Source organism: Nansenia antarctica (assembly GCF_963989245.1).
Source record: "Nansenia antarctica genome assembly, chromosome: 5".
Classification (NCBI taxonomy): Eukaryota; Metazoa; Chordata; class Actinopteri; order Argentiniformes; family Microstomatidae; genus Nansenia; species Nansenia antarctica.
The window spans coordinates 50,845,255-50,917,343 of NC_137690.1; the positions used below are offsets into that span (position 1 = coordinate 50,845,255).

Below are 72,089 nucleotides of genomic sequence, written 5' to 3' on the forward strand. Positions count from 1 at the left end.
TCTTCTATAGATGCATGTGTCCTAACACTCTTAAAGAAGACACCCTCCACAGCAACTACTGTTTTATTTATAGCTGTGAAAGCACTGGAGTGTGGGGGGGGGGGGGGGAGGGAGAGAGAGAGAGAGAGAGAGAGAGAGAGAGAGAGAGAGAGAGAGAGAGAGAGAGAGAGAGAGAGAGAGAGAGAGAATGTGTAGCTGAGACAGAAAGCAAAAAGGTTAAGTGGCTGAGAAACGGAAAGAGGAAGAGGGACGGTTAGAAATCCTCTTCCTCTTCCTGTCAAAGAGGCTTCAACGCTTTCACCAGCAGAACAGACGTGACCGGGGCTCTGCCAATCAGAACAGACCTGACTGGCGCTCTGCCAATCAGAACAGACCTGACTGCCGCTCTGCCAATCAGAACAGACCTGACTGCCGCTCTGCCAATCAGAACAGACCTGACTGCCGCTCTGCCAATCAGAACAGACCTGACCGGCGCTCTGCCAATCAGAACAGACCTGACCGCGGCTCTGCCAATCAGAACAGACCTGACAGGCGCTCTGCCAATCAGAACAGACGAGACCGGCGCTCTGCCAATCAGAACAGACCTGACTGGCGCTCTGCCAATCAGAACAGACGTGACCGGGGCTCTGCCAATCAGAACAGACCTGACCGGGGCTCTGCCAATCAGAACAGACGTGACCGGCGCTCTGCCAATCAGAACAGACCTGACCGGCGCTCTGCCAATCAGAACAGACGTGACCGGGGCTCTGCCAATCAGAACAGACCTGACCGGGGCTCTGCCAATCAGAACAGACGTGATCGTCGCTCTGCCAATCAGAACAGACTTGACCGACGCTCTGCCAATCAGAACAGACGTGATCGTCGCTCTGCCAATCCAGCGTTCCTAACGGGGAGCGACGCTCTGGCGGTTGGGAACATGGGAAACGCTATGCTCCCCGAGCCAATCAGAGCCATGCATATCATCTAGATTCTAGAACTAAGGAGAACATCTGGGGAGGTCACACCATACCTTGTCCAGGGCCTCCCGGTCAGCCAGGTCCTGTACTGCCAATAACTTGATGCTGGAGAAGGAGAGAGAGAGAGAGAGAGAGAGAGAGAGAGAGAGAGAGAGAGAGAGAGAGAGAGAGAGAGAGAGAGAGAAAGGAAGAGAAGTGAGCAAGAGAGAGAGAGAGAGAGCAAGAGAAGAGAAAGGGGGAGAGAGAGAGAGAGAGAGAGAGAGAGAGCAAGAGAAGAGAAAGGGGGAGAGAGAGAGAGACTGTCAAAACAACACAGAGCTAATCTTGGTTATTCAACCCGTATATATTATTATAGCACACAGGGTACGCGTAGCAAGCGTTAATGACCTCTGGTAACACTGAGGCACATGGCCTGTATACAGTTATGACCTCTGGTAACACTGAGGCACATGGCCTGTATACAGTTATGAGAAAACATTGGGACTCCTGGGTTCCTGACTCGACAAAAAAACATGACTCATCATTTCGTGCTGGTGCCTGTGAGTAAAGAAATAACCTCACTCCGAATCCCAGACTGATAACAACAACACTTAGACACATTAAACATGCACAGAAAGATGGTGGGGGGTGGGAAGCAGACTTTGGACCGAGAGCTCATGAGACGATACAACACATATTGACACACTGAGAGGTAAAACATTGACTAGTACCTCATGAAAATTGATCTGTTTACTTAACTAAAATGCCAGACGTAATGAATAAATTATGAATTGAAAAACATGCGCACTGTTCACTCCATCTCTGCGTGCACACACACAGACACACACAGACACACACACAGACACACAGACACACAGACACACAGACACACAGAGACACAGAGACACAGAGACACAGACACATACAGAGACATACAGAGACACACAGACACACAGACACACAGACACACAGACACACAGAGACACAGAGACACAGACACATACAGAGACATACAGACACACAGAGACACACAGAGACACACAGACACACAGAGACACAGACACACACAGACACACACAGACACACACACACAGACACACAGAGACACAGAGACACACAGACACACACAGACACACACAGACACACACACAGTTCTACTCCTCTCCCACTTGTTTGGAACCACCAGAACTTCTTGCAATTAACTAAATGAGCAAACATCCCTCATTCTTCCACTTACTCAGACCCCTTTATAGAAATGATAACTCAGACCTCATTTTGTAATGGGAAGGCAATTGAAACAGAACTACAGCTTTAACAGAACTACAGCTGTAACAGAACTACAGCTGTAACAGAAGGGGTCAAATGCACTCTGACCTATGGCACGTCAGGGATTACACACACAGAGACACACACACACACACACACACACACACACACACACACAGGGATATAAGCCAATAGCACTGTATAAGCCTTCACCACTTCTAGTAATTTTTAAAAGGAAAACCCCCCCGTACATAACGGGTTTCATAACGGGAATGCTGCCACTGCAAAACCATGACCAATCTTATCTGCAAATGCAGTCATTATTAAGGGTTTTTCAATAAACCGCATTTACGCTTCTGTAATCGCGTTTTCCCAGGGTTTATCGTGACGCCCACCGCCATCATCTGTGACGCAACCGAACTGTATGACTAATCTTGTGGGAAGTGGGATAATGACTTGCGAGTCTGAGGCTGATCAGCGTAGCCGCGACACAGCGTCACACAGCACATGAGGGTGTCAGGTGGGGACGCCAGGTTTGACTTGTGACTGTAGAGTGATCGGAGTGTCATGACATCACTTCCTCTGCTCCTAAGCCTTACGCTGACAAGCTGTTGAACGCCCACACTGATTTCAGCTGTCGACTCAGTAAAGAGCTGAACCAATCAAATCAACACTCAATAACACTCCTAGCGGCGCGTAAGTGGCCTTGCACACTGAGGTGCATGATGCAAGGTCCCTGGTTCGATTCAGGCCTTCGACATATCCTGCATGTCATCCCTCCTCTCTCTCGCCCACACAGTGTCAGGAAACGGACCATCAGGCCCGACCTTTCATCCATCAGATAATTCCAAAGTACCCACAAACTATCCCTGTCTTAAAACTCTTTGACCTTGACTTCCATACGGGGGTCGGACAGACGGACAGACGGACAGCATGAATATGTATTAGCCTCTGACGCTGATCCGACTCTTAATTCCAGTCAGCATGAGCGGAGGAGCGGACATTGTAACTGGCAGGCGTAAGTACACAGCACTCCGGACACGTCCCAAGTACGTTCCAGAAACTTCCAAAGTGCTTATGCCACCATGACAACGGCGAACTGTATAATAATGTGATGTCACACTGCAGAACAGCACATCTGCTAAACGGAAAATATGCAAATGTCAACGCTGGGCCTGGCTGGGCCCCGCAAGTGATTATGCCTCAGTTCACTGGAGCAGTTCAGCCATAAAAAAAAGAGGCGGATGAGAGAGATAAGAGCAGGGACAACCACTGAATAGACGGAGAGAGCCATGGGGTTTTCTAGAGATAGAAGGAGGAGGAGGGAGGGAGGGGAGGAGAGGCGTTCGCTGTCTTATACAGACGGGGGTCACACAGTCACCGAGAGAATTATATAACAAGTATTTTATGGCCCCTACGGTACCTGTTCTATTGTCTTTATCCGTCCAGTTCGGGTTGTTGTTGCCACTACAGTTCTGCCCCACCCCGAGTCACCCATCAGATCCTGTTTTCAGAACAAACGGGTCTCCGGGAGTCACTGTGACACCGCCCTCTTCCCTTGCTAGGTGTGATCACACAATGAGAGAGAGTAGTGGGGGAAGGGGGGGGAGATATTGACATTGACTGTTTGAGAGCGAGAGAGAGAGAGAGAGAGAGAGAGAGAGAGAGAGAGAGAGAGAGAGAGAGAGAGGACAACACAGACACCACACACACACACGCACTAATCGTTCAATGTCTCATCATCACAATGGGAGAACGCGACATGGCTGTCAACCAGATACTGACAATGATTTACCATGACAGAAACCTACCCTGAACCACAACACACCATGAGGAAGACAATCATAGCACACTGAGATCGTTGCATCACAGTAAGATGGATTGCAAAGGTGACCTTGGAATGTTCTAGAATAAGAGGGCAATCTGCTTTCAGAGGCAATGGTGTACTACAGTACCAGGGCAGGCTGGTTTCAGGGGTGAGTATACTAGTGCAAACTGTTTTCTTGTTGACTGGTTTAAGGGGGTATTCAGGGCCTATGTAGGCTGATTTAGGGGGGTATCCAGGGCCTTGGGTATCCAGTGACTGTGCAGGCTGGTTTCAGGGCTGAGTATACTAATGCAAACTGTTTTCTTGTTGACTGGTTTAGGGTGTATCCAAGCCCTGTGCAGGCTGGTTTAGGGGGGGTATCCAGGGCCGGTTTAGGGGGGTATCCAGGGCCTTGAGGGCTGGTTTAGGGGGGTATCCAGGGCCTTGAGGGCTGGTTTAGGGGGGTATTCAGGCCTGCACAGGCTGGTTTAGGGGGTATCCTTGAGCCTTGAGGGCTGGTTTAGGGGTATTCAGCGCCTGTGCAGGGTGGTGTCCAATGCCTTGAGGGCATCAAACCCGATGGCAGAGGCAGGGGCTGCTGGGTAATGCCTCTCTCTCTCCCTGTCCTGTCCGCCCCCACAAACTGCTGCGCCGATGGAATTTTCCACATGAGAGCCTTCCCCCCTCTGTGCTCCTAACACCCTGCCTCAGCTCCGACCTCCGCCACCCCCCACCCCCCAACCCCCCTCCCCCAACACCCTCGTGACCTCAGCATCAATCCTAGGCAAATACACTACCACAGACCTCACACAAGCCAGAGAGCAGCGGCAGCATCGCCAAACAACGCTGACAGGGCTGCGAAGGGACTGGAATATAAACACTGCCCTCTTCCTCAGCGCCCTGACTTCCGTTTGGAGGCACCGTGGTGGGTGCACACTAGCGTTAGCATATTATAGCATAGCATCATCATCATCATGTCTGCCGTTTCTGCAGTGTGTTCTGGCCATGTTTGGTGTGGAGGAGCTCTAGCTGGGAGGGTTGTGTGACCTCCTATCCCCTCCTGCAGGCAGCTCCGCTGACAGGGATTAGCGGGGAGAGTGGAAGTGCTAACGCCACCACACACACACACGCACACACACACACACACACACGCCTGCCTGCCTCCCGCCCACCCGGTAATCCAAATCTAGGAGGGGGAGCGGATAATCTCAACCACTGCAGCTGGCTGGAACACGTCGTACACACCCACGCACACCCACACACACCCACACCTTACATATCCCTGGGAGGTCATGAAAGCCAGATTGCTGGAGAGTGAGGGTGCGAGACGAGCGTTGTGACAGTGATATGGTTAGCAAGGGAGCCGCAACACCAGTGATCTACCTTGCACACACACACATACACATCTCTCTCTCTATCTCTCTCACACACACACACACACACACACACACACACACAGCAGCCTGACTGGCTGTGAATGTAGTCCGGGTTAGCGTCAACAACATTTACGCATACATATGTCATTTAGCAGAAACCTTTATCCAAAGCGACTTACAACATTTGAAGTGAATCATCTATCCACCAACCTCTGCTCAACATCATCGTTGATAACGTTACAGTCTAATAAAGAAAAGTAAAAATAGTGTGTTGACGCTAGAGGCCGGAAAAAGTACAGAGTACGAAGTCCGTCTTCTATAATCGTTCTACGAGGAGTGATTCTATGAAGGGATGTTGTTGCCAGACTGTATTGTCAACATGGTGTGATTAGGTTAGGGGATTGATTCTATGAAAATGCCTAACCAACTACAGTGTGCCGATTACGGATTTCCTTCTTTTTAATCAGATCATCTCCATTCAAACCAACACAACATACATTGTCTTTTTATCTTGTCGACCTGTGTTTCAATCGATTACCATTAACCCGATCAGGGCTTTAATGATACACCTCATTAACTCAGGAGTACAGAAACACCCTGGAATGTGTGTAATCTCGAAGTGCAGTATGTCAACTAGGCCTTGGTAGAGACTGTGTGAAGAGTATCTGCCTCCTTCCTCCCTCCCTCCCCAGTCTCTTCTAAGAACCTGCAGGCCTCTCTGGAGAGGATGTTCCTCTTTGTGTGGTTTCAGCAACAAGCACAGCCTTACCCCATCAGGGGTCTGTCACAACAGAGGTCAAAGGTTAACCAGAGACATGCAGAGGCAGCGAAAAACAAACCCGCATGCCTCCATAAAACACATCCGCACGTACGCGCTCTCACCCCAGGTTACCTTGAGGGTTTAAGAATAAGGCTTCAATGGTTTAAAACGAGTCTGGCATTTCAGAGACGGACATCAGCTACTAACTGAGTTTGCTGTTGTTTTGACCCAGACCACCCCATTTAACAACAGTGTTGTTGCTTTTGTCAACAACGACTTTACAGCCTTACTTTATACACATCCGATCCAAATCACATTTTTCACAGTAGTTTGCACAACATTGTCTGTGGACAAAGGCCCAGGACAATGTTCAAAGAGAAAATGTTGACTCTCTCTCTCGCGGCACAGTCTAACTTGCACAATCGATACTGCAATGCGGGGCACTCCACCGATGTCGCAAAACTGACATTACAGCATTTCTGTTCGAATTCCGTTCCCTGACACAACAGCGATTTTCATCTGCTGATAGACAGACTCAAGAGACGATGTTCCTCTATGTGATAGATAGATAGACAGGTCCCTTTATTGATACCCGAGGGGAAAATATGGTTGCTATGCTGAAGACAGATATATGCCAAAAACCAGATATCCTCACAGACATACTGTACACAAACAGCGTGGCGGGGGGGGGGGGGGTCTACTGTGAGAGTACACTGAACCCAGCCAAGTCAAGCCAAGCCACTCCAGCAACAAATAAATGAGTCACTCCAGGAACTCCCTCCGGCAGAAAGACCGGATTCCTGGAGCACGACATTAATCCAGAGATTCAACATCAGAAGCGGACTATTTGTTTTTGAGGTTGTGTCAGTGCCACACCTTCCCTTCCCTTCCCTTCCCTTCACTTCACTGGTGAACTGTATTAACCTCCAGCTAGCTACTGGCCAGGGTGGTGAGGGGGGTGTTGTGGGGGGGGGGTGCTTCCCTTCCCTTCTCCTCAGCTGAGGGGGGGGGTGGGCTGGCTGGCTGGCTGACTGATTACAAATAGCTGGGAGAGACGCTGACCGTGACGTGACGTGGAGGAGTTCAGTGAACTCTAGTAGCTAGCTGGTTCTCTGAGGCGCGAGGAGGGCCGGCCCACAATGTAAACTCAGCCCTGAGCTTGTGAGTCAGTCAAGATGTCACTCAAAATCTCTCTCTCTTTCTCTCCCTCCCTCTCTCTCTCTCCCTCACTGTCACTCAAAATCTGTCTGTCTGTCTGTCTGTCTGTCTGTCTGTCTGTCTGTCTGTCTCTCTGTCTCTCTCTCTGTCTCTCTCTCTCTCTCTCTCTCTCTCTCTCTCTCTCTCTCTCTCTCTCTCTCTCTCTCTCTCTCTCTCTCTCTCTCTCTCTCTCTCTCTCTCTCTCTCCTATCTCTCTCACCTATGGCTCTAGAGAACACAGGAAATAGGAGGAGGGATGATCAGGGGAAGTAACAAATGGGATTTAAACTTACAGAGCCACACATCATCAGTCAGGGAAGGAAGGGAACAGGGTGGGGAAGTATTTGGGAGCAGCAGTTCCAAAGGTGGTCATGATCAAGTGTGAACGGTTTGGGAAAGAGCTTTGTTTACCTTGTTGTTGTCATGCGTTTAGGGTTTTTTTCATAGGGGAGGGTGTATAATGGGCGTGGCATTGTCTGATACTTGGGTGTGGTGGCAACACCGCTTCATTTCATTTGAATTCAATGTCTTCAGTACATTGCTCATGTTTGTGATAGACACAAGTGGGTGTCATGTGATGTATGCATGCCAGAGGCACCCTTTCTACCGGTTGGCAGTTTCGGTCTTAACACCAGGAAGGAATGTGTCTCCCCATTCACTTGGCTGGGAGACACATCCCCTGACTGCTGCATCACTCCAGGGGGTTACATAAGAAAACCCAGTGAACTACACCAAGTGCCAAAGCACACCGCCTGCTGTGAAACTCACACCCACCGCTTTCGGTGTGTGTGTGTGTTTGTATATCAGTGTGTGTGGGTGCAAATAGGTGGGTGTGCATTTGTGTGAGATAAGAAAGAGAGAGTGTATATGTGTGTGTGTGTGAGAGAGAGAGAGAGAGAGAGAGAGAGAGAGAGAGAGAGAGAGAGAGAGAGAGAGAGAGAGAGAGAGAGAGAGAGACAGTATGCGTGTGTGGGTGTATATGAGAGAGATAGAGATAGGAGTGTGAGTGTTAGAGAGAGAGGTATGGGTATGTGTGTGTGTGTGTGTGTGTGTGTGTGTGTGCCATCTTCTCAGATCAATAAATCGTCCCGGTGTTCAAACAAAGGCAGGGCTCTGCTGGGTTCTGATAACAGAGCCGGGTCATCCACTGAACCAGGAACAAAGACTGGACACTTACACTCAATCACTGGTCAGTGACGACCGCTGAGATGGGTAGGGGTCTTTAAACATTTGGTACAAAGCAGGGTCTAGTTTATCTTGATCACAAGACCTAGCCAGGACAACATCCAGGCTCTCTACGATAGGCTATAGCTACCCTATAGTCCTACCGATAACCCATGCCTAAGGACAAGAGCACATTTTCTCCTGAAATCTGACCATGTAAAGTTTCTCGGAAGAACTATGGGCCCAATACCCATGAGGGTCTAGTCATACAGCGCATTAGTGTTTGCAGAGGTAATACACTTATAGGTAATAGGTTTTCTGCATGAAAGGTTTTCACTAGGTAAACAAAAACAATTGTCACACTTCACACACACTTCACTTTTAGGCAATGGCCTAAATGCACCCGTCATGCACACATGTCTAGATTTGTTCATGAGCACCATTACAATACATTGTCAATTTCACATCCCCTAGAATGGCATATCTATCAGGGCGATGTGCGCGTAATAGGACAATAATACTCACTCGTTTTCTAGCAGCGTCATACAGACGACCTCTTTGACACCAGGATTGTTGGCCTTTTCACACGAGCAGCACTGGAGGTTCCAGGTCGCCACCCGCACCACCGCCTTCCCGTCTCGCACCCCCGACCCGGGCTCCACATTGGGGCGCACCGAGAGGATCTGTGTCGGCCCGCCGGCGGGGAGATCCAGATCATCACTTCGAAGACTGAAAGAGGTCGGGCTCGGGTGAGATTTGGTTGTGTACGTTAACCCTCCGTTGGTGTTGGTGGACGGTGTCCTAGAGCGCTCCACAAACACTTGGAAGCGGATTTTGTCCAACAGAGAGGAGTTGATGTTGTTGACCCTCACCAAATCTTCAATGCTTTTAAAAGGACCGTTCTCCGCGCGATAGTCTACGATGTTCTTGGCTATTTTCTCCGTGATGCCACGGATACTCATGAGCTGCGCCGGCGTAGCGGTGTTAATGTTCATCCCGGTGGAGGATGACAGGTGTTCCAAGTCTTTACGCAGCGACGACGGCGAATGCTGGGACGAGCTCGTCCTACTCGAGACGCAGATCTCCAGCTTGATGAACTCCAGCTTCGCGGCCCCGACCCCGCTCACCAGCGCCAAGTCCTCCACCTTCCTGTAGCCTCCGATACAGTCGCGGTACTCCACGATGTTCTGCGCTACCGTGCGGTTCACCCCCGGCAGAGTCATGAGCTCCTCCTCGGTGGCGGTGTTGATATTCAACCGCTCCTGGTTGACGTTGATGTGGCTGAAGTTACACGCCGCGCTGAACTTGCGCTTGCTGTTACTGAAATCCATCGGGTCTTTGGGGATGGAGCGGTGGCACCCCAAATTCCCTCCCATGGTGAGGCGGCTCGGAACTGTCTAGAACGCCGGCAGAGGGGCTCTGCACGCCCGCAATGTGGAACAGTACAGACCGGTCGATCGATCGACTCCTCCTAAGATACATGCACAGCATGCAAAGACATATTGTCGACGTGACAGTAATATCAATTCACAAATACACAGCTGTATGTAATGACAGAGTCTTCGTATGTTCGGCTGTGCACGGATAAACTACATCATAAAGCCTATAGAGCACAGCAAGTATCTTAGTTCGTTTTGGTTGTCCTATATTCAATGATGTGGCCGTTAACGCCCCCACTTTATTGTTATCGCTATACTTCTTCGTCATCCGTCCTTGGTCAATAGAGTATTATTCAGTACAGACACACTGACTGTCGGCGTCCGAGGCAGACTGAGCCGCTCAGTGTTTCGCACTAAATGCCAGATGGACTCTTCGTCAGTACAAGGGGGCGTGGCTCCGACTTGACGGACAAATCCATTTTCTCTAAAGAAATCTTAACGTGCCCTTGAACCCATCATCGCATCAGGTACGTTGTATTGTAACGTGCATACTGTGTGTACTGTGTAATACATGATTATGATACTAGGTAACAATTCTACAGCACCGGATTGTATTTTTGTTTTAATGACAACTGGAAATCATCTGGTTTTAAACGAATGAACGTTTTGCACAACAAGTATTAATCAACTTTGAAGGTAATCCCTCTGTATGAATATTATTTCATCATCGGAATCCGTTGAATGGATTAGGACGCTTTAACCCATATCAAACGCCCTTCATTACTTTTGTATTGGTTATAAATCTCTTAATCTCCTGGCCACTCTGATACCTCTGGAAGCAGGTCGAAAGGTTGCACACATGGAACCCTAACCCACTTGGTCTGGCCTACACGTCGTGTTCCATAGTCCTTTATGGAAAGTGTCGATGATGATGATGATGATGAATATGAAGATGATGATGATGATGAATATGAAGATGATGAGATTTACTGAACGTTGCCTCATCCCCTCAGCTTTCTATGGAAAAACAACTTATTTTTTGCGTGTGGGGCGGTATATCTGGTGCTGATGGAGGTAGAAATTGGAGGATGTGTTACCATTCGTAATTCCGCTCCATGTGTTACAAAGAGCCCGTCCTCCGATTTCTACCTCCACCAGCCTCCAACTAGGGTACAGTATTATTCTAGTAGGGCCTACTGGAAAATCACAGGCTATGCTGAACACACAAAGTATAGCTTTTTGCAAAAAGGAATGGTCTCTCTGTCTTATTCCATGATGACCACAGTGTATTTATGAGCCCCCTGTGTACATTACAGTATGCGTTCGTTCACTCAGGTTTGCATTCCAAACAGTAGACTAATGAAACACACAGTGCGCAATGGATGAACATGGGGATTTGTAAACTGTTCCTATCGCCCAGGGGCCCTCTTTATAAAAACTGAAATAAATTAGCTAGGCCTCACAGTCCTTCCCTCTTCATTAAAATATGCAGACAGCCCAGCCAATGAGGGAGTTGCAGACGGTGGTCAGAGAGTTTTACATAACATGATTCATTGTGGCTGATTTCAATGGACAGCCTAAATAATCTCCATACCTCCTCTTACAGTCTTTTTTTCTTCTTCTCTGATTAGATTAGCATTTCATTCCAATACCTAACACTAAGCCAGGCTGGGATTTCATCTCTAACAACACCGTTTTGTAATCATCTATTCTGTCCATCATTTTTAATCTAATGTTATCTATTGAATTTACACATACTTTTATTCCTTTCGTTCGCTCAATCTTAGCGTAGAAGCAATCTTGATGGAATACACTTTGTTTTGTGAGGTTTCGTGCCTACACTGTTCTTGTCAGCTAGGCATCCTCTGTGTATTAGTTCGAATCTCAAGCTACTGAAAAGACACAGTGAAAACTATAACTATCCATCTTCAAGGAACTCAATTCACCTTTATGAACAGCAGGGGAGGCTGTTGGAAGTAGAGATCAGAGGACAAGCTCATTGTAATGCGTGGAATGGCATGAGGAATGGTATCAAACACTTGGGCTTGATTCCATTCCTCACATTACAATGAGCCTGTCCTCCTATTTAGATTAGGTTCAACTCTAATGTCATTGCACAGAGTACACATACTGAGACAACATTACAACATTTCTGCCTCCTCCATGCAGCCCTCCCCTGATGAACAGATTAGGATGACATTCTCCATTTTAGTACCCTGCCAACCCTGTTCAGTATTTCATTTAGCTTAAATGACATCAACACACCACATCACTGATGTTAGTCTCAGCTCTCCTCCCTTTCAATCTCTTGACAGAAAGTCTAATCCGCTGTTAGGCAGAAATCTTTCCCTGGCAAGGACCCTGGATAGAATAGGATGACCGTGGAGGCAGGAAGGCCTCTGAATGCCAGCTTCCAGCAGTACAGTTAAGACTAGGGTGGAGACTGGAGAGGGTCCAGGGTCCTTTATTTAGCCGTCAGGGTAGTCCATGGCACAAAGTCAGGACATGTCCACCTCCTGCTGAACCCTGCTCTTTTTACGCAACACCGAGGAGGATTTACCGAGGGAGACATCAACAGGTAATGAAGATTACCTGAAGATGCAGACGGTTGATTACAAAACCAAAGCAAACAAAGCAGGACGTATTCAAACTAAATGACCCCTCAGAAAAGGACATAAAGGCATAACCATCACAGTGATTTAATCCAAAATATCTGAGAGGATTTAGATATGATGAAGTGATATGAAAGTGATGGACGTACAGGCGGAAATCCGGCTTTCAATTGCACGGAGAGCTCTGTCAAGAGAGAGGGGAGCATGTTAACATTATTCACCAGAAACTGAACAAAGACAATATGCCATTTAGCTGACACTTTTATCCAAAGCGACTTACATTGCAGTGAGTGTGCATACATTTACTCAGTATATGATCCCAGCAGGAATCGAACCCACAACCTAAGCATTGTCAGCACCATGCTCTACCAACTGAGCCACAGAAGACCAGCCCGTGCTAGTTAGTCCTTAAGCCTTCACTTCAGTCTGTCCTTTCTCATTTTAACTACAGCCATGAAGTCAGTTCATTTCCCATGCTAAATATAACATTCTGCATAAGTACACCCATATTCATCAGCAAAATGATTTGCAGGCCTCCGAAGGTTTGTTCTACCTCCACTGCCGTGGAGATAACGAGGGTTCCACTGCCGTGGAGATAACGAGGGTTCAGACTCCTTCACTGCCGTGGAGATAACGAGGGTTCAGACTCCTTCACTGCCGTGGAGATAACGAGGGTTCAGACTCCTGGCCAGCACTTTGCACTGTTCTCTACTACTGCCAGTATGAACTTACTCATCCCTGAGCTCTGGCAGCCAAAACTATTGGCCCCACTTGACCGGCAGAGTGAAGACTTGAGCCAGTGGACCGTGGAAACAGGCCCAGCACTGCCCACAGCCAACATCTGAACCTGTCCCCCTTCTCTCTCCATTATTAAAAATGTAAATGATTTTGATATGATATGATTTAATCATATCACCACTAAGCCATATCCATTGATACACACAGGCATGCTCACACACACACACACACACACACACACGCACACATACGCACCCACGCACACACACACACACACACACACACACACACACACACACACACACACACACACACACACACACACACACACACACACACACTCACGCACACACACAGACATCTCGATCCTGTGTGACTCAGAACCAAGCCTGGGTCCAGAAGTCTTTCTGTTGACCCCAATAATACACAGACACAACTTGGACACCCCTCCCCCCCCCCCCCTGGTTCAGCCTAGGCAGCAGGGGCGGCGCTAGGGGGTGGCTACTGGGGCTCAAGCCCCGGATGTTTTCTGAAAAGCCCCGAATGTTTTACTTTAAAAAAAAAAAAAAAAAAAAAAAAAAAAAAAAACTCTCGTGAGTAACGTGCAGTACCGGAGTCCAACAGAGAGGCAGCAGCTGCGCGACATTAGCCTGCATACTGCGTAGCCTGCCCTGCCCTGAAGAAGAAGTGATCTCAATCAGTGCCTGACTTGCACAATTGTAAGGATGGATATCCCAAAGTTGTTTTCAACAAAACAAGCGCCAAGAACTGTTGCAGCAGCCGTATCAGCAGCTGACAACAATGACTTCACCAGCAGTGATGACAGATGATGTTTCAGGTTTGTGAATCTTATTAGAAAGGTGACTGACTCACTGACACTACTTTTCCGGTTTGCTAATGCTAGCTGGCTATCATAACATAACGTTATGTTATAATGAAAATGAAACATAGCAAGGTACTGTTACGGTACATGGTAAGAAATCAAACAAAGGATAATACTTATTCAAATAAAGTAATATTATACTTATAATACTTATTCAAATAAAGTGAATAACAGGCTGATAGTCTTTGATATCTGCACTCTGGTTGACTGAGTAACAAGTGAAAAAGAATGATGTAACGTTAATGTTACAGCTAGTAAACATGGAGTAACCACATTAAGTATGCCCTTATGGTAGTATGTATGTATACAGAACATGACTCAAATCTATCCTAAGATGTAACTCTAACTAACTAAGTTTGTTTAATGTCCCAGGGGGGATTTGATTTCACAGTACTATACACAGGCCAACAATACATGTAATATATCGTCATATAACACAGGACAAGACTCTAAATACAATATAAGTGGTGAGCACAGAGTCTGCCCTGATATACATACTGTAACATAACTAGCCTCAGCCCATCAATTATGTAATTCTATACAAATATAAATGATGGTGACTGACAGGGGGAGCTACGTGTGCTGACCTCCCTCTGTGCCCAGAACCACCACAATTAGTTTGCTTCATTAAAGGGTGTGAATGTATATGTGTTCTCCAGTGCCTTTTGTCCGCTTTAAGGTGGTGGTAAGTTGAAGGTTGAAGGCCAAAAATTTCGGCGCGCTCCGCGCGCACATTATATTCTCCCTCTGGGCTAAGCCCCGGATCTCCTACGATCCTAAAACCGCCCCTGCTAGGCAGCATAGTAGAATATGGCCCCTGGTTCCTTTGTGGGAATCGGAGCAGCGAGTTGCTCTGTCTCTGAGTGATGTGCTGTGTCACCCTTGTGTGTGGTGCAGTGATGCTGCAGGTGTGTGTTTACTTGTGTTGCTGTGTCAGAGCCGCGGGACCTAGAGGTTTCACACAGAGACAGAGTTTAAGCACGATGACAGGCACCACGGCGGCAAACGCTCACACTGTCTGTCTGTCACCTTGGAGAGGCTCCAGCCCAACTGGAAGGACGTCATTGTCAAATTACCAATTAAGCAGCCTGTATTGGCTGCGCAAGCCAGGGGAGTGCACTTAGCGAGAGCCTGGTCCCCTGTGTTTCACCAGCTGGGAAACATCATTTGTCAGGATGTCCAACAACCCCGCCCACACCATCGCAGCAAAACTGGGGGGGGGGGAGTAATTAATCCCACTAGGAAGCCATCTGCACCACCACTGCATCAAGGCTACTGGGCTGTCTCTGCGTTGCGTTGTGTGTGTGTGTGTGTGTGTGTGTGTGTGTGTGTGTGTGCGTGTGTGTGTGTGTGTGTGTGTGTGAGAGTGTGTGTGTGTGTGTGTGTGTGTGTGTCTGTGTGTGTGTGTGTGTGTGTGTGTGTGTGTGTGTGTCAGGCGTCTCACACCAGGCTCCGCATTACTCACGCGCACGTATTTTTTGTACATCCACATAATAAAAGCCATCAGGTAACAGGCGAGCGCAAAAAAAAAACAGAATGACAGATGAATGCATGAGATGAGGCGGGACCTCCAAAGGTTTGACTTGGCACAGCGCGTCTTGTTAAACAGTTCCAACATTAACGCTGCGTCTCGCAGACAGAGCACGCCACACGCGAATACGCTTCTTTCTTCTTTTTTTTTATTCTTTTTTTTACGCCGGCAGTGTGGGGCTGATGTAGGAGGCTGCCAGAGAGGCACTGGCATCGGTGTGTGGACAGCAGGGGAAATCAGAGTGTCGTGAGGGGTTATGTAACCGAGATTGGATCCAGTTCCCTAGGCCAGGCATCCAAAGAACTGCTGACAGGAAGGCTTAGCGTCCCCGCCACTATTTACGTCTTAGAACTGAGCAGCACAGAGAGGCTTTTATGCCCCAGAGGCCTGGAAGAACCACGCTAGGCCTCTGGAGAAAGCTTGCCTCTGAGGCAGCTCTCAAGGTGACAGTGGATAGAGATGATTGCATACTGTATATATTTAAGCAATATCACACGAGAGGGAGTGTGTTATACTGAATATCAGCACGGCTGTGATTCGGTCGTAGGTACGAGGCCGCAGGCCGAGTACCGCCAAAATCCTTATGAAAATCCTTATGAAAATCCTTATGAAAATCCTTATGAAAATCCTTATGAAAATCCTTATGAAATCCTTATGCTACAATATGAAACAACACTTTTCTTTGATCAGTATGTATCAGCGGAGGCCGGTGGAGGTAGAAATCGGAGGACGGGTTCATTATAATATATGGAACGGAATAGGATCAGAACAGTATCAAACATGTTCCATGCATTGCATTACAATGAGCCAGTCCTCCGATTTCTACCTCCACCAGCCTCCACTGTATGATAGATGCCATGTCACCTTGCAACCTCGGTCAGTAATAGGCTTTCTCAAAAGTCTTGTGTAGCTGTTTTAGTGTCCTGGATTAAAGCCAATGATGCACATCATTGGACAGACAGTAAAAGTTCAATCACTATATAGTAGCCTATACCTAAATCACTTTAATTATACATAGGCCTACCGACAGCCTTTGTGCCGCGAAAACGTTTTGAGGCTGGCAAGTCTGGCTGTAAGACAGATTCCGTATAGATGATTGTACATTTATGAGTTGCACTGATGGTCTTATTGACGAGCCAAAGATTTGTACTGGCTAAAGCTGCTGCATGATACAGGTTCATTCTAGACGTTGTGCCCTCTAGGGTGATGGGGCCTGAACCTTGCTCTCTGTTCAGTTTGACTTGGCTGGACCACAATGGACGCTGGTGGAGTGTTACACACTCCCCCCCCCCCCCCCCTCTCTCTCTCTCTCTCTCTCTTTCTCTTTGCTTTCTCAGGTGCCCATGGTTTGGGCTTGATGATGGTGTCCCTGCTATAAAGGATCCCTCTGGAGAGTAAAGGTTAGCCTTGTGTGTTATATACCACTTTCTTTTGGGGAGGGAGGTCTGGGTGTCCAGTTTATGGTTTAGTTTGGTAGGTTAGTTTCTCCCCTCTATTTTGGTTAGTTTAGAGCAGTGGTTCTCAAACCTCTCCTCGGGGACCCCCAGAGTTTCTGTATCTTGTTAAATAAATGACCGTTTCTTGTTTAAACTCGGTTTGGTGTCTTTTATATGTTGCTGCTTCATTATGTGAACCTTTTTAGTTTCTTGAGGCCGTAACATGGAGATAGAAATCAGAAAACAGTTGTAATGCACCTCCAACAAGCCGGTCCTCCAATTTCCACCTCCACCAGCCTCTCGTGCTGGACTGATGATGTGGTGGTGGTGATGGACACAAGGACCAAGGCCATCTGACTGGGTGAAGGGGTGTTCAAAGACGATCCAAATATCTTTGGCAGACTTGTAATGATTAACCAATCAGATTGTCTCCCTCTTTTGCCTAATTTTAGAGCCAGTATTTCAACAGGTCATTACTTAAGTCTCTGAATCATAACCAGACTTTTGTTACGTTTCAACAAATATGTTATCAGTTAGTTTACAACAGAGTAGATTTCAGTCATTTAACTGTCCGTAGAGGTTTCCCACACCATCAGTTTGTGTTTCTACTGTGTGTTGCTGACGAAACATATTGAGAGACTGTCAATACATGGCCTTCAGACTGACCTCCACTCATGGTCAGTCCATACTACGCCATTGGCTGATATAATGGAGCTTGTTGGATAACCTTCTGATTGGCTAAGGTACCCCATCACCTGGATGACCAGGGAATAGCCTGAACCAATGAGCAGGTGGACACACACAGGCGTCTGACTGGGGAGTTGTGGTGCGATGCCAGTGTGTGTGTGTGTGTGTGTTTGTGTAGCCTTTCCCACACAGCAGTGGGGAGTCCAAAGAGCTCCTTTTGTTTGAGTAAGTCGGAAGTAAAGAGAGAAAATACAGAGTGAAAAAAGCATGCCGGTTTCTACGAATTTTTTATCATGTGAGTAGGGAATTCGCCCAATCCCCTGAAGCCAAATTGGGTGGAGACATCACACAGCCACCAACTCATAGGGCCACTTGTGCTTAATAAGCAGGTTTTATTTCGCTACACAACTGGAGCAAGATAAGAGTGTAGGTGATAAGAGTGTAGATGATGTGTTTGTGTGCAGGGGGGGCACTGTGTGAGAGTGTTGTAGAAGATCACAGGGGGTCAACTGAGCAGTCGGTAAAAGGCCTCTCAGATAACTTCCAACACTCCCATGAGCTGATCAGGGGAGGCTGGTGGAGGTAGAGATCTGAAGATGGGGTTGCATGGCACGGAATGAGGAATGGTATCAAACACACATTTGCTGTCAGGACTCCAGTCATTACCCGTCTTTCACTGTAGAGCAATCTCTTCAGGCTACACCTTAACTGTCCCTCCTTAGACCTCTTCATCCCCTCGACCCCCCTGTACAGTTTCTCTACTGTAAATACATAACAAAAAGAAATTAATTAATTAATTTGGAAAAGAACACTGTCAATGGTCCCTGGCCCTAGCATGGATCATTTCTTATGATGACTGATGGTTAGATGGTTCACTTATTTAGACACATTTATTTGTTGTCAGTCGCTTTACATAAAGGCGTCTGCTAAATGCCAAAAATGTAAACATTAACATTTCTACTTCCACCAGGGCTGATGCAGTCTGTGGCCCTGGTTCATCTACTCCAGCACCATTCAGGTTGAGAGGTCATTATGATGAGGTGATCCTAAGGTTCAATGTGCAGAGAGGTCAAGGGCCACAGACACACGGACGGAGCTGATTAATGATAGGGCTGGCTGACAGACCGTACTACAACTCCTCGTCTGGCTGGCTCGATCGGGGTGATCAGGGTCAGTCTGGGGGATGTTAAATCATACTGGACTGTTGTTACTGCAAATAATGTTTCAGATATCTTTTTAAAATGTTATTTCTATTCAAGTTACTTCATTTTGTTGTTGTTGTTTGTGTTGTGAGCTGCTCAAACGCCATAATTTCCCCTCGGAGATAGATGAAGTACCTACCTACCTACCTATCTATTTATCTATCCATCTACCTACCTACCTACCTACCTACACACCTTGTTCTAGAAACGACTTACTGCATAACTAGATGTTTTTACTGCCCCCTGCTGTTCAAATATGATAGAGGAATGACATAAGACCCAAAGGAACATCTTCATCCATAATCTCTGCATCTGTATCTTCACACTTATTCTTTCCTGTTCCCAAAAACATTGAATACCCCCATTAAACCACACAGGGTTGTATCATCACACTTTTTATTATGTGACTTTGTACAATAAAAACAAAATAAGAGACAAAATAAAAAAATACAGAGATGCAGGGTTTCCCAATCCTGGTCCCAGGGGCACTGTGGGTTTTTAAAGATTTGATCAGGCCATAAAAAGGCTTAACCAAATGGTAGAACTCCACTAGATTTTTTAATAAAAAGTGTATTTACGGTGTGTTAGTTCACATAACAGCCCGCAGAGTGTCCTCCAAGACCAGGATTGGGAAACAAAACTTAACATGTATGAAACAAAATGAACAACAAACGATTACTGTAGCAGGGCCAATATATGAGAGAAATTAAAAACAGATGAAAAAAAAAGAAAGAAGAAATGAAACGTTACATGACTGAAGTTATACACTGCAGTCCATGGCTAGATCATTTAAATTACAAGAGATGGAAGAACATAACATTTTGGGAGGAGGAAAAAGTTTTTAAAAACAACGCCTGAGGTGAGCTTCAGCCTGTAATGTTTTAACGGATGCAGTCTGTCGATGTGCAGTAAGTGAGAGGCCTACGCCTTAGTTTGGTCATTTGGCGTTAAAAAAGCAGTCTCCACGGTAACCTACCAACAGGAAAAGAAATAAACTAGAAGAAAGGAACACATTCTTGGGCTGTTCTGGGTTCCCCCAAAAAATAAAAGTTTTCCTTTTTGACATCGTGATTCAACAGTTCATGTCTCTGTGTGTGTGTGCTTTGGTGTGAATGTTTGTGTACAGTGAACCACAAAATATGATTGTACTACCGTCTAATGTGTCCATCTTAGGGAGACAATAGATAAGAGTTTTGGGGGGGCGGAGAACAGGGAGTAAAAGAGGACATAGTAGAGCATGTTCCAGGACGAGCCTGTCTGTGAGTCTAAAGGAGGATACCCCTCTCCTACTCCCCCAGTTAAAGTCCCACAGTCCACAGACAGAGCTGACTTTTTGGCCTTCACACATGCAGACGGTGGTATCGTGTCAAATGGGTGACGTTATTGGTCGATGGACAGACTGACTGACTGACTGACTGTCCAGGCTGGCAAATTGGCAACTAGTACATTGTTACATGGTGGTCCTCCAATACCGTCTAAAATATCTTCTTCTTTTTGTTCTTTTCCAAGGTCCTATAGGGCATGAGAGAGAGAGAGGAATACATTATTTAAATCTTAATAAAGTGTTAGAACATTCAATAAGGAGCCGTTTGTACCAGAATGACTCTGCTCACTACAAGTGTGTGTGATGTCTTAGGAGTCACATTTTTGTTTCATACAAAATAGGGCAATAAAGCGACATTGTATTACTTCTTAGCTCACCAATTGCCAAATCATTCCAGCATGGCAGAATTGTTTTACAACTAATACTTTGGCTACAAAATGAAGCATCATCATTTATGCATTTGTGGTGAACACTAAAGTAAACCTGTCATTTAAAATGTAAAAACCTAAAATGTTAACAATTTGGGCAACTTTATCCACGGCGCTGAATGTTATAAGACCGGGATGAGGTGGTTCTAGGACATGTGATAATATAATATCACATGCCATTAGCTGATGCTTTTATCTGAAGCTTACATTGCAGTGAGTGCATACATGTTCCAGCATAATATCGTCACCTTCTTAAAATAATGGCTTAAGTCACTTTTGAGGAAAATCATGTTTTGCCTAAATTTAATATATCCTCGATTTTTGTTTCAGTTTATTCTGTTTTTCGCCAAAATGTGACTTATGCCATTATTTTAACAACAATGTTTGTTGTTTCATATAGAGTTGTTGTTCCAGTATATATGTTTGTTGTTCCAGTATATATGTTTGTTGTTCCAGTATATATGTTTGTTGTTCCAGTGTATATGTTTGTTGTTCCAGTATATATGTTTGTTGTTCCAGTATATATGTTTGTTGTTCCAGTATATATGTTTGTTGTTCCAGTGTATATGTTTGTTGTTCCAGTGTATATGTTTGTTGTTCCAGTATATATGTTTGTTGTTCCAGTGTATATGTTTGTTGTTCCAGTATATATGTTTGTTGTTCCAGTGTATATGTTTGTTGTTGTGTACCTGGAGGCGTCGAGTTTCTGTTGCTCCAGCAGCCTCTGCTGCGCCTCCCAGCCGGCCTTCTCCTCGTCGTGCTGGCGTTTCTTCTCCTCCAGCTCTTTGTGCTGAGCCTCCAGGTTCTTTTTCATCTGCTCGTGACGCCGCGCCAGCTGCAGTTACACAGGAACACAGCCAGGGGTCAGGGTAGCACACACCACCAGCACCACCAGCAACACCAGCACCAGCACCACCACCACCACCACCACCACCACCACCACCACCACTACCACAACAACAACATAGCGCAGCTCACACTGAGCTCATCAGAGCCCAAATGGACCTATGAGCCATAATAGAGGACTTCTAGAGGAGTGTGTGAGCTGCGGGAGAGCACAGAAGTACTCTGAAGTGGTTTGAAAGGCGAGGCCTATTTTTGGGGACTTTACCTCTTGCTCAGAGTCTTTGAGCTTCTGGATTTTCTCCTTGACCTTCATCTCGAACACCTGCTCCATCTCCATCTCCATCTTCTTCATCTTCGCCACGTGCTCTCTCCGCTCCTCCTCCATCTGCGCCAGAGGACTCCTGTGGCCACGAGCACACACACACGCACACACGCACGCACACACACACACAGACACACAGACACGCGCACGCACACACACACACACACACACACACGCGCATACACACACACACACGCACATGCACACACACGCACAGACGGACACAGACGCGCACGCACACACACGCACACACACACAAAACATCAGTTTGGAGCTTGGCATCCAGCCCCAGCCCATGTCCCATATGTGACATCACAGTCCAACTAGGGTTAGGAGTTCCCTTCTAGGACCAAGCAGGAGAAGGAGGATGGGAGAGGAAGGCCCTGGATGTGAAAGGCTCAGCATGTTAGGGAAACGGCGGGCCGGTCTGCGTTAGCAAGCCAAGCCATGGGTTAGTGAACGCCAACAAGCTTTAGGAGCAGGCAGGATAGGCAAGGATAACAGAATCACTGGATAACAAACAGGATTCATCAGCAGTCCTCAATGGATCTTCACACAGGGCTTTTAGCTACGGGACACTATTCTACCATCGACAACTCAATTACATCATCTGGACAATTTGCAAGATTGCTGTAGATATTATCCACTTAATGATCTTGAAGAGGCTTCTAAGTTCTAACCTAAAAAAAGAGAAGCACTGAAAGCTGTGTACGAGATCTCAGAAATCTGTGTACGTGATAGCACAGAAAGCTATGTACGAGATATCTCTATGTAGCACAGAAAGCTGTGTATGAGATATCTCTAAGTAGCACAGAAAGCTGTGTATGAGATATCTCTAAGTAGCACAGAAAACTGTGTATGAGATATCTCTAAGTAGCACAGAAAGATGTGTACGAGATATCTCTATGTAGCACAGAAAGATGTGTACGAGATATCTCTAAGTAGCACAGAAAGATGTGTACGAGATACCTTTATGTAGCACAGAAAGCTGTTTATGAGATCTCTATATAGCACAGAAAGCTGTGTATGAGATACCTTTATGTCGCACAGAAAACTGATCAAGGCAAGGAGGAAAAAAACAAGAGGATAGAGAACGCGAACTAACGTAGAAGGGCTCTTGAACAACTGAAATGACACTTACATGCCGTCAACTGTGTCAAATCTACGAAAACAAACGAAAAAAACACACATATACACACACTTATCATGCTGCAATGGTACCATGCGTTAGGGAGCAACTGTTAGGTCAATGACAGAGAGCAGGTGATTAATGTGCTCAGGGAAGGCTGTGTGTGCATTGCAGACAGCCTGGGGATTAGCCATGCGGTGGCTCTGGCTTTGGCTGAGGGAGATGGGGGGGGGGGGGCCTGGGTGGGTGAGTGCTAGCCCGTCGTGGGGGGCTGTGAGTGGGGGAGTGGGCTGTGTTAGTGCTGGTCATGCAGTGCTCTAAGTGTGTGTGTGTGTGTGGGGGGGGTGTCTGGTCACTCGCTCTTGGCTCTGGGTGAGGTTCCTGGAGAGCATTAACTGGCTCACGTCTGAAGGCCAGCCCCTGCAGGAGGGACGACCCTTCACCTACAGGATGAACCTCACTGTCTCCTCTCACGTGTCCATCTTAAGGAAACCATCACTAAGACAGGCCTTTGGCCACTGCCACTCAGGGATCACACTGGTCAAATGACGGTCTGTACTAGATTACCAAGTAGGCGGGGCCCAATCTAGTAACCTGCTTTGAGGGAGCTGACCGGACCATTCATTAATGTGCCTCAAGACCAGAGTTTACTGGTAACAGACAGAAAGCAACAACAAACCCATACAGTCCAGTACTAATGCCTGGTTTGTCTGACTGACTGACTGGCTGGCTGACGGAATAAATGACTGACTAAGTGACTGACTGGCTGAGACTTGACTAGCTGGCTGAATGACTGACTAGCTGGCTGTTGCATTGACCTAACAGTTGGATGAGACTTGACTGACTGACTGAACTGACTGACTGACTGGACTGACTGAACTGACTGAGGCTGACTGACTGGCTGGCTGACTGAACTGACTGACTGACTGACTGACTGACTGACTGAGGCTGACTGACTGAACTGACTGACTGACTGAACTGACTGACTGACTGACTGACTGACTGACTGAACTGACTGAGGCTGACTGACTGACTGAACTGACTGAGGCTGACTGGCTGACTGAACTGACTGGCTGGCTGGCTGACTGAACTGGCTGACTGACTGACTGACTGGCTGGCTGACTGACTGACTGACTGGCTGACTGACTGACTGACTGACTGACTGGCTGAGGCTGACTGACTGAGGCTGACTGACTGACTGGTCTGAAACACTCACTTGGTGAGCTGGCCCTTGTTCTTGTTGTTGTCCATGCCGTTGTAGGTGACGGCAGCCAGCTTCCTGCTGCGGTAGTTCTCGTAGTGGACGTTGTTGGTCACGTCTTTCAGGTCCTGCATGTGAGTTCTGGAACAGAGCAGGGAACCAATCAGACGAGGCCACCGTGTGTGAGTAGGGCCTGGCCACCACAATGTTCCCTTCTGCCATCTGCTGTGAATGCGGCAGTTTACCTCAGGTGTGGGAGGGAGGGAGGAAAGGTGTGTTTACCTGATGAGCATGTTCCGCAGAATTGTGAAGTCACAGTGTTCTCCATTCTCCACTGCAGAGAGAGAGAGAGAGGGGGGGGGGTGGCGGGGGGTTGAGAGAAATTGGGACAGGTCAGCGAAGGAGAACACAAAGAGAACCAAAAGAAGAACCAGGAGAGGCTCCCCGTGCGTTTAGCGGTCAGAGAGGGAACACAGCGTCCCGAGCCTGAGAGAGCCGGGCTGGGCGGGGAGCCAGGGAGCAGCAGGGAGGGACGGAGGAGTGGCCGCCGACCGGGGGTGGGTGTCATACCAGGAGCTGACAGCAGGGGGCGCCAGACATCGTGCCCATGCTCTCCCACGCTCACAAATTCTCACACACACCCACACACACACTACCCCCCCTTGAGGTTTCAAGTCTGCGGCCGTGGAGGGGGGTTGCATAGCAGGCAAGTGGCCTTGCCCTCTCTCTCTCTCTCTCCCGCCCCGCTCCATATTTACACTTACATGGAGCCAGAAACATTTTTGGCATTCCAAAAACCTGAACTCCCTTGGGCGTGGAACACAACATGCAACTCCACAGTACAGTAGGAGCCTCGCAGGTTGTCCAGCAGGGGGCGCACCATTGACCTGAACACTCGATCAGCTTCAAAGCCTCAGTCTCACACTGCATTCACATACACCGCCACAGATCAAAGGCTGTGAATTCCTAATCTGGAAGCACGCACGCACAGACAGACAGACACACAGACAGACAGACAGGCAGACAGACAGACACACAGGCAGACAGACACACAGACAGACAGACACACAGGCAGACAGACAGACACACAGACAGATTCACACACAGACAGATTCACACACACACACACACACACACACACACACACACACACACACACACACACACACACACACACACACACACACACACACACAGAGAAGAGATAAAAGGGAGGTAGGAGGTATAGATAGTGTCAGAGATATCCAGGCCAGATTCATCTCAGCAGCAGCAGTGTGCAGCGAGGAGACTCAGGCAGAGTCACAGGGTACCAGACAGTTCAAAGGGGGGAAACTAAGCTTCATACACCGCGTCTATTGTACCGGCGAAGGGGTGCTTCAGACACATTCACAGCCCGCTTCATTAGATTTGGATAGAGTCACGGAAAGCCGATATGCGTGTCAAAATGTTCAGCTCAGTCATCAAGCCTTTCTGACCATCTGCGATTCATCCTTGAGGGGGGAAAAGCTGAAGTAAATTCCATAGAGGAGTTTCATTTGGAAGGGCCTAGTGCAAGAGAGAGCCTGGAGAACACGTGTTTAACTAACGCTGCTCCTCTCTCACAGCTCTACCTCCCCATCCCTCACTCACACATTCCTGCGTGCACCAGCAGCTTTCGTCGAACGTGTTCGTAGAGTTTTTGGCAACGAGGAGAGAGAGAGCGTTTAATGACGCGTCACGCACCAGCGCTGCAGCAGCAGAAGCAGCTTCCTGTCTCACATCAAAGACAATGTGGTCACATCCTGTGCTTCAGTGAACGTCTGCGGAGGACTGGTTTGATCAGGGTCTGTTCTGGGTAGAGTGAAAGTAACCCCTTAAATATAGTCATGAGGGAGCTCACACCAGAGGTGTTTGTGGGAACAGGGAGGGTGCTAGCCTGAGTCAATACTTCCCAAGTACTGAGCCTTGAAAGACACAAACATCCTGACACCTCATTACTACCCTTAACTTTCCGCTGTTTGAATAGACATTGGCTTGGCATCGTGCAAGGTTGTATAGCAAGAGAATGAAGTAATACTCTGGTCGGTGGTTTTACATTCCTGAATCATTGTGTCAGGAGATAAACATTCTGTAGCTGCTGTTACTGGTCAAACCGGAACTCACACAAACACTTGTACACACGTACACACACACACACACACACACACGTACACACACACACACAAGTACACACACACACACACACACACACACACACACACACACACAAGTACACACACACCTCAGGGGGGAAGATTACGATTGAGTCAGCCTGATAACAGAACAAGCCTGTCAATGTCAGTTGGACAGGAGGCTCCTGAATGTCGTCTGATGTCTGCAGGAACAATGTCGCTGCTGAGGACTGTTAAAAACTGTTCTTCAAAAGTAAACATGTTAGAGAACCTGAGTTAGTGGCAGGGTCGCCTTGGAAACCCCAACACAAAGACCCCCAAGGGCTAGCTGGACTGGCATATATATGAGACATGACCGGCACTTCCCCCAACACACACACACACACAGACACAGACACAGACACACACACACACACACACACACACACACACACACACACACACACACACACACACACACACACACACACACACACACACACACACACACACACACACACACACACACACACACACACTGGGGTAACCTGGATTGTGTTACTGCTTTTTACAAGCCTTCCCCACACAACCTCCTAAAGTTAAACCTATAGAAATGTGTGAGACCACTAAGCCTCATTGCTCATATTGAATAACACCCTAAGGGTTGGTGTGTGTGTGTGTGTGTGTGTGTGTGTGTGGACGTGTTCTCTTAGTCCGTCAATACTGCTGACAGGCCATGTGTGACCTGAGACCTCTGCCCCCTCACCTTCGGCCACGCCCCAGGGGTACTGCCTCCCTCGCACACGCTTTCCGTTGACCTCGATGATGGTGTTGCTACCAACGACGGCCAGAGGTAAGCGATCCTGCAGAGACGGGGACACAAATAACCTGTTACACACGGATATGTACACACACACACACACACAATGCCAGACTCAATGTAATCAGCATAGATTTTGTTGTTGTTGTGTGTAACCCTCATCACTGAATTAGATCAATAACATGCAAATATAACACGCTGTTTTGTGATCAGTCAGGACGTCAGAATCATTAGAATTGCCTTGCCTTGCCTTGCCTTAAAGAGCTACATACTGAATATAACATTGACGGAGATAATTGGGGGGACTGCACATACTGTGAAAAGAAAAAAGAAAAAAAGACAAAGGAAAATAAATCCCCAACCTCAAATGCATACATTTTATTTCTACTTTGACTAAGGTACGAGTGAGTAAGTGTTCTATTTTGTATAACTAAAACTGTGAAAAAGTGCTTGCGGTCAAATGTGGAGCGCCTTACAGGAGCCTTCACAACAGCAGAGTGGAAGGGTCACATGACCTCTGCAGGAGCCCGTGGAGGTTCGAGTGTTAACCATGTTTAGTTTTTTTAACGGGCTGGAAAACCAACTGATAGATAACGCAGCGTACGACATGACCTTGAAAATACGCACTGCTTCAGGCAGCATGTGTGTGTGTTTATTGTTTGTGCCGATGAGTGTGTTTGTACTGTGTATGAGAGAAAGAGAGAGAGAGAGAGTGTGTGTTTGTGTTTATTGTTTGTGGCGAAGAGTGTGTGTGTACTGTGTATGAGAGAGAGAGAGAGAAAGAATGTGTGTATGTGTGTGTTACAACTGCAGAGCTTGATGGGCCAGATAGATAGGTACTTTATTGATCCCCGAGGGAAAATTAACTAGGTTAACCTCTCGATTCCTAATAATACCTGGCAGGCTGGTTGGTCTAGCTGGGCTAGAACACCACTGTTCTGGTTCCAAAGGGTTATATTGAAAGGTCCATCTCTGGGGTAGAAATCAACGCACAGCGCTGTCAAACACAAACCTTAATCTTCCTGACCAGCTTCATCTCCTCCTCGTCCTCTGTGTCTGGGAACTCGTAGACTTTGATTTTGTGCTCTGTGATTTCTCTCATGATCTAGAGAGAGAGCGCGAGAGAGAGAGAGAGAAAGGTGAGGGTTAATGTGGTGACTGTTTTAGTGGCCTCTGGTTGTCTTTCTATCTAGGGCAACACAGCGTGCGTGCGTGCGCACGCACACACACACACACACACACACACACACACACACACACACACACACGCTTACGCTGGAGGTCAGTCAATACAAACAGGATGAGGAAAGTGTTTGCTTATTGCTTATTCAGCACACACTTTATGCTGTTTGACACAAACTCACACACCATCAATAATCTATTGCATGTGCGTACCGTACCCCCCCCCCCCACATCGGAAGCATAACTTGCATACCCTCATCAGTACAAACAGCTCACTAACACTCAAGTCACAACATCTGCATATGAAGAAAGACACATGCTTTCAAACAAACCATAAACAGACATGGACCCATATATACACACACAGAGCATGATATGTGCGCGCGCACACACACACACACACACACACCTGCTTCTTGAACTGTTGGCACTCCTCAGGAGTCATTGTGTCTGCTTTGGCGATGAGCGGGATGATGTTCACTTTTTCATGTAACCGTTTCATGAACTCGATATCAAGGGGTTTCAGTCTGGGGAGAGAGATAGAGAGAAAGAAAGAGAGAGAGAGAGAGAGAGACAGAGATAGAGAGAGAGAGAGACAGACAGACAGAGAGTCAGAGACAGAGAGAGAGAGAGAGAGAGAGAGAGAGAGAGAGAGAGAGAGAGACAGAGGCAAACAGGAAGAAAGAGAGGTTTTGAGTTTCAAGAAGTGCCTTTAATTTAACAGGGGGGTTCTGGAGGGACCAGGTTCAGCTTGCTGGCTCTCTCCGCCAGGCAGGCCCGGCAAGGTCCAGTTTCACAGCTTGGCCGACCTCTCGACTGAAAAGAGGGGGGGGGGGTTAGCGGAGAGGAAACAACGCTTCAGTGGCAGCTCTGCTGACGCTTCACATCTGGAGCGTCCAGAACAACACAGTAAATCTCAGAGTGTGTGTGTGTGTGTGTGTCTCAGAGCAAAGCTGGGATCCTTCAACTGTTCTGTGGGCTTAAAAAAAAGGAAGAAAATGGCCTCTCCATTAAACATATGTCATGATGATGGTATTTTGGACTTTGTCTCCGGTCTGTTTGTAAAACAGGATATCGGGGGGTGTCTAAACAACATTCAGTCATTCAGGGACACCAGAAACACGCCACGTATCAGATTGTACTGTTCGCCTCTGGTTTGTCTTTCGGATTAGTTAGTGTTATGACTGTATACCCTAACGTCAACAGAGGGAGAAAATTGAACGTCATCACGCTTTGTGTGACTGTGCTCTTTTGTCCTTCTCTTTCGCAATCTCTCTCTCTTTCTCTCTTTCTCTCTCTCTCCCTCCCTCCCTCTATGTTGACGGGCAGCATTTTTGGAGAGTCTCGTGGTGGACAGAGGGACGGGCAGATGTTGCTGTGAAAAGTTGGCATACGGTGTTTGTCCTGACGGATGAGCGCAGACTGGCAGACACACAGGGTGGGGGGGCAGGACAAGGGCTGGGTCAGAGAGGCCCAGAGACGCTCTCAGGAGTGCGCCTGCCTGTCAAATGGCCTTTTGTTGTGGGAGAGCACACAGAGCAGGCCAGTGTCAGCAGGAACAGCAGGGACAGTGTAGGGAACAGCTGTGTGTGCTGGCAGGAGAGCAGAGCAGAGCAGAGCAGAGCAGAGCAGAGCACGGGCCCAGAGTCAAGACGGAGAGAGACAGAGAGAGACGGAGAGAGGGAGAGAGACAGAGAGAGGGAGATAGAGAGACAGAGAGAGGGAGAGAGAGACAGACAGAAATAGAGGGAGAGAGAGAGAGAGAGAGGGGGGGAGGCAGACAGACAGAGAGAGGGAGGGAGAGAGAGGGAGAAGCAGACAGAGAGAGAGACAGAGAGAGAGAGAGAGGGGGAGAGAGAGGGAGAGGCAGACAGAGAGAGAGAGAGAGGGAGAGGCAGACAGAGAGAGAGACAGAGAGAGAGAGACAGACAGAGAGAGAGGGAGAGGCAGACAGAGAGAAAGAGACAGAGAGAGAGAGACAGACAGAGAGAGAGGGAGAGGCAGACAGAGAGAGACAGAGAGAGAGACAGACAGAGAGAGGGGGAGAGGCAGACAGAGAGAAGAGGGAAATGGAGACTCCAACACAGTTGAGCCCAGGACAGATTAGACAAATGTTTGTCCTCACGCTAACTAGGCCCAGCAGGGGAGCAGGGGGGAGCTGAACCAGGGTGGACAGCTTGACCCAAGCCCAGGGACGACATTTACACTCACAGCTTTTGACATTTAGCAGACGCTTTCATCCGAAGGGACTCACTTTAAACAAATGTACTTGTTGTAAGTGAATCATCTATAAATCAGTCATCATAATGAAATGACCAGGGGCCACTGGCAGTCACAATGCTAGAGGAAGGAAGGATTACTTAAAAATAAAATGACAGTACAGAAACTGTACAGGGGGGGTAGTGGGGATGAAGAGGATGGACAGTTAAGATGGAGCCTGAAAAGGGAAGCTGAAGACAGGTAGTGTAGTGACACACCACACAAACCTACAACCTCTGTACTAGAGAGGAGGAATGACAGCATGTAAGCAGTGGTTACACATAGTTGTGTTATTAGTATTTTCCCCTGTGATGAGGAACGCCCTCGGGGTCAACCAAGCTGTGAAAAGCTGAGACATTCGTCTATGTATAGATTCGTCTATGTAAAAAGCGCTGTACAAATAAATTGGATTTGCGGGTTGATTGGTCTGAGCAGATCTCTGGAAGAAACTCAAGTTTTAAATGAATGAGGAAAGACAGGCAATTATCAAAAGACATGACAGGATAGCATTGGCGGCCATTGCGGATGCAGTACCCACCCATGTCCAGAGGGGGCGATGAAGTAGAGACAGGAGTGCACTCTGCTGTCAGGCATCTGGCGTCTGTTCACCCGGGACTCTGAGTTGAGGTAATCCTCGAACTTACTGTCAATGTGATCCATGACCGGCTGCCAGCTAGAGCAAAGACAATAACTCACTGTTAGGCTCAGTGTGTCTGAACCTACACACATACAAAAGGTACACATCCAGGGGTATCCATTACAGTCAGTAAATCAGCCATTAGTACTGGACTATATGGGTTTGTTCATTTCATAATGGAGTGTGTAGTTACTAGCAAAGTGTAGTCAGTCAGTCAGTGAGTCAGCCAGTCAGTGAGTCAAACCAGGCATTAGTACTAGACTATATGGATTTGTTCATTTCATACTGGAGTGTGTTGTTACTAGTAAACTACAGTCAGCCAGCCAGTCAGCCAGCCAGTCAGTCAGTCAGCCAGTCAGTCAAACTCACCAGTTACTGTTGTCCACTGCATCTCCGAACCCTGGGGTGTCGACTATGGTGAGCAGAAGCTGGACTCCTCCCTCCCTTACCAGCACCTTGGATTGCTCCACCTGAAGGACGGTAGGGGACACGTCTCGTAAGGATACAGTACACTGCAGAACTTTATACCATGATATTGATTGATAGACGGACAGACAGGTGTTACAGCAGCTCAGACCACAAAACAACCACAAAATAAAGTGACAATTGAATAATAGGGTAAAATAAAAAATATAAAAAATACAAAACAAATATAGACCAATAGACATTTGGCACCTTAGATACAGTACCGTAGGTAAGATTTAACCTCCTCCAGCCTGACTCTGATCACCCCGATGGTGCCAGCCGGAGGAGGAGGAGTTGTACAGTGTTATTGTACCAGAGTGAGCTGAATCAACAAATTCCCCCAAAACACAACAAAGTAAAAATGATGCTTTCAGGAACACACCCCAGACACCCTAATTTAAGGCAGCTTGCAGTGGTGAATCCATGACTAGGATTTTGAGGTGGAGGACTTCTGACCCAGTCCCAGTCCCAGAGAGAGAGAGAGAGAGAGAGAGAGAGCAGTCATACATGGCCAACCTGGCCGGTCCACACATGACAGCACAGGGCCCCTCTCTCCTCCTCCTCGGCAGGCCAGATGAGCTCTAACCAGCATGGGGTCCAGCCCTCGTGGTCAGCAGATGATCAGCTGCACTTCTGATTCAATCGGTCAGGAGGTCCATATCAGGGCCCGCACCCTGCTGTTGTGCTGCCCGTGGTTCAGCCGGAGATCGAAAAAAACGACTTTTAGCTAACACAGAACAGTGTGGGAGTTCGAGCCAGCTCTGCTTGGCAGACAGTGTTGTAGACAAACCCCAAACATGGGGGGCGAATACACCCTACCGCAAACACGCTGTAACTCACTACACGACGAGTCGACTGGGTCGCGCTCTGATTGGTTCTAACCCTGACCGACGTCGTTTCTTTAACTCCCCTAGGTAGTAAAAGGGAGAGAGTGTCAGGTTGTGGAGATGCTATGTAGCATTTAGAGAAGGCAGCTGCTCCCTGGAGCAGAGCGGACCACAGCCGAAGCCTAACCCCAGCTAAACTGAGCCTTCACCTTCCACTTAGGCAGCACCACAGTCATGCCCGTGGTCTGAGGCTGGGTTCTGGCTGCTCCCTGCTGGGTCGGGTCGGACCGGGCCTCCCAACACGCGCACACGCGCGCGTACACACACACACGCGCGCGTACACACACACACACACACACACACACACACACACACACACACACACACACACACACACACACACACACACACACACACACACACACACACACACACACACACACACACACACACACACACACACACACACACACACACACACACACACACACACACACACACACACACACACACACACACACACACACACACACACACACACACACACACTCACACACACACACAGCAGGTCTCAGAACAGACGGGCTCGCCTCACACAGGCGGAACGCCCTGGGAGCTTTTTTAGACCGCTGAGGAAGATTATTTTTTTTAGAAAGAGGGAATAAAAGAGAAACAACAAGTGAGTGAGAGAGAGGGAGATAGAAAGAGAGAGAGAGAGAGAAAAAAAAATAGATTGTGAAAGAGAGGGAGAAATAGAAAGTCTATTTCTGTGAACAGCTGGTGAAGGGATGAGTGTTGTTGGTCGTATAAACGAGGAGTTCCTGGCCAGGCTGAGGTGAGGCTGCGTGTCTGGGTGGGTGAGACGACACACAGCTGGTTTAACAGGCTGAGGGCTCTGTGGGCCAACCCACTAATGAGACAGTTTAAAACGGCTGGGTGTGGGAAAAGGAGTCCCCACAGAGACAGCAGGTGTTAGAATCTCACCTGTCCCAGAATTCAAGACTTTGCACTTTGCAAGACTTTCCAAGACTGCAACCGTGAGCAAGGAAGTCAGCCCAGACTTGGTGCTTCATTTATTCTATTCAGGATTATTCTTCCATACTTGATGCGGAGAATACAGAGTCAGGCTGGAGGATGTTAAATCTTGTGTCAAATGTCTATTGATCTATGTTTATTTTGTATTTTTATCCATTTTTATTCAGCCTATTATTCAACTGTCAACAGTCTGAGGTACTGTGATGCCTGAATTCCCCCTCGGGATCAATAAAGTACCTCCCTACATCATTCTCTGAACCACTCTCTCTAGCAGAGGAAAAGGTCACGAGTTGTAAGACATGTTTTGAAAACACTGATGATATGATACGTATTTATGATGGGCTACAGAGCTCCAGGGTGGACCGCAGTATGCTTCTTTCTGTCATTTAACTACCAACTGCGGGAAAACTGTCGGGGAGGAAAGAGAGAGAGAGAGAGAGAGAAAATAGCATGGTTGAAAAATTTAATTTTCAAGCTGTAAATCTACGGAAAGGGCCGAAAGTAGCTCAATCAATCAATCAATCAGACGTCAGCGCAGGAATGCAAGCAGACCTTTTATGGGACAGAAGCGTGATGGGCCTCCCCCCCCCCCCCCGCCCCTTGGGTAGTGAAGGTGGGCCTGTTGTGTCTGGTCTGGGCCTGACCTGGGCCTGACCTGGGCTGGGCTGGAGGATACTTCACTAAGGGCTTCTCCTTTACTATGTGGGACCCCTGACCCTCACACACACACATACTGTGTGGGACCCCTGACCTCCGACCCTCACATCACCACTCTACGAGAGCACGGGATTCCAGAGCACCGTCTCCTTTTTACCGCCCGTGACCCCCCCTGACCCCCGTCAACCGTTTACAGGAATCCATCAGACATGCACCTCGTGATCCTGTCTTTTCTACTTTGACCTCTGACCCCTGACTTCTAGCTACCGCGGAGATTCATAGGCTAGATCCACAGAAGAGCAGCGAGTGTTATCAGAGAACGACCGGTCTGTCGTCTTGGTATATGATCTGCGATCATAACGGCATGACATCATCCGACAGACCTCCGCCTCGTCGGTGTGCCAACGGCGGTCGTCTTCTAGGCTCTGTTGCGAAGGGAAGACACACACCGAGCGATGACGCAGAGCGTAACGCGCCTTAAAAACAACTTGACAGTTCGTGAAGTGTGAGAAACACTCCCCTGTCTGGAACCAGTTAAGAGATGGAGAGAGTGTAAGTGTTCCAGGAAGAGATCAGCGCTGCCTAGACGTCTTTAGAATAATCTTGAAAACAGACAGTTATATCCATCCCTCTCTCCCCCTCTCCCCCTCCCGCCACTCCACAACAGGATGAGTCAGGCGGCCACAGACATGCCTGTTCAACCGCAGTGAACTCACAGGAAAGAGGAACAACACTGGGAGCGCGCCGCTCTGCTTCGACTGGCACGGCCAAGAGTCACATGGCGACATGAAGGCTGCTAAGATGTTAGCATGGCGCGCTAAAACGCTAGCCTGCTGGAAACCACCCACTACCTTCCTCACCATCCCTACCTGCCTTACCCTTGCCCTACCCCACCCAGGGTGCAACCCTGCCCTTCTCTGCCCCCCCGTCCCCGTCCCCAACCCTTCAATATCATCCGTTTAATCTGAATTATTATCACCAAGCCCCCCCGTGCTGTTCAGGCCCAGAGCCGCTGACTCTGGGATGGACGAGCAGGGCTGGTTTCCATTACAGACGGCATTCCACTGGGTTTCATCACATTGCTCTGCCCCGACTTGGAAACAAAAGCGACCACAATTATTCAAAATGTAATTAGTCTGTGGTTCCTGGAGAGAGCGAGAGAGAGAGAGGGAGAGGAAGAGAGGGAGAGAGAGAGAGTGAGCGAGAGGGGAAAAGAATAGAGATCTGTATTCATCCCTCCCCCCCCCCCCTCCTCCTCCTCCTCCTCCCACTCCCCCTGCTCTCCCTCTCTACTAAGATAAACAAGCTCACAGCCATACAGTTCCCTGCTCTTCCTCTGGGATCGTCGCCCCGGCCAAGTTCATCAGGAACCAGCCTCTAGGAATCCTCTGTAACAAAGTTCACTATCTAGGCCAAAGCAAGCACAGAGCAACCACATGGACACACACACTCACACTCACACTCACACTCTCACACACACACACACACACACACACACACACACACACACACACACACACACTAACACACACACACACACACACACTTTTACTAAGAGCTTAAGATGTGTGTGTAGTTAACACATAGGCGTGCGGGGTGAAGGCAGATGGACATGTAGCCAGTGTTGAGAGGAGACTCAGATCACAGGGAACAAGTCAAAGGAAAGCCCCCTGCACATACAGCTGTACTACTGTACTGTCAGCTAAACTCAACACCGCACAATCACAGGCAGAGAGGGGAGAGGCACACACACACACACACGTTCTGTTGGCAGGGATTCACAGAGACTGAGATCACTTTCATGCTTGAAAGGGAAGTCAGTAAAGCACAGCTAGGCATGCAGGTAGCTCTTCATAGAGAGGTGTGTTTTAGAAGCCTCTAAACCGTCTAGATGGAAGAAGTTGTTAGTTCCCTAACGAGATAAGACCACTCAACCAGCACATAACAAACGAGAGAGAGAGAGAGAGGTGGGGGGGGGGGGGGGTGGCTGCTATGGTGCTGTGCACACACACACACACACAGAGTCTAATGTACATTTTTAATAGGAGCTTAAGATGTATAATTCGTTGATAAACATATTGGTACGGTGTGGAAGACACACACACACACACACACACACACACACACACACGCGCACGCGCACACGCACACGCACACGCACACGCACACGCACACGCACTAATTGGCCCAGATGAGGCGGCGCTGGGGCCACCACAGCGTGTAGTGACATGCAGCCTCAGGGAGCCGTGCCATTATGCTGTCAGACAGCCACGCTGTGGAACCAGAAAGGCAGAGCCGTCATTACGGCCTGGGTGAAGGTAACTAGGAGGACACAGAGACACCACAACATAACGACCAGATGGGCACAGAGAGGAACCAGCCCGTGCTACCACGGCTAAACACACTTCCATGTCTTCATGACATGGTCACAGTCAACCACACATCTGTCTGGCACTATTAGTACTACTACTATTACTTCCTGTTACGGCTTCTACTTCCTCTACCTAGACTGGCAGGTCAGTGGGCCTGTAGGGGGTAGGATTGTTGAGGGTCTAGGTGTCTGAGCGTCTAAGAACCATTCTAGGAGCAGCGTGTGAAATGACTGGCATGGTGATGAAGGTAAACCATCTCTGTCTGTGGGAGGGAGAATAACTAGTCTACCAGACACCAGAAACCTACGGCTGCACCAAGAACAGAAACTTTGACTCTGCAACAACAACAACAACAACAATAGAAATGTGTACTTCTGCACCATCACAACCACCACCACCGCCACCATCAACAACAACAACAGAAACTTTGACTCTTACAACAATAGAAATGTCTACTTCTGCACCACCACCACCACCACCACCACCACCACCACCACCAACAACAACAGAAACTTTGACTCCTGCAACAACAACAACAACAACAATAGAAATGTCTACTTCTGCACCATCACCACCACCGCTGCCGCCACCGCCACCACCATCAACAACAACAACAACAGAACTTTTACTTCACTGCACCACCAACAGAATATTTGACTTCTGCAACAGCAAGAACAACAGAAACTTTGACCGCTGCAACAGCAAAAAAGGCAACATTACAAGCGGCTAGTCAACTGACACAATCGACATCTCAAAATTCCAGCGCTATCAGGGCCCGGGGTACAGTAGCCGTAGGAGTGGAGGAGTTGGCACGGCGCCCGGCCCCGAAACCAGGCTCTGGTCGCCACGCCTCTGAGCACCTGACTGACGCCCTGCATCGGCATGCCAACCAAATGACATAATGACGATAATTACAACACTGTTTACGCATGTATGCGTGTACCCCTGCGGTTTCCTGCGTGCTTACCTCCCTGCTACACGACATTAAGATGCGACAACAACAAGTCCAATTGAGCAAACCTTTTCTAAAGCCGGGGCGAGACTTGAATGGAGGAATGAGGATCAGTCATCAGGAGAGAGGGTGGTGCCGTAATATTATAAGGATGTGTCAGACAGAGAGAGGGGGGGGGAGGAGAGGGAGGGAGGGAGGAGTACAGCGGAGCACTGATAAAACATGAATTCTCTTTTATCTCCCTCTCCATCACCACAGGAAGCTGTCTGTTTGGAGCTCCGGGACTCGTCACGCGTACGCCCCCCCCCCCCCCCCCCCCCAGACACCAACATCTCACGGTCTTGTTTATCACTTTCAACGCCAGGGACGGCCCTCACAGCCTCACTTGACACGTTAAAACGGCGAGAGTGAATGAGACGCCATCGACACGCCAGCAAAGACAGGCGGCTGAGAGAGGGAGAGAGGGCCCTTTAGTGTCTGGCTGGAACACTCGTTCAGGCAGCTGCCCTGCAAGCCCAGCAGAATCAGAGACGACTCCTTTTCTTTCTTTCTTTCTTTTTTCTTTCTTTCTCGCAATCCTCTTCACTTTGACTTGAGGCTCAGATGTAAACCCTTGACTCTCTCCTGGGGGCGACTGGCGAGAGACGACCCAGCTCCTCTCAGCCCTCCAGTGTCTGTGGCGGTGTTGAAATGTGGCGAGAGACGATGGGTGGAACTGGTTAGCGGTTAGCCCTAGACATTTGTTAGAAAAATGTGGAATACGGAATAGAATAAAAAGAATATTTGGGAGTTATTTGGAAACGTCAGTAACCGAGAAGAAGAAGAGGAAGAAGCTCATTTGTTTATTATCAGAAGGCTGCTACTGGAGGAGCGCCGCCTCCCCCCCACACACACGCACAACACACACACACACACACAAACGCGCACACGCACACACGCACACACGCGCACACACGCACACACACATGCACACAAACGAAAACAGTAGTAGTAGCAGTGACCCAGCCACAAGCCCTCCAGTGCTTACATTAGCACACCTACTGAGCAGTTTAAATATTGTGGTGCAGAGAGACATTCAGAGGCAAGAAGCCTTGGCAGGATCCTCTGCTGCTATTGGCCAAGGAGTCCATCACGGCCAAATCCTCTACTGTCAGCGTCCTCACAACCCTGGACCAGGGCCTTGTAGAGTTTACACACAAGACACATGCACACGCACACACCCACGTGCACCCACTCTTCACCCCTTCCATCTGAGCGCCAACTCTTCACTTCAACATTGACAATGTCATAATCAAATCCACCTCCTTCTCATCCCCCTTGTCCAAGCCTCCTCGTCTGGGCTAATTCTTATCCACAAATCAATGTGACAGTCCAGCCTACAGGCCCAGCCCGGGCTTCCTCCTGGAGCAGCAGAGGAGACAGGCCAGCCAAGCATGGAGCTCTATCCTACCCTTGGGCTTCACTCTCTCAGTGTGAGTCAGTGAGGCTCGTACCCACTTCCAGGCCCTACACCAGACCTGCCTCTCTAAGGCAGAGGTTCAGGCTTGACTAAACACTGGGGATGCTTCCCTGGGGCCAGAGTTTTGTTATAATATAATATATGCCATTTAGCTGAGGCTTTTATCCAAAGCACCTTACATTGCAGTGAGTGTGTAGATTTTTCTGTATATATGGTCCCAGCAGGAATCTGACCCACAACCTAAGTTAGTGCCATGCTCTACCAACTGAGCCACAGAGGACAACAGAGGAGCAGACCAGGCACCTCACAGAGTGAGACCTCAATTTGACATCTCCATCAAGCTAACACAACCCATACAACAACATCAGCCCGGTCGGCCAATTGGATCCACATATCAATCCTCTGAATAGCAGGACAGGGTGGAAATCCAGTGGAGAAACGTAAAGTAGGAACAAAAACAAAACTCTCATACCACAACACCACCCTCACTAAACACCACAGGAACTGAAAACCATTGGTAAACATCTTAGGGTAGCTACTAGTCAACGCTGCTGCTTTGCTTTGTACTCAAGTTCGCAATTTGTCGCTACCGCAACATGGTACAAATTACAGGAGGGTAGCCAGGGGTGACTAGTGACTATTCATTGACTGAGGGAAAACTGCGTGCTACACAAATAAGCAACGGAGAGCTCTGTCTAGAGAGGAAAAAAAAAACATTTAATCAACAAGAGTCATGCTCTGGAGGTTCACGCTCAGGTCAGGCGCAATTAGTTGACGAGGCTTCGTGAGCGGCAGAGGTGGGACTGGTTCTGCCGGGAGACATTAGCCGGTGATGGACGAGGCTCGGTCGACCTGTTAACTTTACGACGGGATAATTATAGTACACTAGTGATTAATGTCACATAGGATGTTTTCAGTTTTTTTCATACGGATGATGTGCAGGGGAATGACACCAGAAGATTGTATGATCTATGATCAACATAATATATATAATAATCTAATATATGACATTTAGCTGACGCTTTGATCCAAAGCAACTTCCATTGCAGTGAGTTCATACATGTTTTCAGTATGGTCCCAGCGGGAACATTCCACTGCACGTCTTTATGAATACATTGAAGGTATGTGACGTTAATTAGAGTGTTAGAGTGTTGTCTTTATATGACGAGGTATATTTCTGCATATTATATATCCGTGCTGTAGTGAGTTAAAGACTCAAGAACATGCCTGAAGAAGGTCTATGACTGAAAGCTTGCAATAAACATCGTTTTTTTGCACAGTGTTTGAGTGTGCGGATGCTGTTATTTTGCACTCCAAAGACTCAGAACATAAGCCATAAGAATAATGAAACATTCATGCTTTACAAAACAACAACAACAGTTCAGATTTCCCCATGTTATATTGTAAATAAGATAACGAATCGGAAATAAATATGATATGCCTTGGCAGCCAAAGTCCAGTCATTCCTTGTTTAAGCAGAGGAACTGGTTGTATTGTCTTACACAGGGACGGGGACAGGTTATGAGCAATCTCACAGACAGAATGTCCCAGAGTGTTTCGCGGTGGGCTGTGACGTCAAAGACTCAAAACAATCGGGGCACACCTGCGTTTCTTGCAACAGCCCCAGGCACTGACAGTCAATCTGGCCAATGTCAGAGTAAAGGTATTTCAGAGGAGAGCACCAGTGAAATAGATACTACAGCACAGACAATTCCACTAACAAAAACCCATCTCTTCAGGCTACACCTTACCTGTCCCTCCTGAAACCTCTCCATCCCCCTGTTCAGTTTCTCAACTGGATATATTAAAATATATATATATTAATTCTTCCTTCTTCTAGCATTATGACTGCCAATGGAGCAGCGATGACTGATGGATAGAGGATTCACATACTTAGACAAATGTATTTGTTGTAAAGTCGCTTTGGCGTCAGCTAAATCTAAAAAATGTAATGCAATGTAAATGAATTCCTTTAAAGTCTTTCTTGCGTTCATAAAACGCTGACCTGGCAGAGCGCTGGAAATTCTGACACACAATCAAGGGCAAAATGGCCAAAATAGGATTTATGGGTACAGAGGAGACACTTTACTTAGTTCCATGTACCTAAAGCAACAGAGAGAGGAAATCACTTTTTACAAGGCTGTACAGCTGAAATATGTATCCTCTTTGTCACATCCTGTAGGGGAGGGGTGATGGTATTCATCTGTTAGAGTGAAAAGGGGATGTGTGTGATAGTGTGTATTCCTAGAGAGAGAGAAAGAGAGAGAGAGAGAGTGAGACAGAGACAGAGAGATCTGTAATGCTTAGACCATTCTTTACCTGTACGGTCTTCTTAATTCTGTGGGAAGGGCCAGGGTATTCAGGAGAATACAGGTCTGTCAGAAAGAGGGAGTTGATCAGCGTTGACTTCCCCAGCCCAGACTCTCCTGAGGAAAAGGAGAGAGAGAGACAGAGAGAGATTTATTTCAAGGTGTATTTCACGCTATCCTTGTTTTCACAGCAGACTGAGGCACATCAACGTGACATGACCTCCAGATTCCAAAGGCCCTGCCGATGTTTAGAATTCTTTAAATGTTTGAGATTCAGAGTGTTTTCAACAACAGGAAATCAATCCAACTCTCTAAGAGGTGACATGAGATGAAGGGAGGCTGCACAGCGAAGGGTTGAATATCTTTCCTCTCTAATTCTATTCCTTTCTGCCTGTCTGCCTGTCTGTCTGCCTGCCTGTCTAACTTTTACTCAACTTAGAAGTTTAAAAGGTTTGAGTGGAAATGTACAGGCTCTTACAGACCGCCAGAGTGGAGCTCATGTGAAATAAGGCACAGTGAGGCTTCATGGTGGGGAATGAGCAGTATAAAGACCACCTCGCCTCAGGGCCAGGAACATGACTGAGGCATGTCTAACTGAAATGAGACGTATCCACAGAAGTCTATTCATTCCAGTATAGGCTACATTACGAGACATTGACAGTTTTTTGGGGGGGGCTCCCAAGACAACAATCCCAGGTGCCTCCTCGTGTGGAGAGTCTCCCAACACCATCACCAGCATAGCAACCGTGGAGAGTGGGGGCCAATGAGGAGCGGGAACAAAGGAAGCAGTGTGAGAGGGAAAAGGGGCGGGCCAGTGTTGGCCTGGCACTGAGCGCGCTCACACTGGGTTTTCTCTTGACCTTTAAAAACAGCAGCCCGGCCCACAGGGCCTAGCATTGGCCACCGCCGCTGCCAGTGAACCAGCCGCTGAGCTCGCGATCTGTGTGTAGGGAGGGGGAGAGAGAGAGAAAGGGAGGGAGCCAGAGAGAGAGAGAGAAAAATACCACACAAAAGGAGCTCTCTCTCTCTCCCTCCTCCCTCTAAATAAGAGTCTCTCTCAACACACTCTTTAAAAAAAAATCATAAATATTTTCCGCGGGGCCAGAGCCACAGTGACCTCACAATGACAACGGAAACGTTTCAGCGGTCGTTAAGCTGGTCTGGATGAGAAGTAATGTAGGATATCATCTATGCATTCCTACATAAACGAATAAAGGGATTTACTTCCCCCATTGAAGGCTGGTGGAGGACAGGGAGGAGGGCAGGGGCTGGGGGGTGGGGGGATCTGTGGTCTTGTGAAAGCAGCGAGTGAAAAAACGCTCGTCTTAAAGATGTCAGCTCGAATTAAGCAAACTATAAAAATCTGGACAGAATGGCAGGCCCGGGCGGATACAGTGTGATGCACTGTTCTGGTTGTCTCTGTGAAGCCCGTCCAGAACCAGAACCTGACCCAGATTGAGTACCACATAGACGGGGGGGGTGAGTTCTGGCCTATGAGGAGACAGGAGACACTGCACATCTCTCTCTCTCTCTCTCTCTCTCTCTCTCTCTGGGTGGGGAGAGGAAGAGCAGGGAGGTGACATTAACTAAGAGAGATAGATGGGTATCGTGTTGGCAGAGGAGAGAGGACAGACATTACTATCCATCTACAGTTTTACATATTTACATTTTTGGCATCTAGCAGACACCTTTATCCCAAAGTCAAGTCAAATCATCTATACATCAGTCATCATAAGAAAAAGTAATCTCTGCCATTGGCAGTTACAATGCTAGAAGAAGGAAGAATTACATTATTTTTATTATTATTTATCTACAGTAGAGAAATTGTACAGGGGGGTAGTGGGGATAAGGAGGTCTTTAGGAGGGACAGATAAGATGAAGCCTGAAGATTCCTTCTTCTAGCATTGTGACTGCCAATGGCCCCTGGTCTAACCCTGGTCTAACCCTGTCCTAACCCTGGTCCTAGCATAGATTTGTTTTTCTTATGATGACTTATGATGATAGATGATTCACTTACTTAGACAAATGTATTTGTTGTAAGTCGCTTTGGATAAAGGCGTCTGCTAAATGCCAGAAATGTAATGTAATATAAGAGTATGCAAACTAGACACACAGGCACGGACAGTCCCTCTAACTAGACTAAAAATATGTCTTTTAACTGACTAAAACTAAACTAGCCAATGTTGGGATAAGAGTTAAAAGTGGAGTTCAGGACATTTAAACTGGCAGTTTTGGATGCTGTAGTGTACACTACTCGACACATCTGTGAGATTGACTAAACTGCAAGCCCAGTGAACCTTTCTCTATTGAGTCACTTCTATAACAGTTGCCAGAAGGCAAAATCTATTGTTGGCGGTTGCACTTTGGAGTCAACAATTGACTGGTTTTCAAACACTATTTGAACCAGGGCTTAAAATAGGCCTCGGAGGGCAACGGGTGTAAACCACAAAGGGTCCAAACACCTCTTGTGCAACATGCTCTCGTTACTAACCTAAAACATCAACATCAGTGTACACTTATGGTGTAAATTATACTAAAAGTGCTCACTCATTAAAATGATAGAGCACTCATTGTGTCACACTAATAGAGACTCCCAACACAATGCATGAACTCTGTAGGGTATTCACAGTGAGCTACACTTCACGTCACATGATGTGGCAGCTCTTCCTGTGGGTATCGACTAGTGGTAGTGCCTAATACCTAGGCCATTTAGCTGACACTTTTATCCAAAGCGACTTACATTGCAGTGAGTGCATACATTTCTTCAGTATATATGGTCCCAGCGGGAATCGAACCCACAACCTAAGTGTTGTTAGTGTCATGCTCTGCTAGCGCCAACTGAGCCACAGAGGACCATAGGAGAGGCCTTGGACAGGGCCTCGCCCAGACAGCAGTCACTACTGCTCCTCCTGCCACCAGAGCAAGGCTGCCCAGCCCAGCCCAGCCCAGCCCAGCCCAGCCCAGCCCAGCCCGGCCCGGCACGGCACAGCACAGCATAGCCCAGCCCAGCACAGCCCAGCACAGCCCAGCACAGCACAGCACAGCACAGCACAGCCTGCCCTGGGCTTGCCGGCTCGGTCAGCGGCCAGCACACTTCCTTTAAAGGAAATTTCCAGCAGCTGTGTAAACCATGGGGGCTTATTCAAAAGGAACTTCCCACTGCAGGCAAGGCAAGGGGCTGGTGGAGGGGAAGCAGGAAAAAGCTTGGATTGCAGAGGGAGGGAGAGACGGTTTAATGTTCATTCATTTGACGCTGCTTCCACTGACAGACACGAGGTAAAAAAATACTCTTTCTTGGTTAAATGAAAAGTGGTCTCTGTTCTTTGGTGGGGGGGGGGGGGGAGTCTGCAGAATCTAAGATAATCGTTTATCACTGCATTTCACCTTCTGGGCACGACGTCTTGAATGGTGTGTGCCGTCGAAGGGGGCTTTCCCTTCAAAAGGGGGCAAAAAAGACAATAAAACTTAACAAGTCTAACACATGACAACGGTCTCTATAAACATCTGGGAAAGCCATCAATTTCCTCCAAAGATAGCCTGTGTCAAATCTCTGGAATTCCTTCAAGCCTACTTGTCTATGTGGGGACATTCATTCCAAGAGGTCCAAAAAAGCGAATGCATTAGAAACTATTTGAATCAAATGGGGCCAAGAACAATGAACTCGGGCTGCGGTATCCAAGACCAAGGATGATCCTCGCAAACGTGTAAATCACAGCCAAATATGGACTTTCACCGGCAAACTGTCTGTGGCCCAATTTCTCTAGTCTGCCAACAATCAGTTCTGAGAGCGTTGGAAACCTCAAGGCTTCCTGTTGCAAACAGATACACGGCACTCAAGTTATTGGCTAAAAAGTAAACACAGACACACACACACACACACACACACACACACACACAAACAGACTGACACAAAGACACAGACAGAGAGACAGACAGAGAGACAGACAGAGAGAGACAGACAGACAGACAGATACAGACACACACTATCTCGTGGCTGGATCTCTTTGCAGCATGACATGGGCTCAACTCCCCCAATTACCCTGCAATTGTAATTACATGCTGCAGACAAACAGTCCCTCTAACAGCTCTAACTGCCTCTTTCCTGAGAGGAGCTGAGGGGGAAACTCCAAGGCGGGACCACATGAATGCTGAACTCAGACATACTGGGACTGGAATGCCAAATGCTTCCCCCCCTCCTCCTGCTACTCCCTATAGGGCCAGGGGACAGGAAGTGACCTCACAGGGGTGGTGTTCACTGCCACTTCCTGCACAGGTACCTTTTGGGCAGGAGTTTTGGAAGCAGAGGATGGCGGGGGACAAATGGCTGCCTGTGTGCCTCTTTTCAGCTGTTCAGGCTCCCATCTCTGGCTGCGTGAATGGAATTACAGGAAAACTCCCGCTCACAATCCAAAAGACACACACACACACACACACACACACACACACACACACACACAGACAGACACACACACAGACTCACACACACACACACAGACACAGACTCACAGAGACACACACACACACACAGACACACACAGAGACACACAGACACACACAGACTCACACAGAGACACACACAGACTCACAAGACTCACACAGAGACACACACAGACACACACAGACACACACACACTCACACAGAGACACAGAGACACACAGAGACTCACACACAGACACACACAGACTCACAAGACTCACACAGAGACACACACAGACACACACAGACACACACACACTCACACAGAGACACAGAGACACACAGAGACTCACACACAGACACACACAGACTCACACACAGACACACACAGACTCACACAGAGACTCACACACAGACACACACAGACTCACACACAGAGACACAGAGACTCACACAGAGACACACACAGACACACACACACACACACACACACACACACACACACACACACACACACACACACACACACACTCCACAGCAGGGGGGAAGAACCCTGTCTGTCTCCATCACTGAATGGGAAGCACATTTATTTCAAATATGCTTTCTCAAAATCCCACTGGAAGTGCAAGTTATGCTACTCTTCAGAAACCATGGCTAATGCATTTCTGCAGCCAGCTGCCAGCACTCACACACACACACACACACACACACACACACACACACACACACTCACACTCACACTCACACTCACACTCACACTCACACTCACACTCACACTCACACTCACACTCACACTCACACTCACACTCACACACACACACACACACACACACACACACACACAGCACTCTGGCATGACGTACACACACACACACACACACACACACACACACACACACACACACAGCACTCTGGCATGACGTTCCTGTGAAACTTAATAGTTCTGGACACATTAATGTGTATGGTCGGAGGGTACATAACATATCCACATTTTTGTCCACAGACCCTCTCTAACCTCCATTTTCATGCATATTTCATTGGTGCATACAATAATACAAAACAGCAGTTTTACGGGACAGTAAAATCCCCATCTTTTGTTTGCCCCAGAAGAAAACCCTTTTTGTCTTTTGGGTCTTAAAAGGGCAGGACGAAAAAAATGAAAGTAAATGGGCTACAACGATCTACTCACCCACGACCATGAGAGTAAATTCGAAGCCTCTCTTCACGGACTTTCTGTACACTTGGTTGGGAAGATTGGCAAAGCCCACATAACCTTCCAGGTTCTTCGGTTGCTGTAGACCAAGACCAAACAAAGTTAATGTTTTTCCCAACTGCCAGACGATTAACAAGGCAAAACAACAGACAGTCCCTCCATGTCAACCTATGGCTACAGCAGCTGTAATATCACTGGCTGGTCAAAAACTACTACAATTATATCGACAGGTGGGGCTGAACCAAACAGTCATTTCAAAATCGGCTCTATCCTGACAAACAAGACAACAAGGACACAACATGCTTGAGTGAATTCCTATTTCCAACCTTAACACTTAGCCCTATCATCGTTAGTATATAGCCTGGAGTATGGTGGAATAGCCTAATTAGGCACACTCGTTACTTACAGCTGTTTTGGAGAGCGATCAGGTCCCATTGGTGGATAGAGAGATGTGGGGTGGGATGATGAACAGCCCCCCAGGTGAAGAGGCAGCACCGACACATGGAAGAAAAATCGTCACATAAAAACATAAATCCATTAGTGCAGTCCCAGGGGTCCACAATCGGTCTTCTGTCAAATAGATTCATGGCCAACAGCCTAATAACATATTTAAGACCCAGACGGAGATAACTCATGTGTCAATCTGACGCCGTTTCTATGTGCAAGTGCCATCATGACCAAAAATCTGCCCTTTAGTCAGACTCAACACACGCATGATGTTGAGGTAGGCCTCCAAGTTAAGTCACTTGGTTACATTTACATTTTAGACATTTAGCAGACGCCTTTATCCATAGCTACTTAGGCCTGCACCAAGTACGTTTGTCTAAGTGAATAATCTATACAGTCATCATAACAAAAACAAATCTATTCAAGGACCAGGGGCCATTGGCAGTCACAATGCTTTTTACATTCTAACCCTACGTAGCCTTTTACTTGCTTATGTATGTTCATAACACTTTCATAACACGAATCCAACAAAACAGATGAAAGACAGGATGGAAGACATTTCTGTTCGGTCTCCTCATTCTATATGAATGGAAGAATTACCCCCATGATTCATTGAGTTATTTGTAAATCCAAACCCCATAAATGTCTCTGTTATCTTTCTTTTAATAAGAAAAGGGCATAAAACACAGGCAGATCATGAGTCTGGAAAACAGTTTTGCAGTCTCAGGTTATTTTACAGGCCTCTCTCTGCCAGTAAACTGACATGAAAGATCTTACAGAATGGGCCTTTCCCAGAGTAGGATAGCAGAGAGTAATGTCTGTTATCTATCAGCTTTCACAACATGCTTCAGTTCAACAAACAAGGTCACAATTACCCCACAGGATCCTCCTCTAATGTCCATACTGACTATTTCAGAACTTGTAACTGCCAATTGGCAATGTATTAAAAAAACAAACAGAAAAAAAACATTAAGATATACAGTGCCTTGCAAAAGTATTCACCCCCCTTGGCTTTTTACCTATTTTATTACATTACAACCTGTAATTTAAACATTTTTTTAATCAGAATTTTATTTGATGAATCTGCCCAAAATAGTGTTAGTTTTTAAATGAAATGAGAAATATATATATTAAAAAATAATGAACTGAAAATTGGCATGCAGTGTTTCCTCTATATGCATTTATTGGTGGCGGGCCGCCACGAATGAATTTCCTCCGCCACTAATTGATTCAGTCATAACAAATAAAATAATAATAATAATAATAATCCACCACTGAACATTTTAGCTGATTAAAATATATCTGATCCTAGATCAGCGCTATAATGGATGTTGACTAAAAGTGCACCTAAATCCACGCCCATCTCTCTCTAACCACTGATCCAAAATCAGATTAATGACATTAAACATTCAGTTGACGACGTGACACAAGGGCTACTCCTGATTGGTCTAAATGTGAACCGGCATGAGAACCGTGCAGACTCAACCATCCCTGCTCAGCAGTCTTACCTGCCGAAATGCTCGGGCGCCTGTGTTTTCTCCTCGCAAATAACGGGCTAAAAGTCACCGGTAGTACCATCTAAAAGATACAAAAAGCTGATTTGCTAGCTAGGTGCACAAATAAGATATCACGTTAAATAACTTTGAAAAATTAAACGAAAACAGCGACAGATGGATGGATTTTTCAAGAAAAAAGATGTCCCAGACACTTCAAACATTGCTTAAGCTAGCAGTGGCTATGAGCGATCCGAAACTGCATGGCTGGCAGGAGCAAAGGAGCTAGGTGGTGGATCAGCTAACAACGTTTATGGCGGGGTACCACCACCACCACCAGCTACAGCGGGAGAACAAGCAGCAGCTACTGTGCGCTGTGGTATGTACACCAACGTATATTACTTTCGTTTGTTACTTTTATTTGGACTTTGGATTTTAAGACCACTTTAATTCATGAAAAGGTCCAGAGTTTCTTGTTGCAAACGGAGGAAGGACAAACAACAGGTGCGTTGAAACCAACACCCAATCATGCCAGGACGATGGCTAATTTGATAATTTTGATACACATGATAGCCATCACATCTAGTTGAAAAACTATCGCAAGTTGAAGAACTCGCGCAAGTTGGAAATACTCGGAAACTTTCGCCAAGTTGGACATACTTTTCCTGTTGTGTTTGAGACGGAGCCAAGACTGCTCGTTTGGAAGGACATTGGATCCGTGAGTAACGTAAACCTTCAGAGCTGATGGATGGAAACCGGTATCACAAGTTTATATTCTGTATATATATATTTTTTTTTTTGCCATCCTCCGTCTAGTTTTGGTTGAAATTAGGTCGTTGTTTTGAGCGCACGTGCGCGTTTCAGGGCTCTCCGCCACTAATGTAAAAATTCCTGGAGGAAACACTGGCATACATATGTATTCACCCCCTTTGTTATGAAGCCCCTAAAAACTTCTGGTGCAACCAATTACCTTCAGAAGTCACATAATTAGTGAAATGAAGTCCACTTGTATGCAATCTAAGTGTCACATGATCTGTCAGTATATACACACCTTTTCTGAAAGGCCCCAGAGGCTGCAACACCTAAGCAAGAGGCACCACCAACCAAACACTGCCATGAAGACCAAGGAACTCTCCAAACAAGTCCGAGACAAAGTTGTTGAGAAGTATGAATGAATGAATGAATGGTCTTTATTGTCATTGATATAGTACAGGTAACAAACAACAACATTTGGGAGGGGGGGCTCCCCTGGTGCTAGGAAAAAAAACAACTAAAAAACAAGAAGGGAAAGGAGCTGGTTTACATAAATAAAGGCTATGTACACTATCCACTATACTATACTATACAAATAAAACACTGTGCTGTACTCTATGCTATGCTATACCTATTCTAACATTTCCTATTCTCTGAACCTTATGTAGTACCTAGGGTTGTCATATTGCACATAGTGTTATTGCACATTCATTTAAAGTGTCGCAGTTTGCAGGCTTGAAATGTACACATTTGTGTCTCAGCACTACACCTGATTTCAATCCAGCAGCTGCCATCAATCCGTCCAGACTGTCCAGGGCCCAGAACCTAGGTCTTTGCTGTGTTCAGGGCCTGAATGGCCCTGGGGTAGAAGCTGAGCTTCAGTCTGTTTGTCCTTGCGAACATGGTCCTGAACCGCCTGTTCGAGGGCAGCCGAGCAAAGTGTTCGTACCCAGGGTGGGATGGGTCTCTGGAGATCTTGGAGGCCTTCCTGAGGCAGCGTGTGTTGTACAGCTCTTCCAGAGAGGGGAGGGGGGCGCCGGTGATCTTCTGGGCCGATCTCACGACTCTGTAGCGCATTCCTCTCTGCGGCTGTGCAGCTGGAGAACCAGATGCAGATGCAGTAGGTGAGGATGCTCTCCACTGCGCAGCGGTAGAAGGCCACCAGCATCTCCTGTCCGATGTGGTCTTTCCTGAGGACTCTCAGGAAGAAGAGCCGCTGTTGTGCCTTCTTGATGATGGCTGCTGTGTTGTTCTTCCAGGACAGGTCATCCTGTAAGTGCACCCCCAGGAATCGGAGGGTTGAGACTCTCTCCACGCTCCCTCCGTCGACGAGCAGGGGCTGGACCTCAGATTTTTTCCTCCTGAAGTCCACGATGATTTCCTGGGTCTTTGACTGGTTCAGCAGCAGGTTGTTAACCTTGCACAGCTTGCTCAGCTGCTCTACCTCATCCCTGTACGCCGCCCTGGGGGGACCCAGTGCTGAGTCTGAGGGCTGTGGAGGTGTGGGAGCCCACCCACACCCTCTGGGGGTGGTCAGACAGGAAGTCCTTGTTCCATGCACATATAGAGTGTGATAGTCCCAGGTCTAGTAGTTTGGTCACTAGCCTGTCTGGAAGGATGGTGTTGAAGGCAGAGCTGAAGTCCACAAAGAGCAGTCTCGCGTAGCTGTTTCCCCTCTCCAGGTGGGATAGAGTGGAGTGGAGAGTCGTCGCGATGGCGTCCTCTGTGGACCTGTGGGCTCTGTAGGCGAACTGGTATGGATCCAGGTTGGGCGGGAGGCGTGTGACTATGTGGGCCCGGACTAGTTTCTCGAAGCACTTCATGATGATTGGTGTGAGTGCCACCGGGCGGTAGTCGTTTAGGCAGCTCACCGTGCTTTTCTTCGGGACTGGGATGTTTTCAGGCAGGGTGGGATGGTGGCCTGGGACAGGGCCTGGTTGAAGATGTTGGTGAAAACCCCGGCCAGCTGGTCGGCGCAGTCCCTCAGCACCCGTCCCAGGACGCCATCCGGCCCTGAGGCTTTCCTGGGGTCCACCGCCTTCAGCACGCGTCTCACTTCATGCTCTGTGAGGGTGAGGCTGCTGAGAGCTGGAGAGAGTGGTGTTTGTGTTGTGGTTACCTCCGTTCGCCCCTCGTCGAACCGGGCGTAGAAGGAGTTCAGCTTTTCCGCCAGCAGGGGGTCGTCCTCCGCGGCTGTGAGCCTGTTGTACAAGTACAAGTCAAGTCAGGGTTGGGTTATAAAAAAAAATGCTTTAGCAGTATGCTTGGGGTCGTTGTCCTGCTGGAAGGTGAACCTCCATCCTAGTCTCAAATCACTTATAGACTGGTACAGGTTTTGCTCAAGAATATCCCTGTATTAAGCACCAACCATCTTTCCCTCGACTCGGACCAGTTTCCCAGTCCCTGTTGCTGAAAAACAGCAGGATGGTGTTCTTGGGGTGATGGGATGTGTTGGGTGTGCGCCAGACATAGCGTTTTCCTTGATGGCCAAAAAGTTACATTTTAGTCTCATCTGACCAGAGCACCTTCCTCCATAAATTTTGGGAGTCTCCGACATGCCTTTTTGCAAACTCAAAACGTGCCTTCTTATTTTTAGCTGAAAGTAATGGCTTTCTTCTGGCCACTCTTCCATAAAGCCCAGCTCTATGGAGTGTACGGCTAATTGTGGTCCTATGTACAGATACTCCAGTCTCTGCTGTGGAACTCTGCAGCTCCTCCAGGGTTACCTTTGGTCTCTGTGCTGCCTCTCTGATTAATGCCCCCCTTGCCCCGTCCGTGAGTTTTGGTGGGCGGCCCTCTCTTGGCAGGTTTGTTGTGGTGCCATGTTCTTTCCATTTGATTATGATGGATTTGATGGTGCTCCTGGGGATCATCAAAGATTTGGATATTTTCTTATAACCCAACCCTAACTTGTACTTCTCAACAACTTTGTCTCGGACTTGTTTGGAGAGTTCCTTGGTCTTCATGGCAGTGTTTGGTTGGTGGTGCCTCTTGCTTAGGTGTTGCAGCCTCTGGGGCCTTTCAGAAAAGGTGTGTATATACTGACAGATCATGTGACACTTAGATTGCATACAAGTGGACTTCATTTCACTAATTATGTGACTTCTGAAGGTAATTGGTTGCACCAGAAGTTTTTAGGGGCTTCATAACAAAGGGGGTGAATACATATGCACCTGGGTTTCCGTTAACCGGTAATTGCCGGACTTTGTCCGGTAATTTTTTTTGAAGTCCGACAAATTGAAAAGTCGTCGGACATATTGTCCGGACATATTGTCCGGACATATTGTCCGGTGAAAATAATTCCCTTTGAATACAATTCGCTAAAGTTCACATTCTGATTCCTTCTATTTTAAAAAAGACGAATATATAGGCTATGTATTTCTGGCCAAGACGACGTCAATCTGGCCATGATCCGACCAATGGTTCACGCATCCGTAGCGGCACTAACACAGCTACGAGATGCCCCAGGCCCAGAAGAAGTGAAGTTCCAGGCGGACTGCCAAGACGGCCTGTACAATGATGTCAGAGTGACACATGTAGGTGACCGGTCCGTTCAGGCGTTTAAAAATGCCCGAGCACGCTACATCCAGCATCTAGTAGATGCACTACACGAGCGATTCCTCGAAGATTCCCTAGATGTACTGAACAGCTTCGACATCCTTCTGAACCCCTCCCAATACCCACAGATGCAGGATGGTAAGTAGAAGCTAGCCTGTTTAATTAAGTTGGTTGCAAAATGCATAGTATAATTCTTAGGCCTATCCTTTTTGAATAACCTAAAATGCTTGTCTAAATTGCGAAATGTAGACTATGGCCGCCGCCCATCATAGGCTAATAATAATTATCATCATCATAATAACAATAATAATTATTAGGCTATAATAACAACAATGATGAAAACAACAGGATAACATTTAAACCTTCCTACTTTTCAGTTAATCTGGCTGTTGATGTCATTTTGTCATAAAAAAAAATAGGCCATCACTGATTCATTATCACTCATTCCGTCCCCTCAGCGCTTGAAGAATATGCTAAACCGGCCATCCAGACCATCATTGGTCATTTTGGCCAAGAAATGACCAGCGATGATGACTCAGCACCAGCCACAGCCCCGGTCATCGATGCCACAAACGTGCAACGAGATGCCATCGGTGTCATGACAGCGCTTCGTGGTTATGGGGGCTTGCGTTTCTCAACAGCCTGCGAAGTCCTCATCCGAGACTTCAGCGAAATTTACCCAGAGTGGGCCACACTGGCCAAGATAGCCTGCTTGATTCCCGTCTCCAGTGTGCCTGCAGAGAGAGGATTCTCTCTGCAGAACCGAATTAAAACTGCGGACCGAAGTCGCCTTGGGGAGGGCAAGGTCACACGGCTAATGCGCATTGCAAGTTGCGGAGAGACACTTTGCAGCTTTGATTTCAAGTCCGCAGCTGCACGCTTCAATGCTGCCAAAAAGCGACGTAGGCCTAATAAGTACTAGCTGAATTATATGAGCAGCCATTGTTATTTTCAGAGTTTTTACTCTAGGCTATTTTATTTAAGGCTATCCCCTATCTATCTGAGAAAAGGCATAGGCGATAGGCCTAGGCTGTAACATCGAACGGAAATTAGCCTATACATACGCATTGCAAGTTAATTTAAAGCCTATTTATTTTCAAAGAGTTTTATTCTATTTTATTTTATCTGATAAAAGGCATATGAACGGAAATTAGGCTAGCCGTGTCACGCCAGAAGCCTACATGCTTGCACTGTTACTGTTCAATAAAATGTTATACATCTAGACATTGTGGTATTTCTTTATATACGTATCCCAGACTGCCTATCAATTGTTTCTCAATAAACAGTTATGTTCTCCCCATTGTCATACTCCCGAGCTAAACGAAATGCCTTCCCAACCAGCGAGACCTGGTTATAGAAATGACGTTGTTTTATTGATTTTAAAAAAAGGGTAAAACTGGAAAGAGAAAATAGAGAACTCACATTAATCCCAAACAATTTAACAAACTTCAGTTAACGTAATGTGGAGTCCGTTCATTGATCGATGCTGTCTGTTCAGTTCCCAGTGAGGCGCCCGTTCAGCGCTGGACCCGTTCAGCGCTGGATTTGACGCATGGCATAGCGCGCATGCGTCAAATCATGTTATATTATTATATAGCTCGCATCTAATCGTATCGGATGAGAAATAGACATTAAATGGCATATATAGGCCGCTACACAACAGTAATCACCGCGACAAACAGCTATATTAGATTTGGAGAAAAAAAATATGATTTTGCAAAAAAAAAAAAATATTATATTTTAATATGATGACCGGAATATATCACGTTTGTCCGGTAAATCGAATCCTTCCCGGACACGATGTCCGACGGCAAATTTTTCTAACGGAAACCCTGATATGCACATGCCAATTTTCAGTTCTTTCTTTTTTTAAATTCTTTTTTTATATATATATTTCTCATTTCATTTAAAAACTAACACTATTTTGTGCAGATTCATCAAATAAAATTCTGATTTAAAAAATGTTTAAATTACAGGTTGTAATGTAATAAAATAGGTAAAAAGCCATGGGGGGTGAATACTTTTGCAAGGCACTGTATCTCTTGGAGCAACCTTTTCAGTTGATGGCTTTCATATTCTGTTATTTTAATTTTTCTGTTTCACAATGCACATTTTAGACTAGGCAACAACACCATAACATTCATAATTGTATTATTAATATTATAGCCTCCATCTTTAATTTTGTTGGTACTATTCTGTTACTTTTTAGTGGAGGCTTGTTGACCTCCCCTAGTGGGTGTCTTAACCTCCCCTGCACAATCAGCCTTTCCTTTTCATTTTGTCTTTCATTTGTTATTGGAAGTGTGTGTGTGTGTGTGTGTGTGTGTGTGTGTGTGTGTGTGTGTGTGTGTGTGTGTGTGTGTGCGTGTGTGTGTGTATATAAATCCAAAATAAATCAAATAAATGTGTTAAGTCAGCGTGCAGAGAAGAAACTCATCTGACAGTCTTGCTGTGTGAATTATAATGTGGTGGTGACACACACACACACACACACACACACACACACACACACACACACAAAGAGTTTGACTTACTCATAGAAAAGCATTTAAGACTAACAGCAAACCATGCCTGTTCATCATTACCGCTGGATAGCCGCCCTGTCTGATCCAAGAAAAACAGTGCCACTATGATGTAGGCTACATCGTGTACACATTCCTATGAAGATCAATACTAAACATACAGATGCATTAGTGGTCCTCTGTGGCACAGATGGTAGATGCTTAGGTTGTGGGTTTGATTCCCGCTGGGACCATATATACTGGGAAGAACGGGTGAAGTTGCACATCAGACAAAAAATAACACCTCGTACTTTCTCAATAAACACACAGAGAACAAAGTAGACGCACAAATCCAGAATGTTATCTTTGGAGGACTAAAGTTCCCTCACAAATAGGGATGTCCCGATCCCACTTTTTCACTACCGATACCGATACCGATACCTGGGCTTCGGGTATCTGCGATACCGATACCGATCCGATATTTGTATACATTTTTTGACCCCTGAATAATAACAAATACCTCCCCAGTATATAGTCCACACCAACAACAGTAGACTGCCAGCCTTTATTAAAGCAACAAATGCGACGTGTTGTGGATTGAAACTACGGATCATAAGCTTTCAAATGATGTGTCATACATTGAAATCCGAAAAAATATGGAGTTAGAGTAATTTGAATGTTGTTAGACGTCAGGCACATATAGGGTTAACCTCTTTGTAATGAAACCGGAAGCAAACAGCGCTATGCGCATTTTAAGCGCATATAGGACTCGCGTGAAGCATTTCTGCGACACGCGTTTCTGTTCACTGTTTTCATTCCCTCATCGCTTATACACATACGTTTGACTGCGCATGACAGTAGGATCGGATCGGAGCCTTTTTTTTTCTGGTGCGATCCGCGATCCAGCATTCAGGTCCAATATCGTGCCGATATCCGATATCAGTATCGGATCGGGACATCCCTACTCACAAACGTTCTATTTCAGATGCGTTTGTGGGCCCTGCCGTTAGTTCAAGTGATGCTACAGGATTATTTGTGGAATTTCAGCCAGCAGTTCTACATGTAGCGCCACTGAGCAGAAACGGGTCCCTGATGTCCCTGCGTGTCCACAGTGCACGCAGTGTGGTGTGTATGCGTGTGGATACCACGCAGTCCAATGCCACGGGCACTCTTAACAGAATAAAAGCCACACTTCAACAACACTGCCGCTTCAATAGTTGGCACTGTAAACCAGTGGTTCTCAAACCTCTCCTCGGGGACTCCCAGCCGCTCCACATATTTGATCTGTTCCACCACCAGCTCACCTGATTCAACTAATCAAAGTACGAGTCATAATGCTTTGTACAAAAAAAGCTTTGTACTTGATTAGTTGAATCAGATGTGCTGGTGGTGGAACAGATCAAATATGTGGAGCAGCTGGGGGTCCCCGATGAGAGGTTTGAGAACCACTGCTGTAAACAAGGGGATTCCACAGCTGAATGAGGTACAACAGTGATTCGATTAATAGATTATAACCTATGTGTACTACTACTATAAAATGACCCTCCGGAACCAAAACGAGAGCACACACACATATATAAAAATAAATAAATATAAAAATAGTTGTAAATATCCCGCGGCTTCTCTTTAATGTGAGACGCTAAGAGACAATAAATCATCCAGTCATCAGATCAGCTCTTCTCCCCTACACACAGCTCTGGCTGAGGCTCTGACAGCTTGCTGGCCCCACTGCTGAGGAATCCTATTGGCTAACAGCCCTCAGACCTCTCCCCAAGGCTTCCTGTGTGGGAGGGAGCTGAGGAATCTTATTGGCTAACAGCCCTCAGACCTCTCCCCAAGTGTTGGAGGGAGCTGAGGAACAGCAGTTGGGAGTCCTTCTGATCCCTCTTCTGCCAAACATTGTTCAGTCACCAACAATGAAGTGGTTTCAAATAGGAGACCACATCGCTTGGTGTGTGTATAATGGTTTTGTTATTACACAAGTGGAATAAGGAACAGCCCTTCCACATGTGTAGTAATAACACAACTCATTTCCATTACCTTGCAATTATGTTTGCAAATGTGCAGGACCGAAAGCTTAGCTAATGCACTGAGGGCCGGTTTCACAGACAAGGCTAAAAATAATCTTCAATGAAGATTTTACATTGAAACTGTGATTTAGTCCAGGACTAGGCTTAAGCCTTGTCTGTGAAACAAGCCCTGAAATGATGCATTGATCCAGAGTGTGCCTAGACTACCTTCTTACAACATTGCTCCCATCTCCTGCACCTCAGCTATAGCCTGGTGCGCGTCAAAGTCCGAAAGTCATTACGATGATTTTTGCTGATACTGTGCAACATCAGGTTGACACAAAGTTTACAAAGTTTTCTTGTACCGGTACACAGTTACTGTAGGACAACTTAATGTAGGCTAAAACGTCACTGGCCCCGCCCCTTCACCCAAGCTCATCATCTGATGCTTGATCAGGTGGATTGTTGGGGAGGGGGAGGGTATTTTAACGATGCATCACCGCCCAAGCCACTTCCTCCAGGTGCTGTCTACTCTGTTCCTCTGGAGGACAGGTGTCACGTAAAAGCCTCTCAGCTGTTGCTGATCAGGCACATGGTGACCACACACAGACTCTCTGCACTGACACACATGACTGAGTGAGCGCATCATCACCATCATCTCAAAGCTAACTCCGAGAAGAAGATCTTTTAGAGCCAAAAACAACGAGGACAGATTCCCTGAAGGAAAAAGGAGTAAAATTATAAGATATAGTAGCCTACAGCATCCTGACTCATATCTGACCAGCATACACCTCTTCTGGGTCTTTTTATAAGGAGGCAACACCCAAATACTTCAAATACCTTTGTCAAGGTTTGGGTAGAGCTTCCAGGTTCATTGTGAGAGATACGTGGCAGCAGACATCTGTGTCTCGCGTTCACCTTAACCTCAGGGACAAGCGGCTTTGATTGAAGGCAAATACCTTTCAGCAGAGCAGTGCAGTGCTGAGAGTTAAGGCCTTAAAAGTCAGAGAGTCAGACTTGTTATTCTCTGTTCGTGGGTAAACTGCCGGAAGAGATGTGGTGGGAGACATGTCTGCCTCGGAGAGCCTGAGGTTAGAGGGAGGCGTGTCCATCTAACCCTCAGGCGGGGCCTTATTGCACATTGGCTGGAAAACACTAGAGGATACAGCGATGATGATGCTCCGTGCCGGCTGGAAAGTCTGACCCCTCCCACGACCTCTGCATCGTCCCAGACATTCATTTCAACAAACTTATCTCTTTCACTCTGTGTACTGTTGGCTCTCTCCCTCTGTGACTGTAGGAGTGTGTGTGTGTGTGTGTGTGTGTGTGTGTGTGTGTGTGTGTGTGTGTGTGTGTGTGTGTGTGTGTGTGTGTGTGTGAATGCAAGAGAGTCCTTAAAAAAATAAAACTTACAAAAAACATACTTACATCTTTGACATTTTCCAGATGCTTTTATCCAAAGTGACTTATAACAAGGATATTTGTCTAAAAGTAAGTGAATCAGCTATACATCAGTCATCATAAGCAACAATCTATGCTACGACCAGGAGCCATTAGCAGTCACAATGCTCAAGGAAGGAAGAATTACTTTATTTTCTTATTAACAGTAGAGGAACTATACAGAGGGGTAGTGGGGGTTGAAGAGATCTTTAGGGGGGACAGTCCAGTTAGCTTTCCAACCCCCACAACCAGGTACATCAGGTGTATTCAGCACATCACAAGTCACTCAACTGTCCCTTTAGAAGGCAGGCAGCTTACTTCTCCCATCACCACTCCAGTTCATCTGAAACTGGCATCTGAACAAACTCAGCCCAGATGAGCCTCCCATATCAGCTGTGTCATCACAAACACCCTGGCATTCCACCGGCCACCATATGACACACTGACTCACAGGCTGGGCTGCTGCTGTGTCACTGAGCTGCAGACATTATGCCACGGTCACACACAGACAGGCTTAGTGGTTATCACCAAAAAGTGGTTTCACCAAAGGAATACCATCCAAAAAGCTACAGTAATCTACGTTTCGATCCTTCGAGTTTAAAAACCGGATGTGTTTTAGAGAAATTCTAATAAAATGAGCAGGCCATCGTTCATGTGAACTATAAAGCATGTGACATTCCTAGCAGACACAAAGATAATTCGTACTAGACAGCAGTCGTGTAGAACAAACACTCAGTAACAATAATGAAAAAACACTGAAACAACTCTGTCATTGTCAAATGACCACTGGAATATGGTGGGAAATGTTGCATTTATTTTCTCAAGCTATAGCAATAACATCGCGTGCATTCCATAGGGGACAATAGAAAACATTCACATTGTGGACTGTTAGTTTTGGGTGGCTTGGTCTGTGGCGTCACAGAGAGCTGGTTCATGAGAGATGTTCAGGTCACATGAATAGCATGCCAACTCCAGACATTTGGGGCCAAACGATTGAAGGTTGAATAGTGTGAATGGATTCTCTCATACCAACTGGTACAAGCCAAGGATTTTCTTTTCTAGACAGTCCTTTACTGCGATTTTTAATCTACTGAAAAATAATTTCAGGAGCTGAAAGATGTCAGGTTTTTGGTTGTAACTTGTGTTTAAAACTTACGACAAGCATGAATAATCTAGAAAAACATTTGACTTTATTATTGGTAGTAGTAAAACAAAACTGTAACACCACAAAACAATTAACGAACAACAGAGCAAGTTGCTAAATGTCAACTCTGACCACAGTCTAATTGCTGGAAGGTAATGGAACATTGCAGTTCATGGAACATTGTTATTTAATTTCTGACCATTAAATAACTTTGATGATAGTTACATTAACTAGTACAACGTACGGAATTGTGCCATTGTCATGGGCGGTTTCGCTCCAGGGATTAGTCGGACCCGTCAACTCTCCAGGGTAACCAGTAGTAGCGAACGAAGCAACAAATCTGATGATGTTACACATGATGCTTAAGTTTAGCAAGTTTAGCAAGAGTTGATTTAGATAAACAACACCGCCACTAGCTTCTAAGTCGTTCAACTCAGCTGACCTTTATGTTGGCCAGAACTGTGTAGCCACTATTATATGAATAGAGACTATTATCTCTATTTGGCCGATACTGTAGTGTCGCTAGCGAGGAGAAGCAGGGCAACTGAGCTGTGACACGGGGAGCCAAACCCCACTACACACACACACACACACACACACACACACACACACACACACACACACACACACACACACACACACACACACACACACACACACACACACACACACACACACACACACACACACACACACACAAGAAAAAACACAGGAAATGCCTTCGTTTCTTCGTTTATTTTCAAGTGTAGGTTTTTCTAGTTTTGACAAAGCACAACGCTTAAATAAAGGAACCAAGAGGCACAACACACGACAACAAAACTTCCACACATGCTCGTTAAAACCAATAGCAAGACTCACCCGTCATGTTGCCGTTCCCAGGCACCTCACTAACCAATCCTTCACCGTTCGACATTCCCTTTCACGAACTCACGGCAGCCCAACTAAAACTCTGTAAAGTCGTACCGGTCGTACGCAACTTATTTCGCGTAATAGCAAAACTGTGTACTGTCTGTTAGATGTGAGTCGGTCAGAGGAAAATACGTATGGTCCCCTTGGTGAATAACCATGGAACGAAACCAGTCAGGTATCGCGAGACTAGACGAATTCACAAGTGGGGGACGAGAGTTTGGACTGAGTGAGGATGGGATAAATGCATCGAGATGAACATGCAGGGATGTACATTTGCTGATACATTTCAGATGTGGTCCTTTGGTCCATCACTTTGTTTAGCAGTGACATCGATTCTCATTCCATGATTCAGTAAAGACATAAACAGACCGCTGATGATAGTAACAGACAATTATCATCTGTAAAGACGGCCTAATAGTATATATGATGTGTAGTCTTTTAACCTCGGCTTTATCGACCAAAGTGCCTTGGACCATATCATGTGTGGAATATTAATATACTGCTGGACTAACTTTGTGATACCGATCATCATTTGCGTCTCGCTGTCTGGGAGATAATGTGGTAAATCCTGCCATCTAGCGGTTATTGTCGTTACTATCCATTACATTACTAATCCAAAATGATGACACTAGCAGACAACACTAAATGATGCACTATGATCGATTCAAGCTCACTGACATTTCCTAATTTCATTGACTGAGGATCACTACAAGGTTCCTAACATTTACAATACTATAACTGATAATAATGAATTTGCACCATTTGAGTAGAGTAGATGATGTGAAGCAGTGGAGGCTGGTAGAGGTACAAATCGGAGGACAGGCTCATTGTAATGCATGTAATGGTATAAGGAATGGTGACAAATTCACTTGTTTGATCAAGCAATCTAAACCTGTCCTCCAATTTCTACGTCCACCAGCCTCCTCTGATGTGAAGCTAGCCACAGGCATCTACCGTATTCTAAACTGATGATAACGACACAAGTAATTGGCACACATTGGTACACATGCCTTAAACACAAGGAGCATGTCAATTGAATTTTGGCAACAAACCAACGACTTGCCAAATGCTGTAAGTGTAAATTATGGTCTATTTCTGTGTGTTGTTTCAGCTGTTATGTGGAATTTCGGCTTCGTTTGACAGGCCTGGGGAAGCAGCTGTGCCCATTTCTTTAGTTGTCCTGTCTAACGAATCACCAAGCTCATAGACTCTAAAACTAGGGCTGTGTATGTTCATTCACCCTGAGGGGAACCAGGTACAGCAAGAGAGACAGGTGAGGAGGCAGTCACAGAACAAGAGAGAGAGAAGAGGAGGCAGTCACAGAACAAGAGAGAGAGAAGAGGAGGCAGTCACAGAACAAGAGAGAGAGAAGAGGAGGCAGTCACAGAACAAGAGAGAGAGAAGAGGAGGCAGTCACCGAAAAAGAGAGAGAGAAGAGGAGGCAGTCACAGAACAAGAGAGAGAGAAGAGGAGGCAGTCACAGAACAAGAGAGAGAGAAGAGGAGGCAATCACAGAACAAGAGAGAGAGAGAAGAGGAGGCAGTCACAGAACAAGAGAGAGAGAAGAGGAGGCAGTCACAGAACAAGAGAGAGAGAAGAGGAGGCAATCACAGAACAAGAGAGAGAGAAGAGGAGGCAGTCACAGAACAAGAGAGAGAGAAGAGGAGGCAGTCACAGAACAAGAGAGAGAGAAGAGGAGGCAATCACAGAACAAGAGAGAGAGAAGAGTAGGCAGTCACAGAACAAGAGAGGGAGAAGAGGAGGCAGTCACAGAACAAGAGAGAGAGAGAAGAGGAGGCAGTCACAGAACAAGAGAGAGAGAAGAGGAGGCAGTCACAGAACAAGAGAGAGAAGAGGAGGCAGTCACAGAACAAGAGAGAGAGAAGAGGAGGCAGTCACAGAACAAGAGAGAGAGAAGAGGAGGCAATCACAGAACAAGAGAGAGGGAAGAGGAGGCAGTCACAGAACAAGAGAGAGAGAAGAGGAGGCAGTCACAGAACAAGAGAGAGAGAAGAGGAGGCAGTCACAGAACAAGAGAGAGAGAAGAGTAGGCAGTCACAGAACAAGAGAGAGAGAAGAGTAGGCAGTCACAGAACAAGAGAGGGAGAAGAGGAGGCAATCACAGAACAAGAGAGAGAGAAGAGGAGGCAGTCACAGAACAAGAGAGAGAGAAGAGGAGGCAATCACAGAACAAGAGAGAGAGAAGAGGAGGCAGTCACAGAACAAGAGAGAGAGAAGAGGAGGCAGTCACAGAACAAGAGAGAGAGAAGAGGAGGCAGTCACAGAACAAGAGAGAGAGAAGAGGAGGCAGTCACAGAACAAGAGAGAGAGAAGAGGAGGCAGTCTCAGAACAAGAGAGAGAGAAGAGGAGGCAATCACAGAACAAGAGAGAGAGAAGAGGAGGCAGTCACAGAACAAGAGAGAGAGAGAAGAGGAGGCAGTCACAGAACAAGAGAGAGAGAGAAGAGGAGGCAGTCACAGAACAAGAGAGAGAGAAGAGGAGGCAGTCACAGAACAAGAGAGAGAGAAGAGGAGGCAGTCACAGAACAAGAGAGAGAGAAGAGGAGGCAGCTGGGGGGGGGGTGTTTTCTCTACACTGCATAAGGTAGTATAAACAAAATCAATAAGAAGGTGCACACATCTAGGGGAGGAAAATTGGACTCAGTGTGAAGACCTACACAGCTCTAGGTCCCAGAGTACACCCATAATGTCTTTGTACCGTATGTCTTTGTGTGATATTAAATGCTTAAAATTGTCTTTTTGATGAACAAATACTTCAGCCAATTAAAGAGGGGGTCTTCCCCTATTATTCTGATGAAACTGACAAATGACAGAACTGGCTGATTATGTAATTGATGGAAAGGTTATGGATTGGTTATGAATTGCATTTGACACATAATGTGCTATCCTTAACTAGTAAACATGAAACATAATAAACAGGATTTAGTTTTACAGTATTTTTGTTTTCTCAGGCATTTAAAACCCTCTCTCTAATCGGCCATATACAGTACAATGCGATTGACCACTTCATCACTAGATTTCACTAACAACTCCATTATACATTAGTTATGGCATGAATTGTACACAAGATGTCAGTGTTGGTGATACTATGTTCAACTATCATAATTCTCAGAATATTCACAGTGCTGGGACTGTATAATCAAATAAAGGCCACCTGCTGACGAGTGTTTAAGTCATAAGGAGTTTCACAGCGATCAAACTGTCACAATGATTGCTCTCTCTTTATTCACTCCACATGATATTAATACACAGGGAATGATCTGCACGCACAGTATCTAGAGTGGTTTAAAATGATATGTTATTGCCAAAGAGCAGTGTTTTTATACAGGCATACTGTAGCTTTCTAGTAGGTTATTATGGTCTTGGTTTTTTTTCCAAGAGAGAGTGCTGAACGGAGATAGCTCTTTTACTCTTTTGCATGGAGCTTGTGATCTCAAATCTCATAGATTTGGTATAGATAAAAACATTTTCTTATGATGACTGATGTATAGATTATTCCCTTACTTTAGACAAAAGTACTTGTTGTAAGTCACTTTGGATAAAGGCATCTGCTAAATGTCCAAAATGTAAATGTAAAATCTCAACTATCAGAAGAATCTATAAGCTAATGTGAAATACTACGCCTTGTAAGGTATTATAGTTAATCGTAATGATGATTGTTTTGCCTAACTTTTTAATTGATTAGATAATGGATACAATAACTTAAATGGGTATAATTGCTTATTCCCCCCCCCCCTTATCGTCCATTGTAAGATATAAATATACATGAATCTGTTGTATAACTGTCGCATACACATATTGTACATGTCCTAGCACCTACGAAATACTGTTGGGCTATTTTTGGTTGTTATTCTAGCAATATTTTTCATTTGATATGCAACCTTCCAACGTCACGTTGTTAGTTTAGTCATCGTTTAAGCAGTGGCCTTTTGAATGCCCTCTGTATCTGTCTGTTTATGGGTGCGTGTATGTGTATGCTGCGTGTGTCATTATGTGAGCCATTACATGCACAGCTTTTCGCCTTCAGCGACAACTTATTAGGGAGATGTGAATGAAGCAAAATGATAAGATATTGTATGATGCCTGTGTGTCCCTACACCCCCGTACAAAGCCTTTTAGTGTGCAGAATGTTACGCTCTCCCTGAGATGTTCGCCACTAGGGAGGGAGAGTGCAACCTCCTGCCTATACCCACTCTGCTAGTAGATGTAAAAAACCTACCATGGGTGTGGTGCAAGCACTTATTGATAACCAAACGAAAAAGGGTACCTTTTAAATAAAATGATTTATTTGCTGGGGTGAAAAGTATATTTACAAGTGCAGAATATTTACAACATTTATATACAGTAAACAATTAACAAAGGGGATTAACGCGAGACTGCTCTTTGTGGACTTCAGCTCCGCCTTCAACACCATCCTTCCAGACAGGCTAGTGACCAAACTACTAGACCTGGGTCTACCACACTCTATATGTGCATGGATCAAGGACTTCCTGACCGACCGCCCCCAGAGGGTGCGGGTGGGCCCCCACACCTCCACAGCCCTCAGACTCAGCACTGGGTCCCCCCAGGGCTGCGTGCTAAGCCCCATCCTCTACAACCTCTACACCTACGACTTCACCCCCGTCCACCCCAGCAACTCCATCGTAAAGTTTGCAGACGACACCACCGTGGTGGGATGCATCTCGGGGGGGGACGAGGCGGCGTACAGGGATGAGGTAGAGCAACTGAGCAAGCTGTGCAAGGTTAACAACCTGCTGCTGAACAAGTCAAAAACCCAGGAAATCATCATAGACTTCAGGAGGAAAAAGTCCGAGATCCAGCCCCTGCTCATCGACGGAGAGAGCGTGGAGAGAGTCTCAACCCTCCGATTCCTGGGGATGCACATGCGGGATGACCTGACCTGGAAGGACAACACAAAAGACACCATCAAGAAGGCACAACAGCGGCTATACATCCTGAGAGTCCTCAGGAAGGAACACAGCAAGCAGGAGATACTGGTGACCTTCTACCGCGGCGCAGTGGAGAGCATCCTCACCTACGGCATCTGCAACTGGTTCTCCAGCTGCACTACCGCGGAGAGAAATGCGCTACAGAGAGTCGTGAGAACAGCACAGAAGATCACCGGCGCCCCCCTCCCCTCTCTGGAAGAGCTGTACAACACACGCTGTCTCAGGAAGGCCTCCAAGATCTCCAGGGACCCTACCCACCCTGGGTACGAACACTTTACCCGGCTGCCCTCGAAAAGGCGGTTCAGGACCTTGGCCGCAAGGACAAACAGACTGAAGAACAGCTTCTACCACAGGGCCGTCCAGGCCCTGAACACAGCAAAGACCTAGGTTCTGGGCCCTGGACAGTCTGGACGGATTGATGGCAGCTGCTGGACTGAAAAAATCAGGTGTAGTGCTGAGGCACAAATATGTAAATTTCAAGCCTGCAAACTGCGACACTTTAAATAAATGTGCAATAACACTATTGTGCAATATGACAACCCTAGTCGTCTATCTGTACAGTATAGTACAGTGGATAGTGTACATAGCCTTTATTTATGTAAACCAGCTCCTTCCCTTCTTGTGATTTTTTTTAAAAAGTGTTTTTTTCCCTTTCCTAATGGGATGCATCTCGGGGGGGGACGAGGCGGCGTACAGGGATGAGGTAGAGCAACTGAGCAAGCTGTGCAAGGTTAACAACCTGCTGCTGAACAAGTCAAAAACCCAGGAAATCATCATAGACTTCAGGAGGAAAAAGTCCGAGATCCAGCCCCTGCTCATCGACGGAGAGAGCGTGGAGAGAGTCTCAACCCTCCGATTCCTGGGGATGCACATGCGGGATGACCTGACCTGGAAGGACAACACAAAAGACACCATCAAGAAGGCACAACAGCGGCTATACATCCTGAGAGTCCTCAGGAAGGAACACAGCAAGCAGGAGATACTGGTGACCTTCTACCGCGGCGCAGTGGAGAGCATCCTCACCTACGGCATCTGCAACTGGTTCTCCAGCTGCACTACCGCGGAGAGAAATGCGCTACAGAGAGTCGTGAGAACAGCACAGAAGATCACCGGCGCCCCCCTCCCCTCTCTGGAAGAGCTGTACAACACACGCTGTCTCAGGAAGGCCTCCAAGATCTCCAGGGACCCTACCCACCCTGGGTACGAACACTTTACCCGGCTGCCCTCGAAAAGGCGGTTCAGGACCTTGGCCGCAAGGACAAACAGACTGAAGAACAGCTTCTACCACAGGGCCGTCCAGGCCCTGAACACAGCAAAGACCTAGGTTCTGGGCCCTGGACAGTCTGGACGGATTGATGGCAGCTGCTGGACTGAAAAAATCAGGTGTAGTGCTGAGGCACAAATATGTAAATTTCAAGCCTGCAAACTGCGACACTTTAAATAAATGTGCAATAACACTATTGTGCAATATGACAACCCTAGTCGTCTATCTGTACAGTATAGTACAGTGGATAGTGTACATAGCCTTTATTTATGTAAACCAGCTCCTTCCCTTCTTGTGATTTTTTTTAAAAAGTGTTTTTTTCCCTTTCCTAACACCAGGGGAGCCACCCCTCCTAAATTTCGTTGTTTGGTACCTGTACTGTAGCAATGACAATAAAGACCATTCATTCATTCATTCATAACAAAGGGTAGGAGAAGGACCATGCGAACGGTGTCACAAAATAACAAACACAGCCCTATTCTTCCCTACACCTCTGACCTACCTATATCACAAACTAACTAACCCGGAACCTACAACTACCTACCTGCTACAGTATTACGGGGCCTGACACCCGCTCGCTTCTTACCTAATGAGTCTAGTGGTTATCTACGTGATGCAGAGTGTATACCCCAGGGTATCTTACCTAGCCCTTCTCCCTTGGCGAGGAAAAGAGAAAACAGGGGTCATCAATACACTTCAGTATCCAGAGTAGATTGTCCTACAAAGACATTTAGATTTAAATTTAGTAATCCAAAAATTAATTAGACCCCTATACTTTCTTTTATTTATTTTTTATGTTTCTTTTTATTATTACTACTCAATCTTTTCAGTTTGTAAAGCGTCTTTGAGTGTGACATGTGCTGCTGATGATGTCACAATAGCAATCTGACCAGAGCTCTGACCCACTGCTCTGGTTCTGTTACCGAGGACGATGACAGAACTTGATTGTGATGTCATAGGCGTGTATATGTATTATGCAGTAGCTTTATAAGCCACAAACAGTGTAGTACCAGACCACGAACAAGACAACCTGACAGTTTCAAAACTAATTGCAGTGAGATGGACATTTTACAATATCTGAGCTATTTTACACCTTCTCTGGATCTCAACACATACAATGTTCTGTTGAGATCTTTATCAAAGGAAGACCTCTGCAGCTTCTTGACTCATCACTTGATAGGAGCTCAGAACCAGAACCAGGCGCAGGGACAAGGTCTCCACCTGAGTCCACAGAACCAGCCCCAGGGACAAGGACTCCACCTGAGTCCACAGAACCAGCCCCAGGGACAAGGACTCCAACTGAGTCCACAGAACCAGGCCCAGGGACAAGGTCATCTGAACAGACCTCAGTGGTGTGCAGTCAGGTGAGGCAGGGTAGGCAGTGCCTCACCCAGGCATTTAAGAGAAAAAAAAGAATATCAGTCTTTTTAAAATATTTTTTATTATTTTGTTATCTCAAAAATATATATTTTAAAATGTATTTTACTCATTATTCTTCTAACTTATTCTTCTAACTTTAATGTGTTAAAATGTTGTTAAAATAAAAATAAATGATGTAAAATGTGTTGTTTTAAAAATATAATGCATGCCCTGGCACCAGGAGAGTTTGCTCCCAAAGCTAGCTGATTGCTGGCGAGAGGCTGAGGCAGACTGTGCTTGTGCATGTGCTATGCGAAGTAGACCAACGGTTTCGTAGGTTTGGGCATGCGTAGTCTGTTCTCACATTGTCTTCATTGATGGACGTTGAGGCATCGTGCCACGCTGCCTCTGACAGCATGATTGACAGTTTGCGTTTGGCTTGCCGTAGCGGCATCCTCTGCTGTTCGCGCCACGGTTCTACATTTCCCCAGCTAACTTGCGATCGGCATCATGGATATCCAACAGTTAAAAAGATTTCAACCTTCAGTTTTGAACGAAAACTAAATGTGATTGAAAATGGGAGGGCAACACCTGACCTATCTCAATTAACCTAAAGGAAGGGACAGAAGATTGTACGAACATTTCAAACGGAATGGTACAAAAAAAAGGACTGGCTGTGTGGATGTAGCCAGGCTAACAAGCTATTCTGCTTCCCTTGCCTATTGTTCTCGTCTAGCGACAGCGTGTGGGTGAAAGGGGGCTACTGTGACCTGAACAATTTTCCAAGAGCTTTAGAGAAGCATGAAAAATCCATAGCCCACATCCACTCTCAGATGGCCTTGAAAACCTTTGGCAAAAGTCGCATAGACATGGCCCTGGATGAGCAGCACCGGCTGCATGTTACTGCACACAACGCAAAGGTAAAGGAGAACAGGGAAATCTTGAAAAGCCTAATTGATGCAACATGCTACCTTGCTAAACAAGAATTAGCATTTCAGGGGAACTACGAGAGCAGTAGCTCCATCAATCGTGGGAATTATGTCAAACTTTTACATTTGATGGCAGGAAAGGATGAGAAATTAGCTGCACATTTAAAATCATCAACTGTGTTTATGGGTACATCGAATAGGATTCAGAATGACATTATTGAAGCAATCGGTGATGTCTTAAGGTTTCATATAAAAAATGACATAAAGGCTGCATCATTTGTTGCACTCGAAGTGGATGAAACCACGGATATCACAAACAAAGCCCAAATATCTGTGATTTTTCGATATGTCAACAGCGACAGTGAAGTAAAAGAAGCCTTTTTGGGATTTGATGATGTGAGCAATGACAGGCGGGCACAGGCAATATCAGAATATGTATTGGCTGTATTACATAAATATGAGTGCATTGAAAAGTTAGTCGCCCAAACCTATGATGGAGCTGCAGTGATGGCCTCTGAGCTCAACGGAGTACAGGCAAAAATAAAAGAAAAAGTGCCAGAAGCTACCTTTACGCATTGCTATGCACATAAATTAAAACCTAGTCCTTTCACAATCAGCAAAATACATTCCAGAGTGTAAAGTGTTTTTCAAAACTGTTGAAGGGCTCGCATCATTTTTCAGCAAGTCTACCAAATGCACACAACTACTGGATGAAATGGTGAAATCCCGCATCCCTAGGGCATCGTCTGTTAGGTGGAACTCAAACTTCAGGTTGGTACAGACTATCCTCCAACACGTACCAGATCTCCGCCAAGTCTTCCGGACAATGATGGAGAACACTGATGAATGGGACGGCGAGACTCTCGCTATGGCCTCTGGATTTCATCTGTGGCTTTCAAAAGCATCCACCTATTTTCTCTTGAATGTTTATGGTGACATATTCAACGTGCTCTTTCGTGTTCTTCAGAACAAGACAATGGATATTGGCCTATGTTGTGTGCGCGTCAGAGACACCATGTGTGCGTTGAACAATCAGCGCGAACAGTTTGATAGTTTATATGATCGTTTTGAACAGAAATGCAATGAACTGAATCTTTCGGAAGACAATTCTCGCCACAGCAGATCCCCCAGAGATGAGAGGAGGAGACTGTTTTACAGTGTTCTTGACAACATCACTGTACAAATGAAGGCCCGGTTTGACAATATGAATGAGCTTACTTTCCTTGGCCTCGTTGACAGCAAGACATTTGCGGAGATGTCAGTTAATTTTGACTGTGACAAATTGGAAAGTCTGTCCAAATACGCAAAATACTTTGATCTAGTTAGATTAAAATCTGATTTGGTGGGATTATACTGTTCACAAATGGTCCAGGGAATGTCACCTGTACAACTGCTTACATTTTTGAGGGACAATGACCTGCAGGAGACAGTACCTCAGGCCACAAAGCTATTGAAGCTGGTCTTAACTATACCTGCTACAATCGCTTCTGTGGAGAGGACCTTTTCAGCATTAAAACGCATCAAGACCTACAGCCGAAATAGGATGGAACAGGACAGGCTTTCATCTTTGGCTCTGATTTCCATTGAAAAGGAGAGACTCATGAAACTAATGAATGCACCAGACAAGGAGGACTTCTGTAACAAAGTGATCAGCATCTTCGTCCAGAAGGATAGACGGGTGGACTTCATTTACAAATAAAGTAAGTGCCCCCCTCCCATTGGCTTTGTGCATGTTATAATGTGATTGTGGTTGTGGTGCGCTGACATCAAACTCATTCCCGGACAGCGCTGCCTGTCTTCTCGCTCTCTCTCGCTCTCTCTCCCTCATCGTCTGTCTCATTCAGACAACCGAATAGCCTATAGCCTACGCATGTAATGTTACATATGCTTAAGATAATGTAGGCTATTGCGTGTCGGTTCAAATGCTGTAAATCCTGTGTTGTTGATGCAGGTGAATTTATATTGTCATTGAGCTGTTTTGCGTGCTGCTGTAAATCCTGTTGAGATGCAGGTGAATGTAGTCAATGCCATACAGGCTGTTGCGCTACGCTATGTGTGGTTATGAGATAACAATACATTTGACTTTTTTTTTTGGACACGATGCTGACTCCTTCATGGATTGGACAGCAGGACCTCAGCAGAGTGTCAAAAGGACTCGCGGAAGCACCCTAACTCAAGACATTAACCGCAAGAGGCGAAGGATATAGACGGGATATAGACGCTGATCTCATCTGACCCATATTGGGACCAACTGATCTCATCTGACCCATATTGGGACCAACCTATCTCATCTGACCCATAGGACCAACCTATCTCATCTGACCCATATTGGGACCAACCTATCTCATCTGACCCAT

The 72,089-nt window shown here is 46.6% G+C and overlaps 2 protein-coding genes across 3 annotated transcripts in view; both read right to left on the reverse strand.

Annotated features, from left to right (window-relative positions):
- eepd1 (endonuclease/exonuclease/phosphatase family domain containing 1) overlaps positions 1 to 10,256 on the reverse strand; it is a 19,343-nt gene extending 9,087 nt beyond the window's left edge. Inside the window, exons 1-2 of the mRNA XM_080532990.1 lie at positions 9,031 to 10,256; positions 1,010 to 1,061 (exon numbers count right to left, since the gene is read on the reverse strand). Of these exons, the coding sequence (XP_080389116.1) occupies positions 1,010 to 1,061; positions 9,031 to 9,881 (903 nt within the window). The 5' untranslated portion in view covers positions 9,882 to 10,256. The remainder of the gene's footprint in view (positions 1 to 1,009; positions 1,062 to 9,030) is intronic.
- Positions 10,257 to 19,358: 9,102 nt separating this feature from the next.
- On the reverse strand, positions 19,359 to 47,029 carry septin7a (septin 7a). 2 transcript variants are annotated; one of them, XM_080532996.1, is made up of 13 exons: positions 46,933 to 47,029; positions 41,337 to 41,443; positions 31,620 to 31,720; positions 31,152 to 31,286; positions 28,764 to 28,881; positions 28,185 to 28,277; positions 27,119 to 27,215; positions 24,506 to 24,557; positions 24,239 to 24,364; positions 23,035 to 23,055; positions 21,837 to 21,972; positions 21,415 to 21,560; positions 19,359 to 20,485 (listed from the first exon to the last, which is right to left on the reverse strand). In XM_080532996.1, exons 1-13 carry the CDS (start codon positions 46,940 to 46,942, stop codon positions 20,449 to 20,451), a joined length of 1,179 nt encoding a protein of 392 aa, XP_080389122.1. In that variant the 5' UTR covers positions 46,943 to 47,029; the 3' UTR covers positions 19,359 to 20,448. The 2 variants fall into 2 exon arrangements, with proteins under 2 accessions (XP_080389122.1, XP_080389123.1); XM_080532997.1 differs by lacking the exon at positions 23,035 to 23,055.
- Between the last annotated feature and the right edge of the window lie 25,060 nt (positions 47,030 to 72,089).

What these genes read in the sequence shown, in the direction of transcription:
- septin7a (XM_080532996.1), bottom strand. An exon ending in AGCTGGTCAGGAAGATTAAG is followed by an intron (nt 27,216 to 28,184) that starts GTTTGTGTTTGA and finishes CCGTCTCTGCAG; the next exon opens with GATCGCTTACCTCTGGCCGT. An exon ending in CTGCGGAACATGCTCATCAG is followed by an intron (nt 24,365 to 24,505) that starts GTAAACACACCT and finishes GCTCTGTTCCAG; the next exon opens with AACTCACATGCAGGACCTGA.